Source organism: Rosa rugosa, chromosome 6, assembly GCF_958449725.1.
Source record: "Rosa rugosa chromosome 6, drRosRugo1.1, whole genome shotgun sequence".
Lineage (NCBI taxonomy): Eukaryota > Viridiplantae > Streptophyta > Magnoliopsida > Rosales > Rosaceae > Rosa > Rosa rugosa.
This window is the reverse complement of record NC_084825.1, coordinates 8,862,416-8,913,754: the sequence shown is the minus strand read 5'-3', so window position 1 is coordinate 8,913,754 and position 51,339 is coordinate 8,862,416. Positions and strand designations below refer to the sequence as shown.

The 51,339-nt window shown below is 36.6% G+C and overlaps 2 protein-coding genes and 3 long non-coding RNA genes across 6 annotated transcripts; 1 reads left to right on the top strand and 4 right to left on the bottom strand.

Annotated features, from left to right (window-relative positions):
* Positions 1–3,649: 3,649 nt before the first annotated feature.
* On the bottom strand, positions 3,650–4,277 carry LOC133713972 (uncharacterized). Its single transcript, XR_009848372.1, has 2 exons — positions 4,183–4,277; positions 3,650–4,072 (listed from the first exon to the last, which is right to left on the bottom strand). It is a non-coding gene; the product is annotated as an uncharacterized LOC133713972 (long non-coding RNA).
* Positions 4,278–11,393: 7,116 nt separating this feature from the next.
* Positions 11,394–35,216, bottom strand: LOC133714201 (probable LRR receptor-like serine/threonine-protein kinase At1g07650). The gene is made up of 3 exons (XM_062140288.1): positions 34,910–35,216; positions 34,160–34,337; positions 11,394–11,475 (listed from the first exon to the last, which is right to left on the bottom strand). The coding sequence occupies exons 1-3, from the start codon at positions 35,010–35,012 to the stop codon at positions 11,400–11,402; spliced, it is 357 nt and encodes a 118-aa protein (XP_061996272.1). The 5' UTR covers positions 35,013–35,216; the 3' UTR covers positions 11,394–11,399.
* Positions 14,370–18,616, top strand: LOC133717493 (uncharacterized). The gene is made up of 3 exons (XR_009849666.1): positions 14,370–15,225; positions 15,586–15,658; positions 18,230–18,616. It is a non-coding gene; the product is annotated as an uncharacterized LOC133717493 (long non-coding RNA).
* LOC133718405 (uncharacterized) lies at positions 29,553–33,484 on the bottom strand. 2 transcript variants are annotated; one of them, XR_009850279.1, is made up of 4 exons: positions 32,558–33,484; positions 30,149–30,196; positions 29,962–30,066; positions 29,553–29,801 (listed from the first exon to the last, which is right to left on the bottom strand). It is a non-coding gene; the product is annotated as an uncharacterized LOC133718405 (long non-coding RNA). The 2 variants fall into 2 exon arrangements; XR_009850278.1 differs by lacking the exon at positions 32,558–33,484 and having other exon boundaries at positions 29,561–29,801; positions 30,149–30,529.
* Positions 35,217–43,775: 8,559 nt separating the features above from the next.
* On the bottom strand, positions 43,776–50,969 carry LOC133713330 (probable leucine-rich repeat receptor-like serine/threonine-protein kinase At3g14840). The gene is made up of 22 exons (XM_062139333.1): positions 50,631–50,969; positions 50,451–50,519; positions 50,200–50,271; positions 50,021–50,092; positions 49,800–49,871; positions 49,615–49,686; positions 49,459–49,530; positions 49,294–49,368; positions 49,146–49,217; positions 48,942–49,013; positions 48,047–48,109; positions 47,627–47,692; positions 47,507–47,542; positions 47,332–47,378; positions 46,699–47,093; positions 46,359–46,554; positions 45,924–46,076; positions 45,580–45,698; positions 45,272–45,482; positions 44,896–45,133; positions 44,545–44,695; positions 43,776–44,337 (listed from the first exon to the last, which is right to left on the bottom strand). The coding sequence occupies exons 1-22, from the start codon at positions 50,729–50,731 to the stop codon at positions 43,945–43,947; spliced, it is 2,817 nt and encodes a 938-aa protein (XP_061995317.1). The 5' UTR covers positions 50,732–50,969; the 3' UTR covers positions 43,776–43,944.
* Between the last annotated feature and the right edge of the window lie 370 nt (positions 50,970–51,339).

Genomic DNA, 51,339 nt, shown 5'->3' with positions numbered 1-51,339 from the left:
TCGAAGCTAACGCCTCCAAACCATCGGAGCCCGCCACCACAATAACCCAAACCCACCACCCAACTCGCACCCAAACCAACGACAACCACTAGTTATGCAAACTCATCCAACCAACCCTCGAATCAAGAAAGCCAGAGAAATTCTGATCTGACGCATTCGAGCCCTGATACAGAAGCACCGATCCAGTCTCTCGCCGATTGATCGATGTTGAGCGCAGGTAAGGGAGACCCACCGCAACCTTCATCGTTTGGGAGAACATCGGGAAGAACTTACACGCCCAAGAAGGGAAGAGCCCGTCCGGCTTCATGGGCCACACGCTATAAGGCCGAGGCCCACACCGATGTGGGGGCGCCGCCGGACAAGAGAACTGACGACGCAGAAAAAAAAACCCTAGCTTTTAGAGAGAGAGAGAGGTCTCTACGTTTGAGGTCTGACAGTTTTTTTATTTTTTTTATTTAGTGAGTATCTAGCTTAGGGTGGAGTTACTCAATCATCTGAGTACGATACTCTTACTTTCCCTTTACTACAAGTTGACCTCTTAATCTTGAAAATATGTAACATCACACATAATTGCACATAATATAAGTTAAGTGATGCCACCAACAAGTTTTTGGAGTCATTGCTGGGAATTAAGGTAAAACTCAATCCCTATTAGGTTGTTGTGGGGCTAGAGAATCAATTTTTTTTTAGTTTATCTTTACTTTCTTTTATATATTTGGTAGTTTTTGTGTGGTAGTTTAATTTTGGAAATTTTTCTACAAATATTTTAGGTAAGTAAATTTGTAAATTATGGTAAGAAAATACTAAATAGAGCATATTGAAATTATTAAGATAGTCTTACCTATTTTCTGTTTGCTTATTACTTGCGCAATTTCACCCTTTAGTTACTTATTTAAATTTTGTTGTTTAAATATATAGTGCTTTGACGATTTCTTTTGATTAGAGCTTGTAGTTTTAAATAAATAGGATTTGGATTTCATCTCTGTAACGTCGAGTTTATTCACTCTTCACAACTAGTCCCATCCGATTGAATACGATGTCTAGATAAGGTTTGGATGAGAGAAGTGTATTCAAGTGAGTTTCGGCTCCACCAAAATCTCTTTCTACTCTTACCTGGTCATATTTCATGAGGAGTTACTGAACGGTTGAGTGTTAGACAACACCCAAATTTGCTTTTCTACTTTCAAATTCTAATTTGAGTTCTAATTTTCAAGAAATTGTTAAAGTTCTAATTTTGTTAGTTTGTTTTGTTTTGAGATGAGGCACATTGGACCTTGTTAATGTCCTTAAACTTTAACCCGGATTGGCAGATTTCAAAAGATGTAAAAAACAAACCAAGATGAAGAATTTGGGAGTTTGTGGAGCATAGGCCGAAAGCATTTCTTGTGGTCAAAATCCAAGTGTGAGGTTTCTTTGGTTCTATATGTATGGAGCTTAATGGATGGCAAGTGCCTAACTTGGCCTTGTTTGGTTATCACCTATTTGCATTATAGAGCTAAACGGAGGATCTTCGAAGAGTTTGCGCTTTCTAATCATTCACTCTTATTTTCCTAAGCATGAATTAGTGTCTTTATATTTAAGTATTTATAGTACTAGTCTGGGCCAATTAAGCATGTTCCCCAAAACATTGATAGGATCTTAATAACTTCATACCACATCAAGAATTATATGATGTTTTAAGTGTGAAATGTTTTAAAAAGCGCTTTTAATAAATCGTTTTTAACATAAGGAAAATTTTTGGTTGGTCTTATATCTCTATCTTATTTCACAATTGTTCATAACAGTACATTGAGGACAGTATGTTATTTAAGTGTGAGGTGGTAAGGCTAAGTAATTTTATTCCTTATCTTTTTTCTTTTATTTTTATTTTTCTTTTTCTTTTTCTTTTATTTTTATATTTTTCAAAATGTTTCAATTTTTTTTTTTTTGAATTTTTCAAAATATAGTACAACAACAAATAAAATAAAATAAAAATAAAAATAAAAATAAAAATAAAAATAAAAATAAAGAAAAATGATAAGGGATTAAATTACTTAACCTTACTACCTCACTTAAATCACATATTATCCTCAATGTATCGTCATGAATAATTGTGAAACAAGATAGAGGTATAAGACCAACCAAAAATTTTCCTAGTGTTAAAAACAATTTATTAAAAGCGGTTTTTTAAACATCTCACACTTAAAACACCATATAGTTCTTAATGTGGTATGAAACTGTTAAGATCCTATCAATGTTTTTGGGGAATATGCTTAATTGGCCTAGACTAGTACTATAAATACTTAAATATAAAGACATTAATTCATGCTTAGGAAAATAAGAGTGAAGGATTAGAAAGCGCAAACTCTTCGAAGATCGTCCATTTAGCTCCATAATGCAAATAGATGATAACCAAATAAGGCCAAGTTAGGCACTTGTCATCCATTAAGGTCCATGCATATAGAACCAAAGAAACCTCACACTTGGATTTTGACCACAAGACATGCTCTTGGCCTACGCTCCACAAACTCCCAAATTCTTCATCTTGGTTTGTTTTTTACACCCTTTGGAATCCTCTAATCCGGGTTTAAGTTTAAGGACATTAACAAGGTCCAATGTGTCTCATCTCAAAACAAAACAAACTAACAAAATTAGAACTTTAACAATTTCTTGAAAATCAGATCTCAAATTAGAATTTGTAAGTAGAAAAGCAAAAGGAAAGAGGAATCCAAATTTGGGTGTTGTCTAACACTCAACCGTTTGATAACTCGTCATGAAATATGACCGCCAGGTAAGAGAAGGAAGACATTTTGGTAGAGCCGAACACTATGCCAATAATAGCTTGCCAATAATAGCTTCAGACGTCGTCTGATATGCAAATTATATGTAGTCTATCCAGCTGTCATCTCTTATAGCATCAGACTACAGATATCCTCTGTCGTCTGTTCTCACCGAGACAACAGAAGTTTTGTAAGGATCTGTCGTCTGAACAACCCAACTTTGAAGGATATGGAACTTTCTGTAGTTATTAATCATATACAACGACATATTAATGTGGTTGAAATGAGGTAAAAACTATAGTTTTAATAAAACCTCTGTCGTCTGAAGACAAATAAGAAAACAAATATATGTGGTCTGAAGTTACCAAAATAAAGACTTGTTTGACAATCTGTTGTTTGAATGCATTTTTAACGACATTTAATTGTTGTTTGTAAATCACTTATAATTGGGTAAATTATGCTCATATGTCGTCTAAATAGTTGTAAGACTTTATTTTTATGTCGTCTGTCTCGTATTCCAACCACAATTTTAAGTTTTTATGTTGTCTGATAGAAAATAAAACTTCGCGTTTCTGTTGTTTGATAATCAATTGAACTTCATTTTTATGTTGTCTGTTAGAAGTATTTATGTTGTTTGATAGTGAATTGAACTTCAGTTTTCTGTTGTCTGTTAAAGGCATATCTGTTGTTTGACAGTGAATTGAACTTCAGTTTTCTGTTGTTACTGTATTTGTGATACAACATATCATAAACCTGCATTTGTTGGATTTGAACCATAGCAAACCTCATTCTATACAGTAGTCAATCGAGAAAGGCAGATTAATTATAAGATCTGAAATCAACAAATTCCTCATTGCATAAATCAACCCACCAAAATACATTCCCATCAGTAGCATAATACTAAACTAGCTAGCATGCTAGCCTTTACATTAAATGATTTTAATGACTGCCATTGTTGCACGGATCTTAATCTAACTAAGACAAAAACCTAGTAGCATCCATAGAGTAGTTACAGCAACTGCATGCATTTGTTCAACACTTTCCATCAGTTCTGTCAAAATGCACAAAAGCAGTTCCTAGCCACTACTACTGCTCATAACCTACCAGAAACAAAAGCATATATATAGGCAGTTCTGTCAAAATGCACAAAAGCAGTTCCTAGACACTACTACTGCTCATAACCTACCAGAAACAAAAGCATATATATAGGCTGATACTTAATTTTCTGGGAACTTCAAAACATGCTCAGCCCATTCCGCTCGGATCTCATCAATATCATTGACTGTGTAAACCAAATTTGACCTCGTTCCCCACTGCAATAAGGAAATGCAGCAAATTAAATATGAAAGTTTCATGCACAGAGCATGCACGTACTATATCATTAAACAATAAAGTCCATAGGTAAGCAGTTGATCAATTTTACCTTCATACTAAAATCCAAGTTCTTGTCCTCCACAATTTCTTTCATGTAACGCATAATGAAATATCCACAAGTCTTGTCATTTTTTTGCTCCGGAATGCCCTGAAAATACAGAATTAAGATAATGGAAGGTGAAATACAATGAAGTACATAAAACTAACCACTACAAAAAGTTCAACCGACTCACAGCAAGATTCTTCCATTGAATTACTTTCCTTCCTTTCCGATTCTTGTGAGCATTATAGATTTTAATAGAGCTTCAAATAGAAAATGATATTTAGTAAACAAGTCCAGTACATGACCAAGTAACACCAACTGATCAATCACTATAGTACAATATAAGAGACTTACTTGTTGACAATAGATTTCCATTCCCCAGTATCGAGTCGCCTTTTAAGTGGATCCATGAAGTGCACGACTTCTTCATTTGGGTTCACAATCGTCAACATCCAATGAGCACTATAGGATAACATAAAATTAAAAAAATCTGTTATATTACCATTAACAATATAACTTGGCAGACTAGATGCTTAAATTACTTTTTACGTACCCTGAGTTATATGGAACCACAAAGATTTGCCCTAACCTCCCTTGCCTATAGCGATCTGACAAAGACCGAGCCCTTTCAGTGGGATTTCCACACCCAACTGTACCAGTCTGATCAGGATCGACAAAGGCAACCATATCCACCATCCTACACTTCTTCAAGACTTCATGAAGGTAGCTACAAATTATTTTGGAATATGAAACTGTTAAAAGTACTTCAAAATAAACAGTGATACATGACAATCAAAATTCAATCGTATAATGAATTATTGACTATATGCACCCAGCTTGCTTTAATAATTCCTTACCTCATGTAAAACACTAGTACACGATTTGATACTTCTAGGTTGTTGGCCATGGTATAGAGATCATTTCTAAACAGACAGACTTTCTTTGAACGGCCGAAAAGGTCCGCATCAAATGTTGTGTGGATGGTGACCCCGTCTCTAAGGAAATTGTTCCCCCACGTGCACAAATCCTTTAATGTTGTTGGCAGATTCGGTGGCAAGTTTTCAAGGTCTTCATTATCATCAAATACATCTCTCATTCTCTTCTTGGTATTAGCACGATTTTTTTTCTAGTTGTGTAAACCAATAAGAGTACATGTTATCAACTTTTCCCAGATTAACATATTGCATATTGAACAAAACCATTTTCAAACTAGCTAAAATCTATATAAGACTGCTTGGTTACCTTCTGCTCAATGGCTTTAAGGGGTGCCTTTTCTCCAGGGATAACAACCAGGTTTCTTGGTCAGGCAACACAAGTACCAATGGCGTCGCTGACAGTGACAATCTCATCCTTCACTGGAATAGGTAACAGGGCATCATCAACAATGGCTCGAACAACTGAGACGCGCATATTTTCCTTTCCCAATGGAACACCATGTATCAGCTGATCGCTCGATGCAACATTCACTTGAATAATTGTTCCAATAGCAACAATGTTGTCCACCCTATCTACTGCCAGTTCACACTTATGCACCGCAACAGTCGTCTCCTAAGACAAACAATGAAAATAAACAATTAGTTCATATATTTTAGTTTCATTAATAGTTCCACTAAAGATGCAAACTATAGAAAATGAGAAAAGAGATAAATGAAGGGAATAATGGTGTTACCAGATCTGTGTTTGCGGAAGTTTTGGGAGCCATGATGTCTCTAACCTCCTCCTCGATTATTGCCGTTACTTTGGGGTTCCCTTCTGGAACTTCATGGTTCTCTTCAACTAACAATCCAGCTGCATCATCATTTAAAACCAACCTCTTCTTCACTGCATTGAGCTCACCGTCCGGATTATTCTGCATAACTTTCTCAGCATGTCGGGAACAACTCCCTTGTCCTGAACCAGGATCTTGAAGGGTTGTGACAGGTTTTGGTGACTCTAATGGCAGCTTCTTTTCATCAATTTTTGACGCTAATTCTGCAAACTTGGCTGTCCAATATGCACGCTCCTCAGTAACCACTCTTTCTCTCTCCTGCTGCCATAAAGCTCTTTCCTTTGCAAGAATGGTTTCCTTCTCTTCCTCCAATATCCTCTTCACACTTTTCCTCACTGTCTCTTCAACACTTTTATTTCGTCGTTTAGGCAGGTCAAAGAACGAAGCTGGTTTGATATATCCTCCAACTCCCCGTACCCTACCAGGATGCTCGGGTCTCCCCAACGCCAAAGTGAGCACATCATCAGAACCTTGTGTGGTAATCGATCCATCAGACTCTTTCTGCTTTAACTTTTGCTAACACAAATATATAAACACACTTTTGTTAACATCATGTGCTTCCTCTTCATGCACAACCATGGAGGAAGGTTATACGTAACGAGGATAACCGGCCAGCAAGAGTACCGGCTACTTAAAGAACTATGGGGATTAAATCCATCTGAGGAAAGGGCTAAACGAAGGTTCCTAGCTTCTCTACCAAATTCTGGCCACTTTGTGTCGACCAATTTCCAGGTCGGTGAATCTGATGGATGCCGCATCATGCCATCTTTTTTCCTATTCTCAACATGCCAAGTCAAGTCCTTTGCTGTCTTTGTTGATTGAAACATCCTTTTGAATCTTGGGATTGGTGGGAAATACCACAATACCTTCCTAGGCACCCCTTTCTTCTCAACTTTATCCCTTCCCAATTTCCATCGTGATTCACCACAGATCAAACAGCTTGTAGCTTCAGAATGCTGCCCTCTATACAACATGCAGTCATTTGGACAAGCATGAATCCTTTCATACTCCATCCCTAATGCTGCAAGTGTTTTTTTAGCCTCATATAGAGAACCGGGTACCTCATTCCCTTCGGGAAGCAACATGCCAATCATGACTAGCATGTCGGAATAACAAGCATCAGTCATTCCGTGTTTTGCTTTCAAGTTGAATGTTTGAATAAGACAGTTCAACTTTGTTGTCTTTGTACAACCGGGGTACAAAGGTTTATCTCCATCTTCCACAAACCTTAGAAACTCATTCGAGTCACTAGATATCTCCTCATCCTCACTTTCCCCCATATCTTGGTTACAATTCATATCTACTGTTTCAGATTCACCTACTCTATCCGTATTCTTGACAGAAGGTTCTCCATGCCATTTCCAATTCTTATAACTAGTCACAATGCCATTAAAAAATACATGGTCCTTAATAACTCCAATGGAAAATCCATTAGTGTTACAACACTTCAAACAAGGACAGCAGATATTTGATTTGTCAGCAGCATTCGCTGAAGCAAACTTAAGAAAATCCTCAAACCCTGTTTGAAACCTCAACAATCTCCTATCAGCATGCATCCATCCTTTTTCCATCTTATACATACACACAAACAACAATTAGGAACTAAACTATGACCTAGGATCATAGAGCACTGAACTCATACATCTATATATAATGTATATGTATATAGGTATATAGAACCAATTTCATTCATAAACATACCAATTGGTTAAACTATCACCTAGGATCAGCATAATTCAATTCTATATCATCCATCATTTTTCCAGATATATACACATATACAACAGCTAGGAGCTAAATTTAGCATCACCAAACTAGTTCACCACATGCATATAAACAGATACAAACAACCAACTAAATTCATCAACATACCAATTAGCTAATTTAACAAACTACCAGAAGATTACTGCTTACCTTAATTTGCTTAAGTCACAGCCTAGCTAATCACCATTCCCAGTACTCCAACCTTTCACTACAGCAACAACAATAGCAATGCAATATCGAAAGAAGAGAGCTGTACTGTAAGGCAGTTTCTGCAGAATTCCAAAAGAAGTTAGCACTTATCCATGACTTCTTGGATCAGCAATTTATGGACTACAAGTGATTAGGATACTCATATCTTTTTCTTTTTTTTTTTGCGCGTGAGTGTCACTCATATGGAAGTTATATGCATATTGCAGATCATTAAATCAAGTACAAAAGCAGTTTAACAATAACTATATATCAATTATAAATGTACCTAAATATTATAATCTATCACTTATAAATGGACTGTAGAAGCTTGTTGTTCTCAAAGACAAATTCTACATAAATTATCATGATCAATCGTATTGGTATTGCATTTGTTTCACAATTGCAAGAAGCTTGAGTGTATGTTATCCATCACATAGCTATCAATATATCTATCATTGATACAATTTCAAAACTGGCAAAACAGATGCCAAATATCAAAACTTCAAAAGTCCAATAGTTTCTGGCAAAGATTCCTTTAACAGTGAAGACTTGCTTAGTGCCGTTCTTTAGTTTCATCAGTTTTAGCCCTCAAAGTTTGTTGCAGGAAATTGGGTATATAATTGTTCATCCTTCTCATCCTAGTTATATATAAAATATTGGAACCCTACATGAATGTCTTGGCATATAGATAATCAAGTATTAAGTATCAAGTATCAAGTGTTATGTATGAACCGTCAATGATAGAGAAACTAAGTTTGCAGAAGCTCATGTCCATGAAACTGATATAAATCAATATGAGCATAAATGAATACTTGTACAAATGTACCCATGTTCTCAAACAGAAGTTCCAAAAGGTCCTCGTGACATTAATTGTTGACATTTCTTTTACTTTACCAAATGATGCATAATCATAAAATCTAATGACCTGAGTATTGACGTAAACACATTTTTCCAACTTTGCAAGATAAACACATGGGCTAATAATATGTAAACGATCAAATCATAAGCCATCAGTTTAGCAATGAAGGAATTAATAGCTCCACACACCAAAACACAAATTCATTGAGTTAAAAAGAGACAGAGACGAAAGAAAGTGGAAATATATATTAGCATGGCTGGGTTCACTGGCTCTCACCTAATTCTTAATTACAATACCCTAAACACAGAACAATAATTTTGAAACAATATTAATCACTGGTTAAACTGTTTCATTTCAGTTAAGATTTGGTTAGGAAGAAAACTAATGATTCTTTTGGTTGCTGCAATTGTGAAACACATGGTTTATACTTTTTGAATTTCAATGTTTCCAATAATTAGAGATGCATAAAATTGATTCAAACAAAACTGAACTACACAAAAATTAATAAAACAATAGCAGAAAAAGGTGAAAATTGAAGTGGAATGGGTAGGGAACAATCTCTACATACGTACATTCATAATATAGAAGAATTTAGAACTGATCTTATCCAAGAATTTCACATAATTTAACTGTTAAAAAGCAGTCCAAATATACATTTAATTCAATTTCTAGTATGTAGTTCAATAGTGAAAACATAATACACTATGATTACACATAGCAACTTACCCAAATTCTAATTCACTCAAACAGCAAAGAAGCTGCTTCCTTTAAGCACAGACACACTAACCTCCAAAATCACAGTTCAAAGCATCAATACGAAGTCGAATTCCACTATAAATTTCTTTGCAACTGAAAATCAAACCATTTGCATTCAATTTTCTGTGAATTTAACTACTTTTACACAAAAGCTCGACCAAAAAACTTTTCTCTTTTGAATCATGAGAAAGATAAAATATGCAATGACGAAAGTATTTTCCCATGTATTCATTCCATACAGGATAACGAAAACTAAAATCTTTCAACATTAGTGAAATAACCGTATGATTGATTCTATGATTGGCTGCCCAAAATCAGATTAAGAACCAGATCTCTTTCATTTGTTTTACTTTACTCTTTCTGTCTAACAACGTTAAAAAAACCTGTTGTTCTTGCAATTATTCAAAAGCTAGAACAGAGGCTACACAAAAAAACGAAATTTCATATATGAACTATGATCTTCGATTAACAAAACAAAGAAACAATAAAAGGTTTTGTCTTGAAAGATTATAAAAGCTGATAAATCAGTTACTACAACTGAAAACATGAAATCGAAAAGTGAATTAAAGGTAATCACTTTGGGTATATGAACAAAAGATGAACAACTATGATATTCATCTTGATTTTGTTTGAAATCACTCAAATCAGTAAGACAATAACAGGAAGACAGTAAGCAAATATTCATACAACTCTTCTCAGTTACCAATCATTCATTATTCATAGTATCATACACAAGAACGGAATACCCAGAAAGGCAGCAACTTACCAAGCTTGAAGAATTCGAAATCGAACCAGAAATCGAACCAAACTTGAGGATGTCTATGCTTTGCTGCAAATTGAACACATGAAATTGAAAACCCAGAAAGCAAGAGACCGATTGATTGAAGAATGAAGCTTGAAGAGTGAAAAAAAGAAACCGAGAAACCCAGACTTGAAGATTGAAGACTTACCAAACTTACTTTACCCAAACTTCTATACCCAAAACTTCCATACCCAAACTTGCTTTGCCGGAATCGCAGGAGGATGAGAGTGTGTGTGAGCTTGAGAGGGTGAAAGGGATTGAGGGTGGATTGAGGGACTGAGGTTCATGAGAGTGAGATCGAGCGTGCGAGGGAGAGATTGGCTGAGAGTCAGAGGCGGCAAAACGAGCCCAAGTTTTTAGATCTAGGGTTGGTTCTTTTTTTCTTTCAGCTAAGGGAAAGGTCCTAGCAAAAGGAGCCCGAGTTTTTCTTTTTTAGCCAAGGGAGGGATCGAATACTTTACAATATTATTAGCAAATTAGTTGTCAGTTTCCCGTTTACTCAGACGACATATGAATGTAGTCCTAATTTTCCACTTGTTTCCCATTTACTCATACGACATATGAATGTTGTCCTAAATTTCCACTTTTTCATGCAAATTTATCAGTTCTTTCAGACGACAGATATCTGTCGTCTTAATTTTCTAACTTACTAAAAAGTGAAATAGTATGGATTCTCATGCTATTCAGACTACAGAATTAATTTATATGTCGTCTAAAGAAGTTTAAAAGATTCAGACGACAGAAAACAAAAATTCTGTCGTCTGAAATGTGTCGTCTGAAGGCATTATTGGCATAGTGGAGAGAGAGAGAAAGAAGTTAATTTAGTACATGTTAACTAGCGGCAGGAAGCCCCATTCTCGAGGGATGGTACCACTCAGATAGTTTCGGGAGAGGTCACTAAAGAAGAAAAGAAGAAAGAAAAATGAGTCGTGGTTATAGATACTAGAAATTTGGAACAGAACATTCAATATGTATTATCAAAAGTCCTCTTTTGCTTGCTTTGGAACAGAACATTCAATATGTATTATCAAAAGTCCTCTTTTGCTTGCTTTGCATGACTCAAACATGGAGTGGTGAGTGTGTGCTTACATTATTTGTAGATAGGGAAGCCTCGCCAACTCTGGTGGGAGTGTTCCTGCCAAATTCTGAGCTTTCAGAGATCTGCGCTTCATCAGAAAATAACAAACACCTGTTAAATAGCCTGCCTAAATTGCAAACACAGCCACAAAGTACTGAGACAAAATAGGTCAAATATTATCGAGTTACAGAAATTGCTTACTTTTTCTTCTTTTATTGAAGGCCAAGGAACAAAACCCAACTCGAACGGGCAATGGCCAGTTCTTAATTATAGGCATACTAACAAACAGGTGGAGTGCATTTTTCACAAGTACATTGTTCTAATGGGATGATCATCATAAGGTGATTCCACTTATATAAGGGAGACTAAACTTTGTCTTTATTTATTATTATTTTTTTATCACATAATTCACAATAACGAGTTCGTGAATTGAACCGAGGACTGGGAGAGACTTACTAAGAGCATCTTTAGCAATGCTAGCCATTTTTTAGTCAAATTTGAGCTAAAATAGCTCAAAAGTCATTTTAGCTAGCCACTTTAGAATTACGTCTGCATCAATGCTCTATATTTTAGCTAGTTTTGAATTTATATTATTTTTTAAATGAATATTAAATAGTTTAAATGTATTTATAAATTACATAAAATAACTTAAAAGGAATGTTTTAAATTATAGAGAGCCTCATCCCGCTCTCTCTATTTAGGAGCGAGATAGCTAAAAGTTATAATAGAGAGCCACTTAGGAGTCTGGTGTAGCTGCTAAAATAGATAAAAAGCTAAACATGCTCTCCAAAATAGCTAAGGAGCCAAAATAGAGAGTCTGCTTAAGATGCTCTAAAGAGACTAAAGTTACTAGACCAAATAATAGTAAGCACAAATAAGGCAGTAAGAACATGCGAAAAGAACCTTTTTTTTTTTTTTTTTTTAAGTTCCGCGTCGTCTTCTTTAATGAGAAATTTTATTAACACATTCCTAACACTACTAGCAAAAAGAGCAATCCACACTGTTGAGTAAAAATTGCACACTGTGAGCGTAAATGTCACCCAACATAATTTCACTCGTATTCATTTAGTGAATAGAGTTTTAATTATTTCGGGTTCAACCCATTCAAGACAGAATGTGTCTCTTAATTATATTCCCTTGTTATAGGGAAACACCCTTTGATTCCATTTATGAAGAAACCAATTGTGGATGTGTGTTTGTTTATTTGTTTTTGCCGCTGCACCCGAATATTTGAATGGGCTGCCTACATACCCTTGAAGAGGGATCAAGCCACTTGTAGTTCAAGAATTCCATTGGGTGAATGACCCATTGGAGGGTATTGCTTTTGGAATGTGAATAGTGTTTGGACGAATTTGGTGTAAGTGAACCAGGGATTCAATTTGTTTTGGATTTGTTTGGAAAGGCTATGACGTTTCCTGGTGTTCGGCGGAATTTGACTGATGAGGTTAGGGATTCGGATTGGATGAACCAGGGAGTCAGGGATTTTGTTTGGACTTGCGGTTGCATCTAGTGGGTCGCTAGATTGCCTACGTACCCTGTAAAGGGATCAAACCGTTGTAGTTCACATGAATTTGTATTTTTGGTGTTGGCAGAACTTGACTGGAGTCAATGATTCAATTTAGGACTGGCTGAATTTTGACTGGTGGAGTCAGGGATTCTGTTTGGACTTGTGGTTGCATCTAGTGGGTGTTGCTAGATTGCCTACGTACCCATTGTGGGATCAAACCGACCGTAGTTCATAGGAATTGGTATTTCTGGTTTTGCACCGACTTTTGTGTTCGACGGATGTATATATATTACTTTGAATCCGTCAAATGTATTCCTTTTGGACACCCAATTTGTTAGAGTGTCCTTTGACTTGATCTAGGGACCCGATGTACCGAGCTTTGCAGTGGGCCCAAGATTTGAAAATGGGCTTTATGCTGCCTCTGCTCTTGTCGACGAACAAATTAATCGGGCTCGAGCTTCAAAGTAAGTGGGCTCAAGTAAATAAGTGATTTGGACACCCATTGCGAAGAGTTGAGCTTTACGTCGAGTCATTGCTTGACATTTTGACGAGTCAGGTTTTCAATTTGGAGCTCAAGATTTGAAGTGAACCTCTATAAACTGGGCTTGCTTCCGTTTCTTTTGTAGGAGGCCCAATAAACTGAATTTTAAGTCTTCAGAGTACTTTTCCACATGCTATTCTTCAAGTTAAATTAATCAATGAAAAATTATAATCCATTAATTAATTAGCCTTCATTGCGTCAATGCTTGAATTCATGTGATTGATCAAATTCACCACATGCTGAGTTCTTGTCTTTTGTAACATTAATCAAATATCAAGCAATCATGGTTTGCTTCAGAGGCTTTTGTATGGGCAAGGAGGAAGCACGTGCGTATGGGCACCAAAAATCTTGGTGACCCGCTTCTCAGTTTTGCATATGTTGCTGCACCCTTCTTTTTATTACATTGTATCTATAGAATTTGATTTCTCCTTCCGTGAAAGCGTAAAGGCTGTGAGTAATTGAAGTAACACAGCAGCGTCATTAAGGAGGGAGCTCGTAGCATTGAAATCCAGTTGTTCAAGAACAACTATTCTTATTCCAACGCATTAAACATCGTGGTACCAAAGAACAGCAACAACGCCATTTTTAAGAGGCTTTAAACATTAAAACTTGGTTGTTCATGAACAACCAATTTGTTTTAATGCAATGAATTTTGGGGCATTCAAGACCCTTTAAAGAACTCTAATAGTTGTGGTCGTTCATGAACGGCCTATTAGAGTTTTTGGAGCATCCATATTAACAACAGTGTACCATCTCTGAGAAGCTTTAAACATCGAAACGCAGTTGTGAACAACCATTTTTTTTGTTCCAATGCTTTAAGCCTGAGAGCATTTAAAGGCAGCAACAGCAGTATCGTCGTCATTTCGAAGGGCTTATAAGGACTCCAATAGTTGTGGTCGTTCTAGATTTTCATTCTTCTACTAAAATGTCGAGCAACCTTTTTGGGAAAACTAAAATCAATTTCACTTCTATCTGTTTTGGGGTATTCTCCTCTTGTAATACCTCTTTGTTTCTCATGGTTCCTATGTTATAATGAGCATATGGCTTATCGAATTGTTCAATTTCTACTCAAAATGAGGGTTTGTAGTAGTAATTTTGGATTACTTCAATTTCTTTAAATTCTGCACTCTCTCATGTAGAACATATTTTACCTCTTTCTGCATTTTTGGGGTTTCTTATTATTATTTCTATTATCTTGATCTGGGATTAATCTCTTGCTTTTGGACTCATGTTTAGTATTAATATATGGGTCTTGGTTATGCTTGGTTGATTTTCATTCAAAACCCCATGAAGCATGCCCATTTGGTAATTGTGATTCAAGAATATATTGCATATGTTGTCCTGGAAGTCGGAAGCTGTCTTATTAACTTTCCCTAGTGGCAACGCCGATCATGTGGATGGGTTAAGACCTAAGAAAATAGTACTGGGTTGAGTATGTTTTAGTTGGAAGCCTTTGGCAGGTTCTGCACTTGACACCATGGCTGTTCTAACTAACCTATCCTTCTCTTTGAAGTCATTCTGATCCATTTATGTTACTTTGCTTTATTTAACTTAGTCATGAGAACATATCAAAGAAAGTAAGCTCCTTTTTCTCTACCAAGATTCTACCCTAAACTCAAAATTCACTTTTTCAATTTGTACATGCACCAAATGTATAATACTAATCAGATTCTATGTGTTCTCTCTTCTCTTTTGACCTGTTGCATGTTATGTTGGAGAAGTGGGTTCCAAAGCTTAGACATTATGCCTCATCAGTGCCCATTATTCTCGTGGGAACTAAACTAGGTATCCATTCTTTCCACTACCAAAACCAATTCAAATTGGATTTGATAGATATTCCTTTATTTTCCCTTAAGTTTCACTCTATGCTCACTATAATATATCTGCTATTTGTTTTCAAATTTATTGCTTCTTTCTTTCTTACATAAAATATTGAACTTTCTTTTACATAAAATATAGAATTTTCTGGTGGAGGCTAGTTAGAAAGTTGCCACATTCTTGCCAAGGCTTCTAGAAAGTGGAAGCAAGAACTGTATTAGTTATTTTTTTTTCTTGCTCCCCCTTCTTTCTTTCTTTCTTTCTTTGTTATTTTTTTCCCCTGTTTCTGCCTTCTTTGACTTATTTTGTTTATGTTCCATATTCTAGATAAGTGATACAAAAAGAATGGGTTTGTATGAGCAATTAGGAGTGGCTAAGTGACAGATTTTGTTTAAGCAAGGTACGCACGACTTCTTTCTCTTTTGTTTTTTTGTTATTCTTAATGCTGCTCATGTTACTATTGAGGTTGGTGTGTAATTTCCATTGTGATCCAATAACATCGTTCTGAAATGTATGAAAACTGATCAGTTAATGTGTTGTGCATCTTGAATTGAAACTGATCAGTGTTGTTGTGCATATATTCATATATATCAGAGCAAATACTAATAACTCTTGAATTCATCCCTTGAAAACTGATCAGTATCTGCTGTGCATCTTGGTAATTTATATTGGATGGTACGTAAAGGGTGAGAAGCAGATTCGTATTGAAAGACGTTATTAGACAATCAATAGTAGTCGGTGTATACACACACAAATAGGACTTATATCATGCTCATTAGTAAGAGCTCAGTCAATATATAACGACTTTTCATTAAGCTATATATATATTAAGCTAAAGTAATTAGCTGCATTTCTTGACGTTTTCATTTTTATGGTCAAGAATGAGAAAGAAATCATGTAGATATATATATATATATATAGATGCTGATGCTGATCATAATATTCCACCCATTTACATGAAAACGGATTAAATTTGTGTACGCAACTGAATGCTGCATTTTTGTGATATTATAATTTGCACATAACATCAAAGTACAAGGAAATACCTTGCTGGTCAGTTTGTGTAGCAAGACCAGGAATTTTTTGTTGCTAATATTTTCTCTATGATATGTCTTTCCTTTTCCAACTATTTACCAGGCATATTTCTTTCAAGTGTTCTTTCTATATATACCTACTGCACTTCACCCTGTAGCATTGTGATATGAGATAGCAATCTTTCTTCTATTGCCTGCTGGTGTGCATACCTTTACTCAGGGTCTGTTGTTTTTATTATTTTCAGTTTCCTTTTTTTTTTCTTTTTCTTTTTTCTTTTTCTCCTTTTGTTTTAGGTTGGAACCAACTATAGGATCTTCTCCTTCCCCCACTTTGAATGAAATCACACAAAAATTAAGCTAACTATAAAAAAAATTATCACAATTTATAAGCTAACCTGTGTCTTCAATAAGTGGGCAAATGAACATGGTTTAGGTGGCTGGAATTGCTGATTATAGAGTTGGTGTTAGCTTTTCAATTTGGTTTTGCCGTTTGTAGCAGTTGATTGGCTTTATTACCTACTGAAATCTAAGGCTTGAGGTAGGGAAAGCAAAATTTTCTTATTTATAGCTTTGATTCTACTTTGGTGTGTATTTGGTGTGATTGTTGAGATGCTTTCTCTATATTTCTGTACTGAGTGTTCATATACGAATGAACAATGATTTGTCAAGTTTGAGTTTTGATCAAACTCTTATTGGTAAAAGTGGTTGCCTTTGGCATATTGGTTTCGTTCCTAATCTGCAAATTTGAACTGGTTGTCAGCCAACTATAAACATGGTTGACGTTCAAATACTCAATTTGATTGTTGTGATTTTACTTTGACATTCTTTTTACCCAGATCTTTAAAATATGCAGCTGAACTATATCTTTATTTTGTCCTTTTCACAGAAAGTTTTACAGCAGAGAACTATCTCATCTTGTCCAAGTTTCAATCCTATTAAAAAGCTTGAATAGATACTTATTAAAGATTTCTTTAGCAAGTTTTGAAAAGAATACCTACATGTGAAGTTCCTTAAAGCTAAGTTACATTGTTAAATATAGCCTTGCTGAACATCTTCCAAGCATATATTGATAGCCTTATCCGTTTTTTTTTTCTTCTTCTCTTAGAAGGATTTGATTGCAGCAAAGAGACTTTTTGCTTCATTAGACTACCATCTCTAGTTTTGCTTAATGAAAAGATTGTGTTCTCTTCTTTTTCATTCGATTCTCTTCTTGTCAAGTTATAATTGTAGTCGAGAATCCTAAAAATGTGATGTTTACCCCATCTTTAGTGTTGTATTGAAAAGCTTATTTACTTTACCTGGTTTCAAAGCAATGGACTATGATTTCAAATGTTATTAAAGCTTTTGTATGGCTGCAACTGAGCCTATTTCCAGTCTTTGCACTGTCCATTCGCAAAGCTTCTTCATAAAAATTTCCTCAAGTTAGTATCTTTACTCATCGCCATTTATTTACTACTTATGTCCTATAGTAAGGAAAGTAGAAGTTATTCATGTGCTTACTGTTTTGGTTTTCTTAAGGAAAATATACAGACTATGACAGATTCCTTGCTCCTAGTAGTTTTACTTTCGGTTTTAGTTTTCTTACGGAGCTATTCTATTCTATTCGAATTCAATTATGAAATTCCTTAGGGGTGCATCTGAAGCCACATTAAGTTATTTATTAAGGTCTGATTTGTATCAAAAGAATAGTTGTATGCTTCTTTTTAATGGCAGGTTCTATTTCTCAATGAAAAACTGAGTTACATTACTCTGCAACCAACCCTATTTGATCATCTGCATATTGATATTTTGTTAAGGTCTGTTCATCCCATTAATGACTAAAGGTCTACAGATGGTTTAGTTTATGCAGCTCTTGATTTGTTTTTATCAACATAAAAGGGTTTTTGCTTAAAAAAGCTTTTCCTGGACTAAATCTTATTATTATTATTTTTCTACAGAAAGTGGATTCTAAGCTCTTATTGAAAATCCTTGAATGTTCAGTTTCATGTTGAGAAACAAAAGGTTTCATGGCATGGAAAGACAACAGCACTAAGGATGAAGGCAGTGCAAATGAAAAGAGGTGAAAAAATAGTGTCGAAACCAGCTGTTGAAGAGACTGATGCACCACCTAAATCTGCCTTCACCAAATATGATCAATAGTATGAAATATCAGTGTTTTTTGAGTTCCATTTGTTGATCATGCCAACTGCTATGGGTTATTAAACTGATGTTTACTAAGCTTAGCTTCATTATGGATGTATATATAGCTGCAGTAACAGATTAATCAAATATTGGTATTTTTGTGAATGGATTCCATATTTGATGAATGCATTGGGTAGTTTCCAGATTTACATAATTGTGGCGCAACAAGAATACAAATATGTTATCTGAATTAGAAAGCAACAACAAAATTAAATCCAAATATGTTGTTACTTGTGTACTCAAACAACAGAAAATTGTCATCTGAAATAAAGGCAATGACAAAATGAATGCAAATATGTTGTTGGACATATCCAAGAACAACAGAAACAAGAAAAAATATGTTGTTACTTGTGCACTAAAACAACAGAAAATTGTCATCTGAAATAAAAAGCAACAACAAAATAAAATCCAAATATGTTGTTGGATGTATCTAAGAACAACAGGAATAAGAAAAATATGTTGTTACTTGTGCACTCAAACAACAGAAAATTGTCATCTGAAATAAAAAGCAACAACAAAATAAAATCCAAATATGTTGTTGGACATATCTACGAACAACAGGAACAAGAAAAAATATGTTGTTACTTGTGTACTAAAACAACAGATAAATGTTATTGTAGGCTACTAAAAACAATAGATAAATGTATTCTGAACTGAATGCTAATGACAGTTAACTGTTATTGGAATTTGAATGTATCAACACTAAATTGTTATTATAAGTCCATTCAGACAACATATAGGATTTCATATCTTATACTTCAGTGCATTCAAACCACATAAATGACATTTTTCTGTCTTTGGAATAAGCATTAGATCATACAAATTATAAGGAACTGTTATTTGTTTCCATATCACACGACATTTATCTGTCGTTTGAATTCACTAGTACAAACAGTTAGCTCATGTCTTGATTTCATCAGACAACAGACGACCTAACAAATTTCTGTCGTCTGATAAATAAGACAACAGAGGAAATCTGTCGTCTGATAGCCCAAGAGACGGCACCGTACTAGACAACAGAAATTTTTTTCATCAGACGACAGATCTCCTCTGTCGTCTGATTGCTTTTTTGGCATAGTGGTAGCAATGAATGTTCACACTATCGTCCATGTGAATGTTGAAATGACACTAATATCTGTATGTTGTTTTTTTTTTTTTTTTTGAAAGGTAGCAAGCTACCTCAGTTACGTTAGCAAGTTAGTAACACACCCACCCAGTCAGTTCGGAAGTATCTCAGCATAGCCAGACTAATCTCCCGACGCAGGCGCACGAACCCTAAGGCCCCTCAAATCTGCTGGCCACTAGGTGTGGGAGTGGGGATTCGAAAGCCAGACCTGGGGGTTCCAGACTGGGACCTTCGGCCACCCTACCACAACCTAGTGGTTAATATATGTATGTTGTTTAATACAGTTATCTATAACAATTGCTACTTTCCCACTGACATCCGTGTCAATATTTGTCAGAAGAGACATGTTTGTATCTCACACAGATACCGTTTGTATTATTGTTGTTAATACTTAATACACATAGATATCAGTGTGGAATGATGATTAAAATGATCAGAAATAAATCCTAGTGATCTTCTCCCTCATCTTCGCAAGTTTATTTCATATTAGGGACTAAAAAAAATTTATCCAAAAATTTACGGATCTTTTTTAATCATGTGAAAAGGATAATTCTGGTTCATTTGATTTATATGGTAAAGAATTAAAAGTCCATTAATAAGTGATTAATGTAATTAATCTTATTCGACTTATATAATAAAGAAAATTACTTGTCATGTGGAAAGGATAATTACGGTTGATTTGATTTATACGGTAGAAATTGTAAAAATTTAAAAGTGCATTAATAAATGATTAATGTAATTTATTTTTTTATTTTTTTCCTTTGTGACAAAAACCTAGTATTCTTGTATCGTCATCAAAGTTTCATGTAGGTACTCCATAATTAGCAAGGAAAAGATACATTTTTCAGATGAGATAATAATAACAAATAAAAAAAGCAGAACTTGAAAACAGAAAAAAAAAAAGAAAAAAAAAAAAAAGTGGCAGGCACACTGACTTCAGTTGCGATTTATTAAAAATAATTATTATTATTAATTTTCTTAAAGCTGGTCAATTGGGTTTACTTCTTTCTTTTTCTTTTTTTTTTCTTTTTTTGTCAATTAGGTTACTACATTTTGTAAATAAAAAGCTCAGTCATTCCCCGTGTCTCTCTCTTCTCTCTATCTCGCCCAACACCGCTTCCTCCAAATAAACCCACATCGCCGTTTGTTCCAAACAGCCCAAATCGATGTTTCCGGCTTCTTGCATCGAAATAGAGTAATTTTCTCAACCTCTGTTCTCAATCTTCAAACCCTTTCATGTAATTGAAATTACTTTCTCTACAATATCGTTGTTTTAGCTGAGTTAGTCTATTGTTGTCTCTCTCTTTTTTTTTTTTGAATAGAAGTTTAATATCAATAGATCAAACAGCCAAATGGCTATAGTCTACAAAGCTTACATAAGAAAGCCAAAGTCAAACGACTACCCTATCTAAGCTAAAGCAAACTACTAGAGTCTCTGATGCGCTCGCAAATATGCAAGCCTATACAAAATAATCAAGCCTCGCCTCCTACGGAAGAAATATTCAACTAACCCTTGCTTGCCAGGCACGCAATTGTGGTACAAACACTGATTAGAAACGTCATAGCAGACATATAGAAGCCTCATCACCTTGCAATAGACTTGAAGGAAATAAAATGCAATTAGTAAATAGCTATCTCCTTCCCTTTCGGGTTGGAGCCTGCTCCAGCACCTGCCTTGTCAAGTTTGGGGAAGAGCCTCTTCTTTGTTGCCCTACTCTCTTCTCCCTGCTTTGCTTTCTTCTTTTCCCCATAGGGTAGTTTGTTTCTACTACCTGCAGGTCTCCCTCTTTTTTTCTGTACCTGAAGAGGTTGCTCATCAGCTTGCTGCACTGGTACCAAACCGAGCTGTTCCGGTTCCAAGTTCAGGTTCCTTTTGCCAACAGCTAAACTCAACTTGAGCTTTTTCGGAGAAATGGTGATGTTATCATCCTCCCTTTGTCGTCTCTTCCCCATGATGCTGTCAGGTACAGTCAACCTCTCAGACAATTCACGAATGTGAGCTTGACGTCGAGGTCGAGTCATCAGGACTTCTTCTTCTTCTTCTTTTTTTATTTTTTATTTTTTGAAATATTCTCTCCTCTTTCTTTCAACTCGGGTTTTTGGTTTGTCACCATATGAATTCATTTCATATGTTGAAGCCCATGGATTTCCTTCTTCACTCCTAAGTGGTTTGTTCTAAATATTGGGTGGTTTTGGAATTTCTAGATCTTTGATGATTCTGTCAGGCCATCTTCAGATCTTCAAGTACAAGAATAGAACTTGAAGAGCTCCAGAAGGGTTACTAGAGCGTTGACTCGTTCTTCTCACCATTGTTAGCCATGATTAAGAACCTCTTGTGGAATATAAAAAAATTACTTTACTGCGTTTTAAGAGTTCGCAATAACAACAGGTAATTGTCATTAATCTCTGGTTGATAAATTAGTATAACATTCTTGATCTGGGTCTTCGTTTGTATCTTTTCAAGATCTAATCTTTTATTTTATTTTTTTTTTCTTGCAAGGTTCTCCTGATGTTTCATTTACAGTGATCGCCAGTTATTTAGGAGTGACTTTTTCCTATTGATTTGAGATTTGATGATAATGAAGCAGAAGATGCTTGCTGATGAACAAATCTGGAGATTATGACTAAAAGTGAATATTGTCGCATGGGATTATAACTCATAACATTATTATCACTAAATGTGATTATATTAAGAGCCGATGATAAAAGAGGTCAATTTGAAATGCCTTATTATAATTTAGGATACACAAATGTTCCTATGATAATTAAGGTCTCCCCTTAACAACCTACCACTGAAAATACAAATAATTACAAAAACTGCCACCGCATCTCTCTCTGTCCCTCTGTCCCTTTATATCTCTCTCACACAAACACAGCGGCTCCGATCTGGATACCCACGGCAGCTGCTCCTTCTCCGCCGCACACGATCGCACCCTGATCAAGGGCTTCTCCGGCTGCCCCTCCTCGTCCTCTAGGGGCTAGATCTCTACAAGAATAATCTACGTCGGGTTGACGACGACGACGACGACCCGGACTTGTCCTGGCACGGGGTGAACTTCTAGGACTTGATCGTCACTTTTCAAGTTTAGTCTTTGTCAAGGTTAGTACCATTTTCAAAAATTCTTGCCTGATGATGGACCTACAATTGTGTTCTACAATTGGGTTTGAGTTCTGGGTTTATGTTGATCTTTAATAGCATCACAATTGACTCGTCAGTAAGAGGCTCAAATAGATGAGGGTGTTAATGGGTGTTGTTTTGCATTCCAAATTACTAAGCTATTTCTTTAATTTGATGATTGAATTTTCCGTACCTTTTTCGGACAGACATTGATCTATTTTGCAGCTAAAATGGGTACTGAAACATGGGCATGAGTATTGAATTGAATGATTGAAGATCAGTTGCATAGCACATTAGAGATGAGATAAGTGCTCAAGTATTGAATTGTCTAATGTTTCCCTGAAGAATTATAGACTCTATTGCTCATGGTTATGTACTTATCCTATGAATTAGATTGAGAGCATGCTTACTGGTTATGTCACAGTCATGAATATGTCACAGATCATATTACTGTCAAAGTCACTAATGATCTTTTGATTTTCACAATTTTATATAGGATATACAAACATGACACATAGGCCGGGGTAAAAGAAAACAGAGGCAAGGAAGTGAAGAAGAATGTTATGAAGAAGAAGCAAAAGTTCTAGCCATAAAGTAATTCCCTAAAGACGAATCTGTGTGAAGAGAAATCACCTCAAGGCCAATATGGTGAGGAGTAATCTCCTCGAGGTGAATCTAGGTGAGTAGAAATCTCTTCAAGAGGAATCTAGGTGAGGAGCAATCTCCCCAAGAGAAATCTGAGTGAGGAGATATCCCCTCAAGGAAGATTTGGGTGAGGAGTAAAGTAATTCCCTACAGGCTAATCTGTGTGAGAAGAAATCCTCTCAAGGCTAATATGGGTGACGAGTAATCTCCTCAAGGAAAATCTGGGTAAGGAGTAAAGTAATTCCCTAAAGACGAATCTGTGTGAAGAGAAATCATCTCAAAACCAATATGGGTGAGGAGTAATCTCTTCGAGGTGAATCTAGGTGAGGTTAACAGTAACTTGACCAATGAAATAGCCAGTGACATGGTCAGTGACTTTGTCGGAGGTTAACAGTGACATGGCCAGTGACTTGAAGTTAACAATTACCTGGCCAGTGACCTAGATATAACTATGACTTGAAATTCCAAAATATGTCAGTGACTTGTATAACAATGACATGGTCAAGGACTTGCAATGTAACATGGTCAATGACATGAATATAACAATGATTAGCCAGTGACTTGACATGTTCTTGTTCCATTTGGGTCATTTTAGGTCCAAACAGCCATGTCAATGACAATGTCAGTTACATGATCAGTTACAGACATTGTAAGTCACATGATCAATTACATGGTCAGTTACATACATTGTAAGTGACATAGTCAGTTACATACATTGTAAGTTACATGGTCAGTTACATGATCAGTTACATGGTCAGTTACATACATTGTAAGTTACATGGTCAGTTACATACATTGTAAGTGACATGGTCAGTTACATACATTGTAAGTGACATGGTCAGTTACATACATTGTAAGTTACATGGTCAGTTACATGATCAGTTACATGGTCAGTTACATACATTGTAAGTGACATGGTCAGTTACATGATCAGTTACATAATCTGTGACATGAGGTTAACAGTGACTTGGCCATAGATTGGCAGTGACATGGTCCATGACTTTGCTGGTGACTTGATGTTAACAATGATTTCGTCAGGGATTGATAGTGACATGTTCATGATTGTGACATGGCCAGTAACTTAGCCAGTGACTTGAAGTTAACAGTGACGTAGCCAGGGATTGACAGTGACATGGTCAATGACATAGTTTCTGAAACTCATTAACTAAATTGTTGGAGACAAAATTCAGGCTATATGATTACAGTAAACCTATTATATAATGTCTTAACTTCAACAAAGGAAATTACTGCGTCATGGAAGGCTAAAAAGCCTATTAGGTGTAAAAGTATTAAGCAACCGACAAATTCAAAGAATGCAAGAGACCACTTCAATTCTTGTGAGCTAGTGAATGTGATCTGCTACGGCATTTTGTCGAATATGTATGCGACTATTATATAAACTTTCTTCCTTTGGGACAAACAGAGACTCGGAAAAAGTAGGGCCTGTAGTCCAAAAGATTGGGTGCTTACTGATGACCCGAGTGAAACTACAAATGTGACTAGATGAGTTGCAAGCCTTTTGGCAGGAAATGCCCCCAATGTCATCATATGCAACAAGGTAAAATCCCAAGTTCATATCATCATAAATTCCCTGCAAACAGAGACAATTGACAAGGATTAAATTGAGTCACACTTGATATCTCTTCTGAATCCACCATTGGGTAATAAGAAATCAAGAAAAGGAAGCAAGAATATAACAAAATTAATCAGTTAACCCGGCCTAGAGCTGCTATCTCAAAGTTAGCTGATTATGTTCCTAAAAATGATTGATCCAACAATGCCCATTAGTTTGAAAATTCTACTAAACCAATTCAAAGAATGATAAGCATCAACTATAATTCTTCCAAGCACTAAAAAACAATGGCTTCATGTAGACAGACTTGCTTCATAACAAAAAACATAATTTTCAATTGAGCCACACTTCAAAACACTTTTAGGCCTGGCATGTATGTTCTAGTACCTAGTTTTGACAACGCCTAATATATGCTAAAGATGTAAAACAATCCATAATTTTGACAAGCCTATAAAGCAAAGAGATACTGCAACGTACTAATAAACCCCCTTGTATATAATTATCAAGAAAAGAAGTTGAATAATATATCAGCATCTCACACCAGACTTGAACCACCACAAACACATCATGTCAGGTTTGAAAATGAGCTAAATAAATGACATAGCTGGCAGCATCAAATACGACCTTTCCATTCCCTCTATGGTTACACAGTTTTGAAGCCACAATCTCAGAAAGTAACTGACTTGGCGATTATGAGGCAGAACATGCCAATACAAAGAAATTTGTTGATGAATTATAACAAAAATCCCATCAACAAGGGAAGCAAGACCATACAATTTTCATGCGTTACAGCTAAGATTCAATCATCTTAACACATATAACAGGGAAATCAATCATCCTAAGATTCAATTAAACAATAATTAAATGAATTAACCTAATGACTCAATTAAGTATCTAAAGTATTCAAATTTCTGATCCAAAACACAACAATTCAGGATTGCAAAACCAGATCAAACAAGTTGAATCAAAATGGAGAGAGAAGCGAGCTTATGTTGATGTCATCGTCGACTGAGGAGATCTCCTTGGTGGCCTTCTGGCTGAACGAGTAGGACCTCGCCTTGTTCATAATCTGATCCTTGCAATTTCAATCCTTCCATTCTCGCCGAGGGCGACGTGTTTCAGCTTGATCACGGCGAAAGACGAAGAAGAAGAAAAAGTGACGTGATCAAGGCGAAGAGCGATGGTGCCAGAGATCGAGAAAAAGAGAACAAAGCTCTGGATTGAAGATCCAAAACTGAGATTTCAGATCGTCATAGAGAGACCAAGCGCAAATCGAATCAAGCTTTCTGATCAAAAGAGAGAGAGAAAATTAGATATCTAAAATTTTGAATGAAAAGTTATAAACGTGTACTGCCTTGAAGGGCATACTTGGAATCAAAAAAATTAAAAATTGACCTTTTTTAACATCACCTCATCATTTATAAGGACTATATTAATATTACTAACAATTTGTTATGGACCTTTTTATCAAGTGGGAAACTAGGTGATCTTTTTATCATTTCATACTCTAATATGACCTTTTGCATCATTTCCCTTTATAGTAATTAATCTTTAAAACTGCATCATGTAAATTAAGAAAAACAAAAATACTAAAAATATCTCTTTAAACACAAATGGTGAAATAGAATATTTTACTTTTTAAAATCTAATTAGTTCACACAGATTTTAAATATCAAGTAATTTAGGCCCCGTTTGGGATTGCTTCGCTTTTAAAAAAATCAGTTTTTCTTTAAAATTTTAGATTTTATTGTGTTTGGTAAATAAATAAAAAGCAGCTTTAATTGAAAGTTATAGGTCACTGGCAGCAGATTTTAGAAGCAGCACAGAGGTTGCTTTTAGAAGCTGCTGCGGATTAAAATACACTCTGCAGTTGTTTTATGTACTGACAGCACTTTTAAAAAAAAATTTTTTTTTTTTTTTTTTGACTTTGTCAAGGGGAACTCAAAGGCTTCCTAGGCCCAAGATAAACCCCTTCGGCGCATTATTTACCAAACACAAAACTGTTTTAATTCACAGTTGATTATTCTCACAACACAGCAGCAGCAGCAGATTTTTTTAAAAGTCACATCAATCTCAAACTAGCCCTTAATCCCCTAAAGAGTTCACACTAATTTTTTTATCAGTAGGGACTGGGGAGAGACCAAAGGCCATTCTCCTCAAATGAGACAGAAATAAAATGTGTGTGTAAGATAGTTATAGGCTTCCCACTAAGATATCAGTGACTATTAGCATTTATTTACACACACCGATTTCATTCAGTGTGTATAGTCAATTTTTCTAATAGTGTAAATACATAATACACATCCCAATTTTTTTAAATTTAAAATCAGATTTTATGAGTCAATTAAAGGACGAAAAAGACATCCATATTATAAAAGGAAAATAGAGTTGGAATATGTTTAATAGCTTTTAATTTTGTAATAGATTCAAGTTGAATTTTTTCTCATGCGTTCGAGCATCTACAGGGTGGTACTGCCCGGTACCTTGGGATGTTTGTTTTGTGGGATTGGATAGGATTGGATTGTCTTACATAATAAAACAAGACTTGACCCATGTTTGGCAACAACATGGACTCTTTTAAATGAGACTATGGAGTCCCAAAATCTCCAAAACACCTTCTACCACAATCCCACCAAAAACCATGGGATTGTGGAAGCCTCTCTCACTTGTTCAACTCTTCCCTTCAGTTTGTCATTCTCTCAACATTCTCACCTAAACCTGCAATTCAACTCCACCCCCTCTATGGAAGAACAGAGCTCAAGGAAGAATGGGAAGCAACGATGAGTTGAAGTCGGAAGTGCTGGAGCAGATGAAACAGCAGCTCGCCACCGACGCCGGTAAAGTCAGAAGGCGGTCCGTCTCTAGCAGTCGAAGGTCAGAAGTTGGGTTTCAATTTTCTACAGCTGGGTTTCAATTTTCTCGTGGAGAAGCTGGGTTTCAATTTTCGCGTGGAGAAGGCGGTCCGTCTCTAGCAGTCGAAGATCAGAAGCAACTGCGGCTGTGCTTTGCACAGAAGGTCGGAGAAGAAGGACCGGCAGGTCTGGGAACCGGTGGGAAGTCCGGCAGCGTCTGGCAAAGGCACCACAAGAAGGAGGTGCAAGGATGATGGATTTCGATTGCAAGCTTTAGTCCAGGCAACACCAAACATGAGTCAGATTTTAGAGTAACATATCCCAGGTTATAAGAGTCCAGGACAGTTATAGAAATTAAGGAGGAGCATCATAGTCCTGGGAAACAAACATCACCTCAAGGCTTCAACTTCTCTCCTCGGAAGGGATTGTGTTGTCTCATCTTCTTCTCCTTTTTCGTGACTTCTATGGTTCTGTTCTCACAGGTCTACCAAAATAGTCGGCCCAGGGATTTTGGGTCAATCAACATGTCTGTAAAAGAACTATTTACTAGCCCAAACTGAAAGAACTATTTACTAGCCCAAACTGCGCCCACCCCTTATTAGAAATTATTTTTGTATAAACTTGAATGCCACCGGTCCCGGAGATCTAAACATGAATTATACATGTACGGAAGTGAAATCGCAGTTGAAATATACATGCCACCCTAGCTAGATCTAGAACTTCAAAGATGGACCTTGTAGGACCTTGAACTAATATGAACCTCCGTGCACCAAATTAGAGAAAATACTTGCATTCAAATTGGTTTGGACTACCGTGTTCAAACTGTCTCTTATTTGTATATATTTAGCAAATTCAAATTTACGACTTATCAATTTAAAAGTTATAAATTAAATTTTAAAGATCATATCTTAATTAATGTTGATCTTTAAATGTTAATTATTAATTTGTAAACGGTTTAATTTTAAATTTAGACCTGCTAAATATATACAAATAGGAGAAAGTTCGAACAAACGGGTATAAATCGGTTTGGATGCAAATAGTTTTCCTTGTTAAAAATGTTGAGAGATGCAAGGCTACGATAAAGTGAAAAACACATCGCCACTTGAATGTCACGACAAAGTGATATTAATTAGTTCCTACATATTCATCAGTCACAACCATATATAATTAAGCCAATGATCGAGACTATATAATATATACTGGCCGCTGGATGCACCCCCGTACAAATATACAGCCCTCACTCATGTAACTATCATATATATATGAACTAATGGCAACAGGACCCTCGCGAATAATCGAACACGATGAAGACAACTGGGAAACTCACTACACCATAAACTTCCATTCATAGCGCTCAAAAAACGCTATCGTAGGATACCATAGCGTTTTAGTAAACGCTATGTCTGCCCGAGCTATATATAATAGATCCAGAGTTTGTCATAGCGTTTCCGCAAACGCTATGAAAAGTTCAACATCCATAGCGTTTTGGAAGAGCTATTGTATAGGCTTCAAAAGCATTTTAAAAACGCTATTATTAAACTTTCCACAGCGTTTAGTCAATTGCTATGCTTAGACAATCCATAGCGTTTGTTTAAATGCTATTGTTCATTAGTAATAGCATTTTAATGGTGCTGATGTCCTGTATTTTTGCATTAATGTTTGCAATGCACTATTACTATACCATGAAAATACAATAATAAGTCCTCAAATATTTGATCATAAGTCATAATTTTCATTAATAATCTCAAAACAATCAAAATACAGTGTGACATTCATAAAATTACACACCTACTGCATTGTCTATGCCAACAAGTTTTCCTACCTTGTGTACTGTGATACAAATCTTAATAGAATAAGAATAATAATCATAAAATAAAACTACTCTATTACTTCTCTAAAACAGCTTCAAAACTTTTGATGTTGAGTCACTTCGCCACTTATCTGGGAGTGAACCAGCAATGCAGTAAGTATATCTTGTACGTTGACGAAACACCATACAGTACTTGAGTAATTGCTGAATGAGAACGAAACACAATCCACAGTTACTAAGCAAGCAAATCCTAAACATAGCCAAAGCTAAAGATGCTTTGCTGAAGCTTCAAAGTTTCTAAGCAAATAGAGAAACAAAAACCGAACAAGAAACAAATTTATACATGAACAACAAATTTCATTACCTCAACTCCCCCACCATTTCAAACCTTGAGCTTGCTCAAAGTCTGTTAAATAACCTTGAACTCATTGTCACTATAAGATCTTGGAGGCATACAACAAGCTAAATTCTGCAATACACAATCGGCACCCTTAGTCAGAAGTCACAGCATTGATTAGACGTGATCTATTAGGAAAGGAACTGAAAGCAACCTTTGAAATTTCAGAACTGATTCCAATTTCATTTTCTCTATGCCTTCCCTACAAATATACATACACATACATATATACATACATGACAATATAAGCTAATAATTACCAAAGGCTTATTTCTCTACTGCGTCTCTTATTTTCTCCACTTTCTCCTTTTTAATTACAACAAATAAAACATAACAAAAATCAAAGAATTATATCCAACTTAAAAGGTATCGCAATTGTGTGAACACGCATTCCAATATCTGCTTGGGTACTTAAACTCATTCAACAAAGTTTCAAGAATACCATTGCCTTCCTGGTCATAAAGCACTATAATTGAAAAGCTTCAAACGAAACTGTGAACTCCATAGTATATTGAATAAAAGAACTAGTTTAAAAACTTTGACCTGATTGCTTGATAACCTGAGGAGCTACTAGGTCTCGACCCATTTTGGGATCAATACCTGCCTTGAAATGCATGTTTAAGATGAATAAGACATTATAAATCAAAAAGTTCAACTTGGGCTTTACCAATTATAGTAGAGATCTACTATAACAAAAAGAGAGTTTTACGGTGCTAGGGTTTGCTCTGCTAGGGTTTCTGGCTAGGGCTTCTTCGCATCTTCTTCTCTTGGCATCCTCCTCTCTTCCACCATGGTTGATCACGTTACCGCTCGTCTGGCAGCCGCTTTGGCGATCTCTGAAGATGGCCGGACATCCTTTGGTCCGGCTGGTGCTGCTGCTGTGTCTTCTCATCACTTCGCGGTGGGGAGACTGCTCTCCGTTACGGCCAAGCGTCAGGCTGATCCCAAGGCTTTCTTGGGGACTATGACCTCCTTATGGGGGCTTGGCAATCGTCTCTCTGCACAAGCAGTCAAGGACCGATTTGTCTTTCAATTTTCAAACCCAGAGGATCGTCAAAGGACGGTTGAGGGAGGGCCGTGGTTTTTTGGAAAGTGGGCGCTGGCTATGGCTGAGTTCGATGGTTTGAAAGATCCGGCGCAAGTGCCGATCTCTTCTTTTCCAGTATGGGTGGAGATTATGGGTCTACCGCCGGCCCTAGTTACTGAGGGTGCTGTGGCGCTCATTGGCGCTACCTTAGGGGAGATCGTGCATCTGGATAAAGCTGGGATTCGTAAGGGCACGGCGGCTAGGGTTCGTATCCGTCATGTTTTGTCGTCTCCGGTGAAACAGGTTTTCCCTCCATCCACCTTTGATTTCACCTCTGGGGCATCTGCGACGGTAAGGTTCCGCTATGAGAGGCTCGTTGGATTCTGCCGGGTCTGTGGTATGATGGAACATCAGCGGTCGGGTTGCGGTGGCCCTCCGGCAGCGCTGCAGGTCTCCGTTGGCGCCAACCCTAACCCTAGCTTGGTGGGGTCTGCTGCTCCTAGTCTTGCGGAGGTTTTGGCTCAGTCCATAGCGCCTAATCTGTTTACTTCCGTGGCAAAGTCGACTTCACTCCAGGGTTTCTCTGTCTCCGCTCTGGCGGCCCAACTGGCCAAAATCCCATCTCCGGTTCAGGGGGCCAGTGCGCCCATGCAAGCTGCTGTAGTGGTCCCATCTCTCAGTGGGAAGAAGAGAACGGCCTCTACGGCCCTCATGCAATATTCTAAGCGTAAGAAGACAGTTGAGCAGGCTCCTCAGGTGGAGGCCGTTGATCTTGGTTTTGAACCTGAATTGGCCCTGAAGAGTAAGCACGGGGTTATCTTAGTTTCTCCGGCAAAGAAGGTTAAATTGGGACGTCCTCCTGGGCGTAAGAATAATCCAAAACCTGTGGGTTTGAAACCTAAGAAGCTAATTTCTGAGGATCCAAAACCTCGCAGGAAGAGGAGTTTTAAGGCAGTGGACAATCCTTCCTCTGGTGAAGGCAGCTCGGTTTTGGCTGCAGGAACACCTACCCTTACTGATAGGGAGGTTCACATGTCTTCTGGCAAAGGTTCTGAGTCTGAGGAATGCACTCCCATGGGTGCCCTCGAATAGGGGAAGTCGATGGGAACATGAATAAATTGGAATGGTCTTTTGTCTTTGGTCGGGGACCATTCTAGTAGTGTCGAACTATGTTTCTACAGCACTTGAGCTTCATCTCATGGATTCATTATGTTTGATTAGTCTAGGTTTGTCTTAGGTTTTTCATTCATGACTCTTTCTGTCGTTGCCCGGAGTCCGGGTGAGTCATCTCTTGTAATGTTTCCTACTTTACTTCAATGGACTGACACCCCCCGCGTTCAAAAAAAATTATAGTAGAGGAACATAGTTGGTTTGTATCTGGAGCAATTATATATATACACAAAGAAACTAATACTACAGGGGAATGAACTTCAACCACAAGGAGCTAATAGAAAAAAAAATATACGGATCAGCAGATAGATAAAATAAGAGCTACAATGAAAATAGTTCCATAGGACAAAACCAAGATTACCCAACCTGTGAAAGGTTATGCTATTCCGTTGTTCTTGTTTGTTGAATGCAATTCCATAGCTGCCAACTAAAAGAAAGACAAAAATGATCTCATTAGCTAGCATTAGTTTTGCTCATTTTTAATGCCCATCAGTGTTGAAGCAAGTATGAGATATTTTTTTATATGAAAAAGTGTGAAAATATTCCACCATTGTTTCCTGGCCTTCAATTATATATTTGATCTATATATTATACAAATACCAAGGCTCTCAGCAAAAAAGTTTGGAATGCAGTATAAAGTATTTCTACTATAGAATTTGAAGCATATGTTCACCAACAATACATGAACAATGACTTGTGCATGTATGATGGAAAGTTGCGAATTGGTCAGCCACTGCCATAGGAGAAAAGTAAAACTGCAGATTTTTAGTTGAATATTACCTCTGTTCTGACAAGGTAGCTACTTTGTTATCCAAGTCTAAATGAACTTGTTAGGAATAAAGTTTCAGCTCAAAAGCTTCATAATAGTATTGCTATAACACAGTGTGAGTCATATTCAGAAGCAATGGTCAATTATTAATATGGGCAACTATATATAATGAAAGAAAAGGCTAAAGTGGGTGAATTAGTACCTCTACACCATCTTCAAGAACAAAAACCATACCATATCTAAGGATAGATGTATTACCATCATACAGATCTGCAAATTGTTGTCAAGTAAAACAAGTAATTAACTAAAAGCATTAGTCTTAGAACCATTACGGAAAAACCCAGATCCAAGTTCATGTAATCTAATCTTTGATTTCATTTTTTGAACCAAATTTAATAAAATTTCGTGGGAGAGAAATACATATTTTTCACTTTTGAGTCATTAAAGATTGAAATAGAAAGAAGAAAAGGGATATATAGGGAGAACCGATTTTGATGCAGGTGACGGAAAGGTCGACACACGATTGAGAAATGAGAACGACGCCTATGGTGCTAGCTGTGACGCCGTTGCCCAACCCATTCACTACACCTCCTGTCACCAAAATGGAGACACGAAATTGCAGAGATTAGAAATAGCCCCAAATCTATTTCTGAAACTTTGATTCATCCACCAAACCCTAGAATTATATCACATTACCAAAATGAAGTATATGATGTGAGAGAGGGGGAATAAATATAGAAGAGAATGGAGAAGGGCTACCTGGGGAAGAGATGATCGAATTCGAAGAGTTGCTGGGATTTTCTGTCGAGAGAGAATTTTTTTTCTTTGACGGCCTAGTCTGTGATAAGGTATTTTGATAAAGGCTCCAACCTCAACTTAAAAATTCAACTCCGCGCTCTTTTCATTTTTTGTTGCCCGCTCGCGGTTTCCGTGGATGGGCATCTTTTTATGACGTTTGCATTCGTTTCATAGCGTTTATAAATTGTAAACGCTATTGAAATATTTTAAATTTACAATTCATAGCATTTCCTGAAAAAACGCTATAGTGATGTGCTATGACTAGTACTTTTTCTTGTAGTGACTATAAGTCTTCAAGCATGAGTCTTAGGCTCTTAGCCTTCCAGTGTTCAACAGTAACTGTATGGACATAGGCACGCACACACACACATAGAGAGAGAGAGAGAGAGAGTTTTACATACATGCTTGTAACATGGCAGATCTGATCATCGCCAGCAGTAGTACAATTGCCGCAGGTGACGTTGTTCGCAGCTGCGCTGTCTGTTAAGGGAGTAATCCATCCAGATGCTTCGCTACAAGGATCTGCAGTGAAATCCCAGTCCTTTCCCAATGTCTTTCCAATGATCTTTAAAGCTTGTACTGCGGTAATTATCAATAAACATCATCGTCAGAAATAATATATATACATATACCATAGATATATGACTTGTACAGAAAGCAAAACAAGATCAAACTATATATATATACACACACACACATAATTTCTCAGGTAAGGATATCCTTACCTAAGCTTATGAAACGGATTTCTAGTTTTTGGCCACTTTTCTAACAAGTATTCACATCTTAACCGTTCAGTTTTTAGGTCCTAATATATAGATCATCTTTGCAAAATTTCAGCCAAATTGATGATCGTTAAGATATTCAAAACTGCAATTTACAACAATGAACACGAACGGTTCTGGTTCGACAGATTCGGTTCGTTCGTGTAAATTGCAGTTTTGGATGCCTTAACGATCATCAATTTGGCTGAAAATTTGTAGAAGTGATCTCTATATTAGGACCTAATAACTGAACGGTTAAGATGTGAATATGTTATCGAAAAGTGGCCAAAAATTGAAAATCCATTCCATAAGCTTAGGTAAGGATATCCTTACTTGAGAAAAATCCTATATATATATATATATATATATATATATATATATATATATTACCTTCATCTTCTGATAATTGAGTAGCTCCGAAAGCAAAGCTTGCATAGATAACCAGCAAGATAGAATGAACAAGAAGCCTTGGGAAGAAGAATGTGTGCTTCATATTTTGGCCGGCTTAAGTGTACATGGCCAAAACGTTTGACAATTGAAGGGAATCTCTAGTTCCCGGCTAGGACGAGATAAAATGCTGAGAACTTGAACTGATAAGTCTATATGAAAGAAGTAATGGGGTAAAAAAGAAATTGGTTAGAGAGAACGAGGAAGACCTAGAATGAGGTCGCTCACCAAAGTCAATTCTAGAGTTTCTGTGTAAACTATAGCGATTGAACAAACAAACAACATGTATTTGACTATGACTCGTGTCTTTCTCGTCATGCTCTCTTGGCATGCCGGTTGCTCATCTCCTTTTAATACAATTAATTACCTTGGTTTAAAAAAAAAAAATTGAAACTATACAAAGAACTTTGAATGAGTAAAACAGAACATTATTAAAGTTCAAACAGAAAGTGACTGAATTAGTATTTCACATTCCAATTAAGTTAGCCGAGTCTAAGTTTTTAATTAATATACCAATTGCAACCAAAAACCATTTGGTATTTACTATTTTTAAGGATGTGGTATATGTATATGTATGTAGGACTACCGGCATATATTAATATACATGCATCAGTATTTCTGGGCAACCAGAGTTTACATCGTCAAATAACAAAGATGCCTAACGGAATCCTATTGGTCCAGGACACATTGCTAGTGAAAGTGTGATCTAAGTTTGCTACTACATCTGCTACGAAGTTTGCCTCTCTAAAGACATGTTTAAAAGAGCTTGAATGGAAATAAGTAGCAAGCTTCTTTATATCCTTGATGATTGTGATTAGTCTCCAAGGTGGAGTGATAATTTGTTTGTTAATCTAGTTGCCTAAGTTGACTACAACAAACAATATATTGTGGCAGTAAAATAGAAGCTTCATGATTACGTGCATTTCTATGTGCATAATTACATTCTAAATATTAGAATTAAGCTAATTTTCAAATTAATTGTTATGTAATTAATTTATTTTTATTTATTTTATAGTAAATAAGTGGAATTGCAGAAACAATGTAAAATTGTGCAAAAGTGAAGCAAATTGGAGTTTCGATAAAATGACAAATTCTCGACGTGGTCAACTATATCAATGCCAAAAAAGAAAAGGAAAAATTGATTTCATTGGATAATGATTAATTAATCATTGAAGTGTAGCATCAGTGCCATCATCACGTGAGATGTGCAGCAATTAAACATTATGTTTAATTAAATTAACCAATTAAGTGATGACATCATGACATAATACCTTGCTACTCTTGCACGCCAGACCATTTCTCTGTTTTCTTTGGGACCAATCAGGTGCTGACACGTTTCCCATCACCTTATCTCTTCTCTATCTCTTCCAACAGACACCGACCACAGTTTAAAAAAGGGAAAATCTCACAAACAGTACCTGACCTATCGGCCACTAATAACTTTCGTACCTCAAGTTCAAAAAATATCAGATTGGTACCTGAACTTCTGACCCCGACCCAATATCAGTACCTGGGAACAGTAAAATCGTTAACGGGGTTAATTTTTGAAGGGTAAATCTGTCATTTCACTGTTCAACATCTCCAAAACTCTCCCCTCTCTTTGCAATACCAGATTTCTTCTTCTTCTTCTTCATACCTCATCACCACTATCAACCAACCTTTCACTTCTTCAATAGCCACCGTCCCATCCACCACCAACTCCTCTCACCTCTCACCTCTCATTTGGTCGATTTGGGTTTGTGTGTGTGAAGTATGAAGAAGATAATGAAAAATCTGGGTTTGCAGAGAGAGAGGGGAGAGTTTTGGAGATGATAAACAGTGAAATGACAAATTTACTCTTAAAAAATTAACTCCGTTAACGATTTTACTGTTCCCAGATACTGATATTGGGTCGGGGTCAGAAGTTCAGGTACCAATCTGATATTTTTTGAACTTGAGGTACGAAAGTTATTAGTGGCTTGAAGTTCAGGTACTGTTTGTGAGTTTTTCGCTTTAAAAAAAGGGAGAGACCTCTCTAGTCTCTACCACCATTCTTTCGTTTATTTTTGTTTCTCTCTTTTCCTCACTTCTCCACCACAAAGCTTCATCAATTCCAGAAAATTTAAAGAGGAAGCCTAAACATCAAGAGCTTCTATTCTAAAAAAAAAAAAAAAAAAACATCAAGAGCTTCATCACTATTAAATTTAGATAACAGTGGAGAGCCATAAATCAAGGCTAGCTATAACTGCTCTATAGCAATTTGTGGTTTGTTCTTGTTACTCCCTACTTCTTTTCACTTTTTCCTCTTTAAATTATGTGTATTGATGTTAGTTTAATGATGTGTAGTGAATAGTTTTATTGTTGGAGGCTAGAGTTGTGTGCCCTAGTCCAAATCTTGTGTAAAATATGCTTAATTTAATGTAATGATGCAGTTTTCATATAATGGATGCTTATATCAATTTTTGTTGGGTAAAAATGCATGTTTAGGAGCCTATTCAACTCTAAGGTGTGTATTTTGAGCAAGTCTAGGACGGAGTTAGAGACTTGATCCCCTCTAATTCCTAAGCTAGAAACCCTCAATTTCGTAGTCGAGGGGTTATAAGCATGGTGATTTACACCCGTTGCGTGATTGCGCGGACGGATCGCTTAGTAGTCTAATTTCTCGATCTCTAGGCCTCTTGATGTGAGTTAGTGACCCTTGAACCGGCTCTAATTCATGTCAAGTGAGTTCCTACGACATTTGAACCGGAGTAGGAATACAATGAAAGGGAATTTCGGTCCTTGAGCCTTGAACAGCCTTGGATACGACTACCGCCGTAGAAAATTTGTATCTATATTAGATTAGCTTCCGACACATGAAATTTGGGTGAAGGAATCTCCCTAGCACCCGACATTCTCATTTATATTGTTTACACTTTCTTTAGTTTCTTTGCATTTTTAATAATCACTTTACATTTATTACTTTTTTGTTAAGTTCAAATCAACTCTCAACCATTGAATTCATCGACTCATTTGTGTATATCCATCTTGAGACTACAAGTTAGTGACTTTGAATGGGCTTGGTGTGAACTAAGCCGAGCATTGCCAAGGCTTGATGCCTTGATTGTTTATTATTTTTATTTAATTTTATATTTTATTGTATGCGTTCGAGTTGTCCTAGAGTCAATTACCTCGGTTAGGTCCAACACCTAATCCCTGAGGTGCGATAAACTAAGGTCCAAATATTTCCCTTACTTGACATGATTCGTACGCTTGCGAGAGTTTATGAACCAAGTCATTTCACCAAATAAAAAAAATGTATTTATTCAATCACTTTTTTAGCGAAAGACTGACTTTTATTTCATTATACAAGTGAAGTTATACATAATAGTTCACCATATTGGGTACAACATAAAACAGCCACTACCTAAATAACCGTGCATATTAATTGGTGAAAGAAGTCTTTTTCGAAATACATATTTCATTAGGGACACGGCCAGAAAAGCCCAAAGACAGAAACATTACAACAGAAGGAAAGAAACACTGCAAGATCTCCTAAATCAGACAGAAATAGGAACAGGTGATAACCAAAAACTGGGGAAGAATTTAAACCCCAGACCACCAAACCCTCTTACATTACATGAGGGCAGGGGAGACCATCATTTTGGAGAACCAGTGTCAAGAAGGGTGGTGGCTGTGTTTCTTAAACCCCAAATCCTAAATTGGTTATAGAAGTCACAAAAAGAAAGTACAAACCCTGGATTCGTATAATAAAATTTGTGAATTTAGAATTCATAATAATTGTAATGCTTCAACTTAAAAAAAATGTAGAACGAAAAAACCAGAACAGACCTGGAGAGACGACAAATACAATTTAGAGCACTATAAACCACAATGTGAAGGTGCTAAAAAACCGAACTAAGGTGGTTTAATAGCCCAACCAACTCCAAAGCCCTAGCACACCCTAAACGAGGTCCAATTGGCCCAACCAGCTCCAAATGAAACACCATCGCTCATACCACCACAAAAAGCCACCTCCGTAACACAGACCACCATCAAAAAGAGCAGTTCCCTACAACCAAGGTTGAAAAAGAGGAACTTAATAACCACCAACCCTGGACTACAAGACTAGAGGTAGCACAAAAAGGTGCCTTATATTGCAAGTTATGTCGTTGCAATGCAAATCTCTACTCCGAAATAGATTGAAACATATGACGTTATGTTCCACATTCTAAGCCAAAGAAAGTTGATCCAAATGACTTATCCAATTTATGTATTATAGCTATTGAAAAGAAAATCGGATCGACAAGGTTATGTAAACAATTGATTTCAAACTTCACACTGTAAGTCACTTTTGTTATTAATCGAATTCCAACTATATTGCTAAAAAATTATAGAAGTAGAAAAGAGGTATGGACTGTTCAAGTAAATCCAGAATATGTGTCTGGTCCAAACTCTAGGTTACTTGCTCTAGTTGTAATAGGGTTTATGTGAGAGATATTCTCGGAGAAATTCGTAGATATCCAATCAATGTACGATTATGTTTCCATGTACAACTCTATCTCCATGCTTGTAATCCTCTATATAAAGAGGCCCATTGTAGATATCCAATCAATGTACGATTATGTTTCCATGTAAAACTCTATCACCATGCTTGTAATCCTCTATATAAAGAGGCCCCTCGTAGATATCCAATCAATGTACGATTATGTTTCCATGTACAACTCTATCTCCATGCTTGTAATCCTCTATATAAAGAGGCCCCTATTATCAATGAAAGCACTACTCAATTCTCTCCCAATTTCAATTTTCCTAAAACACGTTATCAGCATGAAGCCCTAACATTGAAACCCTAAAATCATAGCTTTCAAGCCCTAGCAACCATCGACCCCCACCTTGAAGCTCTGGATCCTAGGAACTCAGAACCGACGGAGGAACCACTGGAACCAGACGGAAAAGTACCAAACCGGCCATCCAAGAAGGAAAAAAGGGATCCCTGCTCAATTCACAAGCTTCCAGACTGCCTTTCATCGTCAAACTTGGCCACCATCGCCGCCTTGACACCAGGCTCCAGGAACCGGAACGACCTCCCCAGAAACCTGCCAAAAAGTGACCAGATTGGCAGAAAATCCCCTAGAGAAAGAAGAAAAAAAAACCAGAAAGAGAAAGAAAAAAAAAGGACACAACCCAAGCCGCAGCCCAAGACGTGGCCCACGTCCAAAAGAAGAAAAAAAAAAGATGCGCGGGCCAGAAGAATAAGTCAAGGCCCTGCCATCCTCAACAGGCCTGGGCCGAAGCAAGAAGAAAAAAAAAAAAAACGGAAACAGGTCTGGGCTGCAAAAGAAAGGAAAAAAAAAAAAAGGAAAGGAAGGGCAGCCCACCGCCAAACAATTCCGGCCAACCACTGCCAAGCTCCGGCCACCTCCGGCGATCATATTCCGACGACTTTTCTGGCAAATTTTTGACACTTTTTTTAGGTATGTTTTAAAGGTTCTGTTAGTTCCCCTTTTTAAAGTTTTTTATTGTTTTTCTCTTCTTTTTCCTTGGGGACTTGCAACCTCCATTCTTCTACCCCTCTTTCTTCTTCATAAGGGAGACCAAAAGCCGAACTGTGGGGGTTCGTACTCACTCCAAGCTCGGAGCTTGTAGAGTCCTCCAAACTTAGAGTTTGTTAAGAAGTTATGATCGGCCACAAACACATCATTGTTTCGATCTAATCCAATTGTAAGAGATCCAATTCCTCTTAGAATTAGATTTCTTGGAAGTGACTACGCTCAGAAATTTTATTGTTTTCATGGTAGCCTTTTTCGCTCCGAAACTAACCATTTTTCTTGTTCTCTTTCAGGATGAGTAACCTGAACAAATTGGACTTCGCTCCATTGGGAACAACTAGCTCTGGATATCACAAGTGGGTTTGTGATGTCCGTCATCATCTCAAGGCCGATGGACTAATCCTGGATATGATTCTCGAGCCTAGTCAGGACGTGCTAACTGTTGAGCAAGCTCAAGCTTTGGAAGCAAATAGAGCAGCCTTAGAGGCAAATAAGGTGAAAGCCATCATCCTAATGACTTGTCATATGGATGATTCACTCCAGTACGAGTATATGAACGAAGAAGATCCCATAAGGCTGTGGGTCTCACTCGAAGAAAGATTTGGCAACTTCCGTGACTCCTTGCTTCCTGACCTAGAAATGAGATGACATAGCCTCCGCTTCTGTGATTTCAAGTCAGTTCTTGACTATAACTTGGAAGCAATTCGCATTAAATCCTTAATGGAATTCTGTGGAAAAGATATCACAGATGCGATGTTGATTGAGATGACTCTCTCTACCTTTCCCGTCTCTGCTTTGATGGTTGCAAAGAACTATCGAATCGATGTTACTGCAGGACGGATCACAAGGTTTCATGAGCTCATTGGAGCTATGAATGTCGCTGAAAAGCATGACAACATCCTTATGTAGAATTATAATTCGAGACCCAAGGGAACAAATCATATTCCGGAGTCCAATTATAGTCGCACCCATAAGGGAGGGCGCCAAGAGCAAAACCCTAAATCTAGGGACAATTCTAGACGTTCTGGTCCATATTCTCGCTCTAATGAGAAGGTCACTGCCAAAATAGGCGGACACGGAACCGAAGAGGTCAACGTGGAAAGAGAGAGGGAGGCAATGCCTCTGACCATGTTGGTGGCGCCACCAATACTAAGAGCCATCCAAATGACTCTTTCAAAGAGCCTCAATCAATGGAGTCTGAGCACAGAGATGAATGTTCCCGATGTGAAGTATCCGGTCATTGGGCCAACATTTGTAGAGCTCGTGAAGAAATTGTCACCGCCTACAAAGCATATTGTGAAGCAAGAGAAGCTCACTATATGGAACAAGAAGATCAAGAAGATGATCTAGAGTGAAGGGGTGAAGACTTCAAATCAGGCTGGGATTAATAGATCGCCAATTCTGTTTAAGTCTTTATTTTTCCAAGAGATGTAATAGGCAATTGCCATATATATTCGACCCTAACGGGGAGAAATTTGGGGGAAATCGGGTAACGGGGATGGGAATCCCCAGTATTCGAATTCTAAAATTAAGTACGGGGCAGGGATGGTATTTTGATCCCCATCCCCATATCTAGGACCATACCCACCCACTAAGAATTATATGAAATAAATAAATAAATATATATATATATATATATATATATATATTATTTATTATATATATTTTTGATACTATTTGTAAATAAATATTTACGTAAACTTCATCCTTTTTGTTAATAAAATTCATTGAAAAACAGAACATCACCTTGTTGGAGTGAATGAGCAAGTTGTTAGGTTACATTAAGCAGTTGATTGTGGAATTTATTTAAGCTAGACTTGCATTTGTTTTTGTTGGATTGAACTAAGGAATTTATTTTATTTTGATATTTGATTTTAACTTCATACTTTACAATCCATAATTTTAGTATGAATTTTTCTATAATAAATTAGTAATATTGTTAATGGGGATTGAGCCGTGTACAGGGACTCAATCCCCAATGGGGACGGGGACGGGGAATCCCCAGTATCTTATTACGGGGATTGAGGCGGGTACCAGGATAAGGAATGAAGGCTTAGGAATGAAGGCGGGTATGAGGATGGTAATTTAATCCCCATACCCTACTCTCTCCATTGCCATCCCTAATCACCTGTGCACTCAAAAGGTGTATACTTGAAAATAGAAATATTGTATAATATATAAGAGGACTTTAGGTGGATAGGATGATGTGCTAGAGTGGTTGCACTATGGTGGATTATCACTCACAATCGATCCTACAAATAATCTCACACATGTCTGTTCACCAACGTCGATATGTAATCAAACCACCCGTCTTCCAATCATGTGCCTTCCAACTCTAGCCATGCACCCTTATATAAGCCACACTTTCTGATCACCATAATTAGCCTCATAAACCATACGGTCAAATAATCATTATATATTAATATAAAAAACTGTAAAAACATAAATAAGATAATGAAGTTAATATTGAAAATAACCTCCACAATAAATAAAGAAATAAATTAAATAAATTTTAATTTTAAATCATAAAATTTCCAACGGAAACATTACAACAGAAGGAAAGAAATCACCTCCTAAATCAGATAGAAATATAAATAGGTGATAACCAAAAATGGGGGAAGGAAAACCCCTCTTACATTACAATGGGGAGACCATCATCTTGGAAAACCAGCGTCAAGGAAGTTGATGGCTATGTTTCTTAAATCCTAAAGCCTAAATTGGCGATAGAAGTCACAAAATAGAAATTACAAACCCTAGATTCGTATAATAAAATTTATGTATTCAGAATTCATAATAATTGTAATGCTTCAACTTAAAAAAAGTAGAACGAAGATACCCGAAGAGACATGGAGAGCCGACAATCACAATGTGAGGGTGTGCACTAAAAAACCGAACTAAGGTGGTTTAAATGTTTAATAGCCCATTCTCAAAAAATAAAAATAAAAATAAATAAATAAATAAAATTAATAGCCCAACCAACTCCAAAGCCCTAGCACACCCCAAACGAGGCCTAATTGGCTCAACCAGCTCCAAATTAAACACTACCGCTCATACCACCACAAAAAGCCACCGCCGTAATATAGACCACCAACGAAAGAAGCAGTCCCTTACAACCAAGGTTGAAAAAGAGGAACTCAATAACCACCAATCCTGGACTAGAAGACCAGAGGTAGCACGACAAGGTGCCTTGTATTGCAAGTTATGTCGTTGCAATGCAAATCTCTACTCCGAAACAGATTGAAACATATGACATTATGTTCCACATTCTAAGCCAAAGCAAGTTATTTGGATCATCCAATTTAGGTATCATAGCTATTGAAAAGAAAATCGGATCGACAAGGTCATGTAAACAATTGATTTCAAACTTTATACTGTAAGTCACTTTTGTTATTAATCGAATTCCAACTATATTGCTAAAAAAATTATAGAAGTAGAAAAGAGGTATGAGTATATATACTGATGAATTGTCTATTTTCTGTTCTCCCAATAACTGGAATCAGGATGGACGGGATACAGATCATGAGCAGATGTAGATGAAGCAGTCCACGATGGTTCAATTGACATAGTTTGTCTCTGACTCTCAAGGTCACCATTGTTTTCTTCAAAACTGGATTGAAAAAGTTTCCTCATTGCATTGATTTCATTGTTTGAGGCATTTGGATCGGAGATTACCTCTTGAACGGAAGCCCTTCCTTCAAGCATTTTCACTACTGAAGACATGGAAGGCCTAACTGCTGAAGACACATTAGAGCATAGGAGAGCCACATTGATTGTAGTAATCATCTGTTCTTTGTTAAACTCTGAGCCTAGCCTTGGATCCACTAGGTCCAACAAACTCCCTCTCTCTTTTAGAAGAAGTGCCTGTAAACATGAAAGATACAAAAACCAATATAATTTATCTATCTTGAGACTAATTTCATTGAAAGGATGTTTTTAACTCTATGAAAAAAGAAAACAAGTGAAATCTTTAAGCGTTCAGAAAAAGCAGTAAAGACTTGATATTATAAGAGAAAGATAACGTATGAAATTAAACTCAAGATTAGAGAAGGAAGCAGAGATTCACGTTACCCAATCAAGAAGATAAAAACATTCTTCTTTGGAGCGGTAAGTTGTGTTGCTCCTCCCACTGACTATTTCCAACACAACAATTCCGAAACTATAAACATCTGCTTTATCAGTCAGATAACCTCGCATTGCATATTCAGGTGCCATATATCCACTGCCAAGTCATACAGTCAAATATGATCTAGTATAAACACATAGAAATAGTACTACAAATCTGATAGAAATAGGGTTTTTCTTTTCTTCATTGAATGATTAAAATGCAACACAGTTGAAATAACAAAGCTGCATTAAGGGTAGAGAAACCTTCCATTTGTTCCAAAGTATAAGAAAATAAAGTAAAGCATAGAGGCTCACAGAGTTCCAGCAATCCGGGTGCTTATGTGGGTATTATCCTCTTCATCAAGCTTGGCCAATCCAAAATCAGCTATCTTTGGACAAAGATTTTTATCGAGTAGCACATTAGTAGCTTTAATGTCTCTATGAACGATCTTCAACCTTGATTCCTCATGGAGGTAAGCCAAACCTTTTGCTATACCAACACAGATCCTGTGCCTTGTTGGCCAATCCATCTTCACCTGACTTGCTTTTGGGCCTTTAATTTGTCAAATTAAAAAAAAAAAGTAGTTATAAGAAACATATTTTTTTTCTTTCGAGTATAGGATCTTTGCAGACCCTAAGCATGAATCAAACAAGTTTAGGTATAAGAAAATTATAGAAGAGAAACACTTACCAAACAGAGCACGAGCAACGCTATTATTTTCCAAGTACTCATAGACAAGCAACAAGTCATTTCCTTCAATGCAACATCCATAAAGCTTAACAAGGTAAGGGTGTTGCAGAGCAGAAATCATGCCAATCTCATTCACAAATTCACGATTCCCTTGCTTTGATTTGGCAGAAAGCTTCTTAACAGCAATTGCGGTGTCATCTGATAGAAGGCCCTGAATTTATCAAACATAGTTAAAGTTCAACCCCTTCGTAAGCCAACAAGAAAATTCTGCTTTTAACAATAAAGAAATTACTGATCCTGAAGAATACCTTGTAAACAGGACCAAAACCACCTTCTCCAATTTTATTGGATATGTCAAAGTTGTTTGTGGCAGTTTTGATTTGCCTCAAGGTAAATCTGCTGGTTTGCAGGTCCACACCCTTCAAATCTATATTAAGTAAACTTATATGTAAGAAATTATTGTCCATATTTCAGACTGATAGCATTCTTATTTCTTAGTATCTTAAGACTAATTTGAGGCCTAAGAGTTGACAAAGTCGGTGTTTCCATAGCTTTAACCTCAAAAAATATCTTAGCAGCGTCAAGTACTTAAAACTTCACTATATATATGTTACAGAATGAGACTAATATACACGAAAAGATGTAAAAATACCTTGTTCCAAAGTATTTGCTGGTCCTATGAAGCCTTTCCACCAGAGAATACCTAAAACCAGTAATATAATGAAGACTCCTCCGGCCACAATTCCAACCACTTCACCTGCAGATATACCACTGCTTCCAGAGGTTTCTTTAGCGGGTTCAAAGTCTGCCAGAAGAAGAATAGCTTTAGCAGAGTAAATGTTAATGATAGGAGTGCGTTATCCAAGCAGCTAACTAATGTACAAAGCAACAAATGATGCAACCCTTCACTGGAACTTCAGTATAAGTAGATGATATGAAACATGCATAAGTTGTTCTGTCAAATTTTTCTTTGGTGCGATACTTATTCTTACATTCTTTCTTGACAAAATGAAAGTTTTACATAGAAACATTAAATTACAACACATTAGCAGAAGAAGGTCAAAGCTTATAGCGTCAAAAGACATACCAGAAACTATAGAGATAGCTGATATAAGAGGACCATAGTCTCCTTTGTAAGGAACACCTGTTGTCCCTTTCCCAGCCCAGAATAAACGGATCTCCAAAGTCCTATCAGTTACGTTAACAGTGAAACTTTTATTGACTGCCTTACCAAAGCCACCTGCTGCATCTGCAATATTGAAATCCTTGAACACTAGTGACCCCTGCAAAGTAGTACAATTACATAACATTTCATGTTCATAAGTACCTCTATCGACCGAGTCCTGACTAATTTTCTTTCTTCAACAACATTTATTGAATTTCACAAACTTTTGTTGGTATATGTCGAAGGGTAGGTGTATAGCTACCTGAATGTATATATCAAATACACGTCTTCCCAGACTACTATATGTTTTGTCATTTGTAAATATTATCTCTGCAAAGTGGAGGTTTACTGTGTAGCTTCCATTTGCGAGACAATACCCATAGTAAGTTAGAGAAATAGGAGAAAGGCGTGCATTCATGTACAACTCAGGATGGTCCATAGTGAGTCCAGATGAATTAGTCCAGATATAGGTTTTGTTAGGACGACCATCACCAGTGAAGTAGCCAGTGGTGCTTGATGCCCAATTTATGCTCTCGAAAACTGATGAAGGCCCGGCTTCATCAGTATCTCTCTCATATGTTGCGTTAATGGGTCTTGTGGAATCTTCATAGAGGAGTACTTCTTTTCCACCACAATTTATATGAAGATCGTACAAAGCTATGCCAAGAGCAAAAAGAGTGTCAAGCTTTAGATAGGTCCAGAAGAAAAGATGAGGCTTTAACTTGTCGTCAGCATAAATTCATGTTTGTGCGTCTTTTCTACACTGACCATTTGATACTGTAAGACATTCAGTAAAGGACTGCTACAGAAGTGTCCTCCCCCTCCCCCCCCCCCCCCCCCCCAAAAAAAAAAAACAAAAAAAGGACCAGACATTAATAGAGAAAATTGATAGAACCCAACTTACTTTTTATACATTTTGCAAGTGGTAAACATGAAACAGATCTGCCAGATTAAATAACAGAGAACCAAGAAAAGTTCAGCAAGATAAAATCATAAACCAACTGGAATGCACAGCTTGGAATATCAAGTAAGTTTTATGCATACATGATTTTAAGTAATTAGAAACTTACGAAGTATTGCCACCTGAAGAGCTTGCAAACAAGTTCCTGTTGTAATTATTAACACATCTTCGTAAGTTAAGGATGCTCCATAAAACACAAGCGAATTTAGCTTAATGAAGATAATCTTACAAGCCATCTCGTGGTTCACACTTATCATCATTTGATTTCATGGTGAATTTGTTATATGAAAGATCACTGCACAAAAAGAAGAAGAGATAAGCAGAAACATTGCTGGATACTGGACTAGTAAATAAAAAGTCAAACAAACTCCATGAGCAGGAACCTTTAGCAACTTTCACCACTTAGGTGATAGGTGCATGCATGAGGTCACGTTGGTCCAAGCTAACCTTCTATGTAGATTTAATGCCTATTTTCTGAGTATAATTGCAATGAAGCTCCAAAATGCAAAGTCATAATAGATAATGCAAGTACTATATATGCTTTATCATGTAATACTATAGATAAGAATTTTATTTTATATATTACAGTAACAGATAACATAAATTTCTTATCGGCTTACTAAATATTAGTATGGGAAGAGAAGCTTACATGCTCTTGGCTTTCATCCAATCAGCTGGCACAGTTCCGGTCAGCATGTTCCCAGTTAAGAACCTAATGAGAATTAATATCAAAAGGATTCAGTAACAAAGGTAGTGTTTATTATTATGAATTTTATGTATAACAGTTGCAAAAATGACTTTAGAGGTCCCGGGTGCCTCGGATCAACATTTTCAAGGTATAGACTTGGAATAACAATCACTACAAATCGTACATCAAACAAAGGGTATCTAAATTTAAAAGATTCCTTTCAAAAAAATTTAAAAGATTATTTAATCAAAAAACTAATCTTCCAATGCCACCATAAGATTTTCATTCTAAACAATATCTTATGCCATGTTTGATGTGGATAGTCGGTTCTTTTTTATGTCCAAAAATCAATAAAATTCTTACTTCACAAGTGTTGAGAATATATACATCCTACATGGGAAAAATGGGACATTGCCTATAGGTTTATAAGGGTTTGGGTCACTCCATCCATAGCCAATTGGTTTTGGATGTGAACTCAGATTACTTTATCATGGTATTAGAGCGAGTTATCCCACGTGTGCATGCCTCGCGGCCACACGAATTCCACGTCACTCAAAGTTGTCAACGTGTATGGCTTGAAAATTCGCTACACGTGCGGGGGCGTGTTGAGAATATATACATCCCACATATGAAAAATGGGACCTTGCCTATGTAACATGTTTTCAGATTGGACAAAAGACTATCTCACTTACTACTGAATAGGATCTCCTTATAAACAATAAAATATCTGTAATATACATTCATTTGTTATCCAGATTTCCTAGACCAGCAAAGTTGTAAGACTATCTCACTTACTACTGAATAAGATCTCCTTATAAACAATAAAATATCTGTAATATTCATTCAAATTGCTTACATGTGATCCAGATTTCCTAGACCAGCAAAGTTGTTTGGGATATCTCCAGTTAGCTTGTTAAAACTAAGGTCTCTGCAAACAAACCAATACAAAGTTATGTTGACATGATCCCCTTCATTTAGTATCATAATATCTAGAAAGAAGATAATATATCTGAAAAAAACAAAATTAAACAAAAAAAATCAACGAAGGACATGTACTAACAAAATTTGTAAAGTCGACATGTTCCCGAGATATTTAGGTAGCTGCCCACTAATATTGCAGTTCCGCAACACCCTGTAAAATAATACTTTTGAGTTTCCAAAGACTTCTTGTGCAGCCAGAGATGCGTTTCATAGAAGTAACAACTTACAATCTCTCCAGGCTTTTATTCATATTATCAAGTACAGGAAACGATGATTCAGATCCATTCAAGTCAGTAATTCTCCTACAAGTCAAGTTGATGCACGAACATGAATTACATAGTTCTTATTCTATTTGATTTATAAACCAGCAAATACTAACAAAAGGTACTAACAGCTCAGTTAATCTTGTCAAGAGAGAAATGCCGGAAGGAATTGGCCCTGTAAAACCACTAGCCTGAATCACTCTGTTTTCAAAAGCCATAATTTAAATTAGTCATGATATAAATTTCAAAATCAAGCAACAGTGAACATGAAAGATATGCACTCACAGTGTCTCAAGATTTGTCCAGCTCTTAATAAAATCAGGTATCTTCCCAGAAAAGGAACTGTCACTAATCCAACTGCATAATGATGGGAAACAGAAAAATGAAAACAATCATTAGAATGCGATAAATTATGACTAAAGCTGGGTCCTAGGAGCCTTGTAAGAAAGAAAGAGCACCAAAAAGCTTACAATTCAGTTAAGTTGGTAAGCTTTGCAAATGTCTCTGGCAACTCTCCGGTAAAATTGTTCGAGGTAAGAGACCTAATGAATCGAAGGGACAAATGATTACAAATAAAGATATCATAATCAATGATTCACTAGAAGCAGACATACATTATCTGTATACAGGAAAATAATTCCAAATGAGCCACATATCAGTTATTAAGGCTAAACTTTCAAAGATATCTTACATTCTTTTTATGCTAGACAAATTTCCAAGCTCCGCAGGAAGAACTCCAGAGAAACTATTGAAATCGATGGTCCTACACAAAACAGATTCACATCCATTAAAATCTTCAAAAAAGTCTCATAAAAACTTCATATATCAAGTAAAGCAGAGAAGGAAAAAAAATGCTATATCAAAACTCACAAACTTTCGAGCGTGATGATGTTTCCTAGCTCAACAGGGATAGAACCTGTCAAACGGTTTGCACCAAGACCACTGCCACAATACTTATATGTCAAATGGCTCAATAATTTAAAAATGACCAGGAATATGAAATACACAAAAGAACCACTTGTAAGATTCAAATATTTATGTTCCGATTAAATAGCAAGTCAATTGACATAAAATATCTCACGCCAATGCAGACATATATGCAGATAGAGATAAGAGTGTACATTTTAACTAGTGGCAGGGAGCCCCATTCTGGAGGGATGGTGCCATTCAGATAGTTGCGGGTGAGGTCACTGGAGGAAGAAGAAAGAAATGAGGCATCCCGTTATTGAAAACTGAAATACAGGTAAATTCATTAATGAAATTTGTACGACTCAAACTTGGAGTGGTAACACTGTGCTTACATTTCTTGGAGATAGGGGAGCTTGATCAACTCTGGCGGGAGTTTTCCCGGCAAATTCTGAGATTTCAAAAGTCTGCGCTCCATCCCAGATAAAATATTCATGAATAATAGTAGGTAAATACCTCATGTAGGTCAGGTAACTGAAAAAGGGTAGCTAGCTTTTGCACATTCAAGAGTGGACTAAAACACTAGTTATAAGTTGAACTCGATCAGATGATGGCCTTTTTGGAAGAATAAAGCTTGTAGATTCCGTTATACAAACAGTTGGAGTGGAATGTCACCACTCACAGAGCAGTGTGAGCCATTGATTTTCAGTCAAATTACAAATCTTATAGATGTAATAATAACCAACAATATTGTAGTTACGTTATGTGTATACAAAATTATGCAAGAATTATGGCACAGGTTTACAATTATCATGTTTCGTTTAACAAGAAAGAAGTAATCACTGCAGAACAGCAGCAACACAAGCTAAGAAATAGTACCAAACAAAAACAAAAACAAAACAGAGCTACAAAGACAATTAAGCCAGCTAACTAATGTACCCTGTAATAAACACTAAGCAAGGATTGGTTACCCTGTAAAACTAACTTCATATAGGCAGTTAAACTTTAGTTCATTGTTGTGATTGTAATTGTCATTTCATAATTCATTCAATCAGAGATAGTTTTACAGAATCACTTTTTCGCACAGCATAGAGATTTTTTTTG

Excerpts from the sequence above, each read along its gene's own strand:
- LOC133714201 (XM_062140288.1), bottom strand. The coding sequence starts at position 35,012 with ATGAAGCACACATTCTTCTTCCCAAGGCTTCTTGTTCATTCTATCTTG. Across the intron at positions 34,338-34,909 it reads TCAATTATCAGAAGATGAAG|TACAAGCTTTAAAGATCATT; the intron begins GTAATATATATA and ends TAATTACCGCAG. Across the intron at positions 11,476-34,159 it reads ATCTGCCATGTTACAAGCAT|ATCTCTGAAAGCTCAGAATT; the intron begins GTATGTAAAACT and ends GATGAAGCGCAG.
- LOC133713330 (XM_062139333.1), bottom strand. The coding sequence starts at position 50,731 with ATGAATATTTTATCTGGGATGGAGCGCAGACTTTTGAAATCTCAGAAT. Across the intron at positions 50,093-50,199 it reads ATCATCACGCTCGAAAGTTT|GACCATCGATTTCAATAGTT; the intron begins GTGAGTTTTGAT and ends TGTTTTGTGTAG. Across the intron at positions 49,872-50,020 it reads TTGTCTAGCATAAAAAGAAT|GTCTCTTACCTCGAACAATT; the intron begins GTAAGATATCTT and ends TCGATTCATTAG.